The sequence below is a fragment of the Maylandia zebra genome, unplaced genomic scaffold (assembly GCF_041146795.1).
Source record: "Maylandia zebra isolate NMK-2024a unplaced genomic scaffold, Mzebra_GT3a scaffold11, whole genome shotgun sequence".
Lineage (NCBI taxonomy): Eukaryota > Metazoa > Chordata > Actinopteri > Cichliformes > Cichlidae > Maylandia > Maylandia zebra.
In genome coordinates this window covers 3646147-3718235 of record NW_027490041.1, presented here as the reverse complement: position 1 = coordinate 3718235, position 72089 = coordinate 3646147, and the positions used below count along the sequence as shown (strand labels likewise).

Sequence of the window (72089 nt, the reverse complement as noted above, 5' to 3'; positions counted from 1 at the left end):
GTTGTAGATGTTCAGGAGGTTAACTCGACCAACAGTCTACTTCCTGTTTAGAATACCAGGACAGGGAGGATGGTGCAGGTTTAAGTTTATTAGACTGATGCATGTATACCAACAAGACAGCGTCCATCACTGTGACAACAGCGTTTGTTTTCATTCAAAGGCTTCATGGTTTTTCCTTTAATACCTGGGGGGCTGGTCTCCAGTCAAAATGCCCGGGACCATTTTTTGTCCCAGTCCAGCCCTGGTGTCAGATCTGCATGCAGTGTCAATGAGACGATCAACAACAGATCAGACAAAACACTCAGGCGGACACTCCTCTGTAGAAGGAAACATGGAGAGTGTGAGGTAATCAGTGCACAACATCACTTTGTATTTCAGGCTGTTTTTATATAGAACTTCAGCACCAATGTAAAAGTTCTGGTTTGAGGAAGATGAAGAACATTTTCAGGAAGGATGCCGTCTGCAAGCAGAGCTGCTTGAACCTCAGCGCTGAGGTCCAGACTACTTCCTGTGAAGCCACGTGATGTAAATCTGCTGCTGTAACTTCACAGTTTACTGAAGCTAAATGCAACGTTACCATATAATCTGTTTTCAACAAAGGTTTCACTCCGTCCGGTGTTGATGGAATGATTCAGGCCGTACTCGTCAGGCTTCCCGTCGACCACACGCATTTCAGTCACAAACCCCGTGACTGACAACAAGGGAAACAGCAGAAGAAAAGATGTGAAAAATACTGGATGATGATGATGGAGGATTAACCGCGGTGGCTAAACTGTTTCCTGTCTTTGTGGGCGTACTCACAGGGAAGTTTCCAGGCACGTCAGTCTTGGTGGCTAAAGTCTCCATTTTCCAACATGTATCGCTACAGGTGCAAAGACACAACATTAATCATCAGTGTAAATATTTTAATGCTGTCCAAACGGTGTTTGCTTTGTCTGTCCTCTCGCGCTCACAGAGGAAACGAGGACGCCACCTTCAACCCATCTTCAGTTGGCTCAACCATGGCCGGACTTCCTGTTGGCTTTGTGACAGCAAACCACTTGAAATGAGAGCAAACTGCAGTCAAGCACCACTTACAGCAACCTGTGGACACGCAAATGGAAAGCACTGAGAATCATACAGAAGCATAAGAGCTGTTTATTGTAACACGTGTGTGTGTGTGTGTGTGTGTGTGTGTGTGTGTGTGTGTGTGTGTGTGTGTGTGTGTGTGTGTGTGTGTGTGTGTGTGCACATTAATAACACACTGATGTATGTTAGTTTGATTTATGCTATATCTGAGAAAACAACTGCAGAATTTTACATCAAAGTTTCCAAAGCTGATGTTTTGTTGTTCACTCTGTTTTATATTCATATAGTTTGTTGTTTTTAAATCAGTGGACAAAATAAATATTATCACACAAAATCCAGGGTGAAACATAACCAAATAACCTAAATGGTGAAGTCATTATAGAAGTACATGTTGCAAAGGTCAGCCTCCTGTATAGACTGCTAAACTGTCTGGGGGGGCCCTGCCTGTCCTCGTTGGATAAGCTCCACCCCTTTTCCATAAGACGGAGACATTTGTATGAAAATAGATGCGCAGTAAAATAAAAAATAAAAAATATTATGGATGACTCTGTAAATCAAAGTCCGCCTGAGGCAGAAGCAGAAACCATGAGGAGCACAGCACCACTCCCAGAAGGGCACGAAGTGAAGCCATAGCTGCTGAAGAGTGAAGACGTGATGATGGAGGAGATCACAGATGAAGATCTGCTGCCTGCTGACTCTTTATATAGAAGAGTGAGACTATCTCCCCACCAGCAGCTGCACTTATACAAACCCCAGGTGCTGGGATGGCTTTGAACATGTGACATTTTCTGCAAACACATGGACAGTTTCATAAGCACAAAGATTATTCCTGCAGCGGCAGAATCGTATCCACTGTGTGAGAGGTGAACGTCAGACAGTTCTTAGAAAATGTAGTTTCTCTTTAAGCTTTTAACGTCTCTTTTACCCCCATTTGTCTAAAAACTACTTGACAGCCCTTCATGTCAGAGGTTTATTACCTGTGCAGGATGGAGCACATGGTCTCAGTCAGGCTGGACACGATCACTCCTACAGGAAGTAAATGTGCTGTGATTTTATTTCACCTGTGAAATGATGAAAAACAGCAGAATAGCTCACGCTAACAAACGGGTGTTGAAATGTTTCATTTTCTGCTGTTTCACAGGTCAAAAAGGGCGTCGAAGCAAACTGAAGCTGAGCTGCTGCTGCTGTTGTAGTGCAGCATCTGCTGTGTGCTTCATCAGAGAACCTTCTGTACACAGCAGACAGAGGCTGCTGCCACTGAAGTCCATCTGCTAGAGAGCTTTAAACACTGGTTATTGAAGTGGCTTTGATGATACTGATACACAGTCTTTGCTGCTGTCACAGGACAGGGATCCACCAGGGAGTAGTTGTCAGGATAAAGAGCCTTCGCTTCTCTAAATATAAACTGGATACTTGTAGGAAACTTTGGGAAGCAGCATTTTTCCTCATATCGTCTAAACTGAAGTTAGCTCAGGTGCTTCTTCCATACTTGCTCTGCAGAAAGCCAAAGAGTTTGGAGCTCTGCAAACATTTGCAGCACAGCTGGATGTTTGTAACTTTGGTCACCTCTGTATCATCCCTCAGATTCTTTCTGCACAGCTTTGAAACCACGACAGCACGAGTGATGCTGAGGAGACGTCCAGTTTAAACAGACCTTTATTCCTGGAACACAAACACATGAAGTGATGCTGCTAAAGAAGAACATTTAATCGCACTAATGAATCAAGCATCTGTTTGTCTGTCAGTCTGTCAACAGTTCCTCTGATCGACTTCAGACTTGGTGGGTATTTTGTTTTTGCAGCGGTCAAAGTCGATCAGCGTGTTGCTTTGTCTGCTGTAAATCTGCCTGTACAAAGGGAAACATGCATGTTTTAGATGCAAACTCACAACATGGCTGCATTTTTGTGATTATGTGTATTTTATATTGATTTATTCTATTATGTTTTGTATATGAATCTTTACAAGTGTGTCGATACAAAGGCTTGATTAAAACAAAGGTCTCAGCTGTGCTGTTAGGGATGCTCTCATATTTGTTTCAAATGTAATAAATCAAAGGATTTCAGGCTTTTCATCCTTTTTATTTGTTTGGTTCTAACAGCAGCTGGATAAAAACATGCAGGTGATGAATATAATTGTGTGATATTATGAGCATTGTGAATAAAGAAAGAGCAGAGATAGTAAAAAGGAAACAGATGATGGACGTGAGATTTTCAGAACAAAAGCTCCTCAGTGAGACGATCACCTGGACACAAGGTCAGGCAGCTGGGACTCATCTAGAGAGCAAAATGGAAAAGTGATCTGTGCAGAACATCACTGTTGATTGCAGTTATTTACATCAGACTTCTTCTCTGAGATAAGAGCACCATTTGTGGGAAAGATGACAGTATTTCCAGGCTGGATGCTGTTTGCAGGGAGAACTGAATGAAAGTCTCCTGCACCTCAGCGCTGAGGTCCACACCTGTGAACACAGATGAGGTCAATCTGCTGCAGCACGTAGAGCTTTACTGATCAGCAGGTTCAAAGGATTCAGCAGAGCGTAGAGTCAGAGCTAAATGCCACATCACCATAGAGTTTGTTAACAACAGCTTTCTTTGCCCTTTGTCTCGATGGACTGAATCAGGGATACTCGTCATACTTCACCTCAACCACGTCACTGAGAGACCCCAGCCTGACACAGCAGCAGAGATGATGAAAGCAGAAACAGCAAACAGATGCTTCAGTTGTGTTTCTCTCTGTGTGTGCGCTCACGCCCACTTGTGTGTGTGAACTTTCCACGTACCTCAGCTTGTTTCTCCAACATGAGCCATCAGGGCTGAAAAACATCACTAACACATGAATTCTTTCTCTTTTTGTTATCACCTGTGATCATGTGTCTCATGTTTCTGTCATTCACCAGTTCTTGTATAGTTACGTGTAACTAGACTTCTGTGGGACGTAAATGATTGTTTTGTATGCAGATCTGTACAAAGGATGTAAACACTTGATTACAAAGGAGATCTCAGCTGTGTTGTTGTGGATGGACTTCAACGTATTTGTTAAAAAAGAGAATAAAGCAAAGTGTTTTAGCTGTTTGGGAGTTTTTGTTTGATTCGATTCAGTTTTATTTCTATGGAGTCAAATAATAACAAAGGCTCTAGAACAGCCCTGAGTTTGTCCAGGTGACACTCCTCTGAAGAACAAAGACAAAGAGGAAGAAGGGGATTCGTTTTCAAGTCTTGTTTCTTTCAAAATAAAAGCTGAAATGTTTTGGAAGCATGATAATATTTCAGCCAGGATGCCGTCTCCAAGGAGACCTGCACCTCAGCGCTGAGCTCCACATCACGCCCTGTGAAAGCACAGATATAAATCTGCTGCAGTGAGAATAACTTTACCCAACACAAGTGTAGAAGTAGACATTTGACTTTACCTACAACCTGTTAACAACAAAGCTTTCATTGCCTCTGTTGTTGATGTCATGTAGGACTAATCATACTTCACATCAGCCATGCACACGTCAGAGGATCTCCAGGCTTTCAGTAATAAAGCCAAGCAGATGATGTGAACATAGCAATAGTAAAACATGCATCATAATCAGCTGTATGTGTCGACTATGTGGCACCTCAGTCTTGTTGGCATGAAGAAAAGTTGTGTAACATGTAGCATAAGGGCTGCAAAGACATCATGTAGACAGCAGTCGTCTGTTAGTCGTAACGGATCTCCTGTTAAAGAGTTAAATGTGCGTTCTCCATCTCTGTCCTCTCACAGCTCGCCGTACACCAACTCCAGCTGTGGTAACCATGGCTGTGCCCATCAACACGCTGAAGCTGAGACGCCACCCGTCAAAATAAAAGTCTTAGTTCTGATATTTTGTAATGAGTTTGTAGATTTCCCACAGCTGATCGTAACAGCAGGCTGCCGGTTTGGAGAAGCCAGTTCAGGAATACTGGAACAGAAGCTAAACAAAGTCCTGCTGTGAACAGCAGCAATATGGATTTTACACATCCATCCATCTTTTCAGCTCAGGGTCGTGTGTGTTTGCACCATGTTTACAGAAACTGGAACGTGACTCCACTTGTGGACAAAATGAGCGTCGCCAAGAGTTTGAAGGCGTTTTTGAGACTAAACATGGTGTTTTAGTGTCAGGGGTACGATTAGGTTGTGGTTAGGTTTAGGGCTGAAGGTTAGGGTCAGGCATTCAGTTTTTAGGGTTAGGGTTAGGTAAAGCATTACATCAATGTCCCCACGGAGATATGAAAACAGGACTGTGTGTGTGTAACCCTATCCCAGCTGTTATTAGGCAAGAAGCAGTTAAACTGTGGGAGGATGTCAAGGTACCAGGAGAGAATCAGACATGGATTCAAACCCAGGACCTTCTTGCTGAGAGCAGGTTGATCCCACCTACAAAGATCATCTGTTTAAACGTGCGCTGTAACTGAGTATTTTTTAAACATGAGAAACCGAATATAAGGGTTGCTCTGCCACTGCTGCCTTGACCGGTTACTTCATTTTATCCAGTGACCACGTTGGCAGCATCAAAGCTGAGTAAGGCCACGCCCACACGTACACCGGGATTTTTGAAAACGCAGATTTTTCTGAGTGTTTGCGCCTTTCATCCACACGTAAACGGCGTTTTCACTGAAAACTGAGATTTTTGAAAACGTCTTGTTAAGTCTAATTGTTGACCCCTTTTCCCTGGCGGGTCGCGGAGTGTGGGAGTGCCTACTGGGGTCAGCGGGGGAGCTGGCCCCAGGGAGGGGTCACCTGCCCCTCCCTTCCTTCCCTCCCCATCTCCAGCTGCCTCCCTCTCCCCGCTCCACCACAATCACCCACACATGCAGGGCCTTGGAGTAGGGGTATGTCACCAGGGTGCAGAGGAGGCTACCCCCCCCCCCCCCCCCCCCCCCCCTCTGTCCCCTTCTGGCTGCCCCTGCCTCAATTTTATCCCACAACTTAGACATTCACATTACTCACACCCTCATTACACATACATATAGGATCTTGGGGGTGGGCACAATACACGGAGTCCAAGTTACCATCAGGGTGCACACCTCACCCCTGGCTTCGTTACCCACCTCTCAATTTTAAATACACGTAGACATTGAGGGCTAACACGAGGGACTATGCGCTTACCTGCTGCTCTCTGGCAGGTAGCTCCATGCCCTCCTGGGTTTTAACTGCACCTTAGAACACACATGCATCAACACTACTATGAGCGGGTGGGAGTAGGTTTGGAGTCTTTTCTCACCCCCGTTCTCTGCGACCTGCTGGAGCGGGGGGGCTGGGAGGAGTTGGCCGTCTGGCTGCGGTCTGGGGTGTGGGGCCTCCCTGCTGCTGCGGAGTCGGGGCGGTCTGCCTCTCCCCACCGCAGGGAAAAGGGTAACACCACCTGGGTCTGGGTGCAGTTCCCCCCTCCAGGGGCAGGGGTACCTAGACCCGGTTTGTAGAGTACGCTTGGGGAGTGTGATCGCGTGTACAGCGTCTCTTTATATTTGTCTCCACGTCGGTTGAGTGTGAAGTGCACATGAGAGCATGAGGGTGGGAATGGATGTTTGTGTCTGTGTGTGCCTGTATGTTTGTATCTATATGTCAGGTTGGGTATCAGACGCCACCTCTCTGGGGACATCTCGGGCCTTCCAAGGTTTGGAGGCCTATCTCCACCCACCACCACTTCCCCTGCCGGTGGCGGACTCCCTCAGGTGTCGGTGCATTGGTGGTTCTTTGTATCTGGGGGTGGGTGTCTGGGTACACACCGGCTCACTCCTTGGCTGCCGCTTATTGGGGCTCGCTTGGGCCATTTCGGAGGTGGGGTGCCCCCGGCCTCTCGGCCTGGGGCTCGGTCACTCAGGCACAGCTGGCTGCCGGCGGAGCCCACGGGCACATCACTGCAACTCCCCCTGGCTTCTGCTCCGCGGCTGCTGAGTGAGCCCTCATCTGGGACTCTCCTTAGCTCTTACAGGGACAGTGGCGCAGCTGCCCCTCTGTGGGTCTTCCTTGGTCTCTTGTATTCTGGGGGCCTCTGGATGTCTGGAGTTTTGATCTCCTCCATACCCGCTTGATACCATAAAGGACAGGGCTGTGGCTCCCCACACTCCCTAACAGATCATTACATGGAGAAACCTTTGGAATGCAAGCATGCTGATCCACACAGGTATGCACACAGGTGTACACATGGGTATTCACCGACGCGGACTAAAGCTTTCTTGGCTGCTGCCTCAAAGCACACTGTGCGCTGTCTATCTTGCGTGCTGAACAATATCGTCTATTATTTAGTAACTATTGATATGTCTTACACACCTCTCTGCAGCTTCTCTCCTCCTGCTACCCCCCCAAAAACCCATCTCCATAGAGACTGTGTCAGCTTCCAAACAGACAAAAACCAAACTAAAAACCATCAACAAACAACTTAAACATAAACAATTACAAAGAAAGAACAATACAGTATCCACATCTGAACCAAAGAGTAAAACAGTGAAATGTGGATTATTAAATATTAGGTCTCTCTCCTCCAAGTCTCTGTTAGTACATGACTTAATAATTGATCAACAAATTGATTTACTCTGCCTTACAGAAACCTGGTTGCAGCAGGATGATTATGTTAGTTTAAATGAATCAACACCCCCGAGTCATTCTAACTACCAGAAATCTCGAAGCACAGGCCGGGGGGGCGGTGTGGCAGCAATTTTTCACACCAGCCTATTAATTAATGAAAGACCAAGACAGACTTTTAATTCATTTGAAAGCCTGATGCTTAGCCTCGTCCACCCCAGCTGTAAAACTCAGAAACCAGTCTTACTTGTTATCATCTATCGTCCACCTGGGCCTTACACAGAGTTTCTGTCTGATTTCTCAGACTTTATATCTAATTTAGTTCTGAGCTCAGATAAAATAATTATTGTGGGTGATTTTAACATCCATGTAGATGCTAAAAATGACAGCCTCAACATGGCATTTAATCTGTTATTAGACTCAATTGGTTTCTCTCAAAATGTAAAAGAACCCACCCACCACTTTAATCACACTCTAGATCTTGTTTTAACATATGGCATAGAAACTGAACATTTAACAGTGTTTCCTGAAAACCCTCTCCTGTCTGATCATTTCCTGATAACATTTACATTTACAATAATTGATTACACAGCGGTGAAGAGTAGACTTTATCAAAGTAGATGTCTTTCTGAAAGCGCTGTAACTAAGTTTAAGAATATAATCCACCCACTGTTATCATCTTCAATGCCCTGTACCAACACAGAGCAGAGCAGCTATCTGAACGCTACCCCAACAGAGGTCGATTATCTTGTTAATAATTTCACCTCCTCACTACGTACGACTCTGGATACTGTAGCTCCTGTGAAAACTAAGGTCTCTAATCAGAAGTACCTGACTCCGTGGTATAATTCTCAAACACGTACCCTAAAGCAGATGACTCGTAATCTGGAGAGGAAATGGCGTGTCACAAATTTAGAGGATCATCATTTAGCCTGGAGAAATAGTTTGCTGCTTTATAAGAAAGCCCTCCGCAAAGCCAGAACATCTTACTATTCATCACTGATTGAAGTAAATAAGAACAACCCCAGGTTTCTCTTCAGCACTGTAGCCAGGCTGACAAAAAGTCAGAGCTCTTTTGAGCCAACAATCCCTTTAACGTTAACTAGTAATGACTTCATGAACTTCTTCACAAATAAAATTTTTATCATTAGAGAAAAAATTACCAGTAATCATCCCACAGATGTAATATTATCTACAGCTACTCTTAGTACCATTGATGTTAAGTTAGACTCTTTTTCTCCAATTGATCTTTCTGAGTTAACTTCAATAATTACTTCCTCCAAGCCATCAACGTGTCTTTTAGACCCCATTCCTACAAAACTGCTCAAAGAAGTCCTGCCATTAATTAATTCTTCGATCTTAAATATGATCAACCTATCTCTAATGATCGGCTATGTACCACAGGCCTTCAAGCTAGCTGTAGTTAAACCTTTACTCAAAAAGCCATCTCTAGACCCAGCAGTCTTAGCTAATTATAGGCCAATCTCCAACCTTCCTTTCATATCAAAAATCCTTGAAAGAGTAGTTGTCAAACAGCTAACAGATCATCTGCAGAGGAATGGTTTATTTGAAGAGTTTCAGTCAGGTTTCAGAGCTCATCACAGCACAGAAACAGCTTTAGTGAAGGTTACAAATGATCTTCTTATGGCCTCTGACAGTGGACTCATCTCTGTGCTTGTCCTGCTAGACCTCAGTGCAGCGTTCGATACTGTTGACCATAATATCCTATTAGAGCGATTAGAACATGCTGTAGGTATTACAGGTACTGCACTGCAGTGGTTTGTATCATATCTATCTAATAGACTCCAGTTTGTTCATGTAAATGGAGAGTCCTCTTCACACACTGAGGTTAATTATGGAGTTCCACAGGGTTCAGTGCTAGGACCAATTCTGTTTACATTATACATGCTTCCCTTAGGCAGTATCATTAGAAGACATAGCATACATTTTCACTGCTATGCAGATGACACCCAGCTCTATCTGTCCATGAAGCCAGATAACACACACCAATTAGTTAAACTGCAGGAATGTCTTAAAGACATAAAGACCTGGATGGCCGCTAACTTTCTGCTTCTTAATTCAGATAAAACTGAGGTTATTGTACTCGGCCCTGAAAAGCCTAGAAATATGGTATCTAAGCAGATTCTTACTCTGGATGGCATTACCTTGGCCTCCAGTAACGCTGTGAGGAACCTTGGAGTCATTTTTGACCAGGACATGTCCTTCAATGCACATATTAAACAAATATGTAAGACTGCGTTCTTCCATTTGCGCAACATCTCTAAAATTAGAAATATCCTGTCTCAGAGTGACGCTGAAAAACTAGTTCATGCATTTATTACTTCCAGGCTGGACTACTGTAATTCATTATTATCAGGATGTCCAAAAAACTCACTGAAAAGCCTTCAGCTAATCCAAAATGCTGCAGCAAGAGTACTGACAGGGACTAGAAAGAGAGAGCATATTTCTCCTGTTTTGGCTTCCCTTCATTGGCTTCCTGTTAAATCCAGAATTGAATTCAAAATCCTGCTCCTCACATACAAGGTCTTAAATAATCAGGCCCCATCTTATCTTAATGACCTTGTAGTACCATATCACCCTATTAGAGCACTTCGCTCTCGCTCTGCAGGCCTACTTGTTGTTCCTAGAGTATTTAAAAGTAGAATGGGAGGGAGAGCCTTCAGTTTTCAGGCCCCTCTTCTGTGGAACCAGCTTCCAGTTTGGATTCGGGAGACAGACACTATCTCTACTTTCAAGATTAGGCTTAAAACTTTCCTTTTTGCTAAAGCATATAGTTAGGGCTGGACCAGGTGACCCTGAATCCTCCCTTAGTTATGCTGCAATAGACATAGGCTGCCGGGGGATTCCCATGATGCATTGAGTTTTTCCTTTCCAGTCACCTTTCTCACTCACTATGTATTAACAGACCTCTCTGCATTGAATCATATCTGTTATTAACCTCTGTCTCTCTTCCACAGCATGTCTTTATCCTGTCTTCCTTCTCTCACCCCAACCGGTCGCAGCAGATGGCCGCCCCTCCCTGAGCCTGGTTCTGCCGGAGGTTTCTTCCTGTTAAAAGGGAGTTTTTCCTTCCCACTGTTGCCAAAGTGCTTGCTCATAGGGGGTCATATGATTGTTGGGTTTTTCTCTGTATCTATGAAGCGCCTTGAGGCGACTTATGTTGTGATTTGGCGCTATATAAATAAAATTGAATTGAATTGAATTGAATTGATATTTATGACTAGGTAGTTTATTGTGATGGTGCTTTTTTTTCTATTATTATGTTGCTCTTTGTTGTTTGCTGTCTCCTCTGTTTGTTTTTTGTTTTTTGTTTCTCTCTCCATACAGGTGACCCAGGAGTTTTTTTTTGTTGTTTTTTTTTCCCTCTCTTCCTCCCCTTCTCACCGTCTCTTCTCCCCTTTGGTTTTCTTTCTTTCTCTCCCCCTCTTTCTTTTATTCTTTCCCCCTGTCCTATTAAAAAGAGAAAAAAATAGATGACAAAGGATGAACTGAAGCTCCGCCATCACGTGACGTCACATGCTGCTGTTTCTGATGTCACTTATAAATAAAAAAAAAAGTCTAATTGTTGAATGTTGCCATTGTGTTTCTTAAATTTGTACAGTCTTAGTTTAAGCCATAGGATCAAAGCCATTCCTTTGATCCTGACCACCTCTCCAACCACTCTGTGCTGGAGGAGGTTTTATTGTAGATACATCCTATCTGAAAGATCTGTTTCTTTTGATGTAAGCTTCCTGGGTTTACGACCCTTTGGTCAGCAGGAGGTCTGACATACACACACACACACACACACACACACACACACACACACACACACACACACACACACACACACACACACACACACACACACACTCAGTGTATACATTTACATACAGTGCCTTGTCTTTGTAACCAAAGGGGGTTGCAAGGGGAGGTGTTTAGTAAACTATTGTTTGAAGTTTGTCAATAAAAGTCAGCGAGAGGAGGCCATCATCGGGGTCATTTTCGTGCTGGACACAGACGAGGCCTCCCTTGCGCAAGTAATCGATCGATTGACTGTCTTGTTTTCTTCATGATGAATAAGTCTCTAGAATTGGCGGGGTTTTTGGAAACACAGACCCAACATTTGTTTGGTCCTCCGAGCCGGAGCCTAACACATTGCATCCACCGAGGAGAGGGAGAGGACGCCACCGCAATGTCTGGGATGATTGACGTAAAGCCCTGGTGTTTCACTTTGCTTTGTCACCAGGCCGGGAAGTTTGCGCCTGAACTCCCCTCGGGATGGATGACGATTGACGGGATCCAGAGACTCTTCCCATGAACGTAAACAAACAGTTAGTACAGAAGCCTTAGAGAGCGGCTACGTGACCCTGCGTTGACCGCAGGTACGGGAGCGCGCTAGCCGCGTGAGAAAGACGCAGGCTTCTCCGCCGTTTGGGGCGTGGAGATAACCTAGGTTCGGTAGCTCCGCCGTGAGGAGTGTCCGGAATCTCCGCCATTTGGGGGCGTTAGAGAGTGTCCGAAGGTTGAATTCTCCGCCATATGGGGCGTTTGAGAGTTTTCAACAGAGAGCGCTAGCTGTGCGTGCAGACGCAAGCGATAGGCCTATGTTATGTGGTTGTGCGGGCCAGACGTGGTCTGCGTGAGTGTGGCTGGTTGTTGTCTTGTAATGGAGAATAAAATGTGTAAGTCTGCCTTAGAAGGGGATGTAAAATTTATGCAGAAAGTTTTACCAGGCAGCACGCAGTATGTAGGTTGTTGGTGTGAGAAATATGGATTTGAAGGGACATTAGTGGAAGTTCAGTGTAAAATGCTTGTAGAAAGAATAGCTGTAAGTGTAGCAGGTAAAACAGGGAAAGCGAAGCAGAGGAAGGAATTGCAGTTAGCAGTTGCTAAGTTGTGGCTGGAGCAGACTCAGAAGAGGAGAGAAGCAAGAATGTTAAAAGAGCAATATTGCAAGAAGTAGTTGTGAAACCTGAGGATGAAACTACAGCTCAATCCACTGCAACTACTCTAGAACAACACCGTAGAAAAGCTTTAGGAAGAGCAAGAATGTTAGCAGAAAGAAGAGTCAGAAAAGAGCGTGAGAGAGCAGAGGCAGAGGTGGAGGAGAGACTAAAGGCTGAGTATGGAGAGACATTAGGAGCAGCATTGAGTCCAAGACAGACTAGGCAGGGTAGGAAACAGAAAGTAAAGTTAGTGAACACAAACGTTACAACCACATATCCATCCCTGACACAACACAAAAAAAACATATGGTGTTTCTGTCCCAGAGTGTGAAGATGAAGAAAGTTTTTTCTCCTGATCCATTCCGTGAGTGTGAGCATGTTTGACGTCATGGTGTGTGTGAAAAGGTATCCAGCTGGGGCAGACATGATTCTGCAGGTCACCTGCCCAGTGGACCAAAAGAAATAAAATAGTTGTGTGGATGAATGATGGCATGAAGAGTGTTTGGTGTTTCTCAGTCTGAAACAGCTGTAATGCTATTTTCTGTTTTGGAGAAAAGTACAGTTAAAGAAAAAAACAGAGAGAGAGGTGTGTTGTTTAAGCAGTGATGAGAATAATTAAAGTGTGATGAGAGAGGAACACAAAAACATACAGAAAATGTATGTTAACTATACCAACCCTACATGCATATACACATACAATGACACTCATGAAGACCAGACAGCATCTTAAGCATGAGATTCTGTTTGTCATCTTGTCCAAGTCACTAGTAAGATGAAAGTGATATATAGACTAGTGGACTGAATATTATAGGAGGACAGATGGTTGCATCATAGAGGAGAAAACAGAATGCTGATGAGAGGTCTTAAATGAGTGAGTTGAGTGAGCTGATTGTGAGTTTCTGGTGTGTGAAGAAGTTTTACCATGGCACACATTTAGTTACATGAGAACTAAAACTTATTATGTGCTGAGACAGCAGGGTTATGCTGTATGTTGTGTGTATGGCTGATTGGATGAATGTTTGAGATTGAACTGGCTGTTGATTTGTCTTTTGTTACTAAGTTGAACCTGCCAATTGGGTTGTGACGATTTATCCCCCTGGCATGAAGAACACGTGTCATGATTTAAACAAGGCCTTTCTTTCCTTTGCTTTCCTTTATTTTCTTTCTTTTATTTTGTTACTTTCATGGTGCACTGAAAGTTTTGTTTGATGATCTCTGTTTGAGCAGATCTGCATGATTAGAATCGAAGCGTCGTCGAGAAAACTGTTGCAAAGTGAGCTTCTCCAAAATTAAAATGGGCTCAGGAGAAAGCCACTTATTTGGGACAATTAGGAAACAAGTTCCTGTCCAAAAGGATTCAACGAGGAAATCCAGTCTAAATTCTTTTTCTTTTTGAAATGACGTTGTTTTGCTGAGCGTGGAAACGAATGCGACGATAATTTCCACAATTAGCAAAAGAAGGAATCACTGAGTGAATGAGTAAGAATTTTAAAATAAATGGGGAACTGACTGACTGACAAAAGCTGACAAGACTGACTGACTTAACACCATTGTGTGAAGTCAACCCCCACCTGACAAAGGTGTGGATGTATCTCTGTGTGTGTCTCTGTTGCAGGAGCAGAAGGAGACCACAGGAGGAAACTTGGGTCACATGACTATGTGAACTCTGAAAATTTAACCTTTTTAGTTTAAATTCTCTGTCTGTGAATTTACCATGTGTGTGTGTCATTCACTACCTTGTGTTGCTCACAGAGATAACTGTGAGAAAGAGTGTATACACCTGCGCAGCGCTAACATTTACATTTCTTTTTACAGCCGATGGTTAATCATGTGATTCGATCATGTGATTTACAGCAGGACACAACTTGATGTTTCTCTACCACAGGATTACTGAGATTTTGTATGAAGGAAACTATAGTTACAGGCTATATGTTGATGATGAAATTACACTGTGTTGTTGAGAGACTGTGAATGTTACAGGGGAGAAATTAATGCAGTTTGAGACATACTGTGATGAGACCATTGTTACTTTTTCCACAGCGAGCGTTAACTTTACGACTTTTCACAGCTCCTCTGGAATCTGGATGGCCGACACCTGACAACCAGGATGAACCGTGTGTTTGGCTGATGTTTGTTTTTCTTTTAGAATGCTTGTAAAGGATTCAGCACAGACAGACAAGTGACAATTGAACAGATGTGCAGTGGTTACAGAATAGTTACATAGAGCTCATTTTCTGACCACACCGTTGGGCTCATGGTGAGTGACAAACTTAAGGGAAGTCACTGATTACAATGTGGAATAACATTGAGATGTTAAATGATTTGGAACAAATTATGGGAAAAGTAGGAGTTTAATGAGTTTCAAATAAACCTGCAATGATACTCGTCTCTGTGATGCTGAATACTTTATTACTCTTATGATCTACAGTTGGTTGCAAATGTGAAGTTGTTTTATCTTTAAGACTTTGTCTTCTAGGATACAGGAGCTGGAAGCTAAACAAGCTGAACATTTAAGTGCTGACTAATGTTTGGAGTGAAGCTGCTCCAAGGGACCAACCCTGGAGATTGTTTTAGGGAGACGGTGCAACACTCTTGTACATGTCTCATTGGGGAGTTGACACGTGGCAAAAGCCGTGTGGCGAGAGCAGTGTCATTTTTCAATTTGTAGATGTCGTGAGGTGCCATGACGAGAAGGAGTGACTGAGAGGATCGCCCATAAGATGGAAGCTGAGGCCTGGAGAGAGTCTTCAGCAGGATCAGAGATCACCTTCAGCACAGAGAGCTGTGCTACTGGGCTTCCAAAGGATTGTCACGAGGAGACTTTGCACAGCAAATCTTAAATAAGATGAAAGAGTTTCGACGTTGACGTTAAGGAAGACAACTAAGGTGTACGACGTGCTCTGCCTTAAATCTTCAGCAGTGTTGGAAAATGGAACCTGAGGGAGCGTGCCAAGCTCCAAAAAGTGACAGCGCAGAGGAGGTCCAACGATGGACTTGTGGTTCTGTGAACAGCACAAATGCCAGGTGACTGTAAAATAACTAACAGCACTTTTTCCACAAGTGAAGCCAGTAACTTACTATCCTAAAAGATTAGCTCTAGTTGCTCGTGCTTTACCTCCATGCGTGAGATCAGTATGTGCAGCAGCTTAAGCTGTACAATGTTTCAATAGTTTATTTCACCTTTTGACATTGTTAGTTCCAGAAGAGGTAGATGTTTACTACTGCAGACTAAACTTACATTTCTGTCACCTACAAGACACTTGTCTTTCATGTTACTCTCACAACCACACATATTACCATAAAGTGGTGCACAATTCTGAATCTGTCCAACCCTTTTTGCCAATGGAGGGCACTTCTCATGAGAGTAGAGAGCGCGAGGAGAAGACGTGTAAGCTGAGGGATGACTTAATAGATGTGCCACTCGTTGAGGGAAAGGTTTGGTTTGTTGATGGTTTGAGTTTTACAACAGCAGAGGGACAGACTAGAACAGGTTTTACTGTAGCAGACAGTGAGAGAGAGTTATCTATGTAGGACAACTAGCATGTTTCATATTTGCTTGAGCAGCAGAGATGCTAGCTTTAACGGAAGCGTGTAAAGCTGTAGAGAGACAATATACACTGATAGGCAGTATGCATTTGCTACTGTACATTTCTTTGTAGTGCAGTGAGTGAGACGAGGTGTGACAACCTCTACAGGGAAACCTGCAGAACACACCAAACTCTTGCAAAATCTGCTGGAGGCAGCGTTATTAACCAGTAGAATTGCCGTTTGTAAATGTGCAGCACACATGTGAGGGAAAGATCCAGTTGCATTAGGGAAAGTTCTTGCAGATATGATCACAAAGGAGGCAGCAGTAGTTAAACATGGTGTTAACATTTTAGCAGTACAACATCAGCAGACATATAGGGCCACTCACCTACTGCAGGAAAATAGTTGTGACTTACAGAAGGAGCGAGCTTGCAGGTTGGTGTTTATTATCTGTGTGATAAACCAATACTGCCTAATAATTTGTATAAGACTGCTGCTATTTTGAGCCATGGGCTATACCATGTCTCAACAGGAGGGAGATGAGCAGTCGTTATACTCACTCTAGGATTAGTTTATACTTTAGGATTATTAAATACTTAAAAAAAAACTTTTTGCAGGCAGAGAGAACTAATGGAACAGTAAAGTTAAGATTTAGGAAGACAGGCAGGACATGGTTAGACTGTATAGAATAAGTACATGAGGATTACTCCAACAGAGAACGGTCTGACTCTTTGAGATAACACATGTTAGAGCATTTAGAGTTCCAGTCTTCTGTAGTGATGATAGAAAAGCAGAAGAGAGAGCATATTAGCAGATTAGATGATTGAAATGTTTAAAAGTAAAGTAGTCATGAGAACAAATGATCTGCCAGATGATTCTGTTTCTCTGCAGGAGCAGAGCCTGAAGTCTGGAGATTGGATGTTGATAAGGCCATGGAGAGGAAGTGCTGGTCCAGTCCACGATGGGAAGGTCCATATCAGATGCTGCTGACGACGACTACAGCAGTGAAGATTGCTGGAAGGAACATTTGGATACATCAAGCGCACTGCAAGAAGGTGACACACATCCAGGCCAGCTCGGAGTAAGTGCCAGGAAGACAGGGTACAAGGGGGGGGGGGGGGGGGGGGGGGGGGGGAAAGCCTCCAGGGCCCCTCGTCTCAATCCGGTGAAGAAACCAACTGAGCCACAGGTACTCATCAGAATGGCTGGGAATGTGCTGTGCATCTTCTTGTGCCTGTGGACCCTGAGTGGGATGACAGGGAGCGCACTGGAACAGAGCAAACCACACCCAGTACCCGCATGGGTTTTCAACAACTACTGGTGGCAGTTTAAGAACACAACCGCTCACATAAACAACGAGACCAATGGTTATGCTTGTGATGCCACTGGCTACACATTCTTCTGGACTGTGGCCATATAGCATCACTGAGAGCGAGACAGTTTGTTTGGTTGCTTTAGCAACACATCCAGGAACACTGCCAACTTTTCAACTGCTCTGAACCTGAATGGAAGGTTGATTCACCAGTAGCTGGGAAGGTGAACTGCTCTGGTAGGACAGACCTGCTCGTCTGACTCAAAGAATATGACTTGTTGCAGGACATTATACAGTTAAACGAACTGGAAACAGGCCAATTGCCTATGTGTATGAAGGACAATGGATTAGCCCAAGTTGGAGATTAACCATGGAACATGGCAACATCACTTATTCTTTTGTCTTCTGCAAGAAGGATGTAAACAGAGAAGCCTTTTGTCTACATTTACATCATGAACACTTGAGGTTTTGAGCCAAGAAGATCAAAACAGCTTGATCCAATTTCCTTTACAAAGCTTTTTCTGTGGTGACAACAGGACAGGAGAAGAGTTGTAAATGCAGATAATTCACATGTTGACTCTAACCCCCACAGGATGCCTACAGTGAGAAGATTTGGGGGGTTGATAGGAGTCATAAAGACGGGTGTTGACCAGGCTGCAGCTTTGAAGTTAGCTGAGAGCCACATGGACAAACAATAAAGTTGACTGATGCATTTAAATACCTATGTCTATATACAGTTGGATTGTAGTGACATATGATTTTTGAGAATGATGATTCTTCTTGTTTGACCTTTGACATTCAGTTGTTTACTTGCAGAAATACATAATGAATTGCACGACAGGAGTAGATCCACCACAAGGCTGGATAGCTTGGTTACCGTCTGGTCCTTGGTGGCATCTTCTTTTGAAAATATTAATTCCTGTTTTTGGACTGTTGACATTGATTTTCTTATGTATAGGATGTAGTTTACTGTGTATGAATGAAATCTACACTGACACTGTCCAAACAAAGGGTGCATAAGTTGAAATTTAAGTATACAATGACAAAAAGGAGGGAAATGTTAAGTCTAATTGTTGAATGTTGCCATTGTGTTTCTTAAATTTGTACAGTCTTAGTTCAAGCAGTAGGATCAAAGCCATTCCTTTGATCCTGACCACCTCTCCAGCCACTCTGTGCTGGGGGAGGTTTTATTGTAGATACATCCTATCTGAAAGATCTGTTTCTTTTGATGTAGGCTTCCTGGGTTTACGACCCTTTGGTCAGCAGGAGGTCTGACACACACACACACACACACACACACACACACACACACACACACACACACACACACACACACACAAATTCTCACATAACACACACACACACACACACACACATTCTTACAGAAGTTCACACATATACCGTATTTTCACGACCATAAGACGCACTGTACTAAAAGGCGCAGTCTCAGTTATGTGTGCCTTTACTGTATTTAACACACACATAAGGCGCACTGGATTATAGGGTGCATACAAGTACCATATGCGTATTTAAAAATAAAGCGGGAGCAAACCTGAATTCGGTACCTTACTCACATTTCTATTACCGGTAATCGTCATCATCAACAACACACAAGCATACAAGTGTGCGTATTTAAAAATAAAGCAGGAGCAGAACGAAGTTTGGTACTCACATTTTTATCATCAAACCCATCGAAGTCCTCATCCTCTGTGTCTGAATTGAACAGCTGCGCTAAATCTCCATCAAACATGCCAGGTTCACTTTCTTCACTGTCAGAGTCACTTTCCGTGCCGTGCGGCTCCTCGGAAATGATGCCGGCTTTTGCGAAAGCTCGAACAACAGTGCCAGCAGACATGTTAGCCCAAGCATCTACAATCCATTGGCAAATTGTGGCGTAACTCGCCCGGCGCTGCCTTCCACTCTTGGTGAAACTGTGGTCTCCATCGGTCATCCATCGCTCCCAGGCCGCTCGCAGCCTTACTTTGAACACCGATGTCCAGCGGTTGGAGTTCCTTTGTCAGGCCTCCCGGAATGACAGCAAGCTCACAGTTCATTTGTTTCACTAGTTTTTTCACATCGGCTGTGAGGTGGGCACGCATAGAGTCACAGATTAAGAGTGATGGTGATGCGTGGAAAAAACCACCTGGTCTCCTTACATACACCTCCCTCAGCCAGTCTTTCATCATTTCCTCATCCATCCAGCCCTTTTCATTTGCCTTAATGATGATTCCTGCTGGAAACTTCTCTTTAGGCAAAGTCTTTCGCTTAAAAATCACCATAGGCGGCAGTTTCTGTCCATTAGCATGGCAGCCAAGCACAACAGTAAAAGAAGACTTTTCATACCTCGTTGTGCGTATTGCTACCGTGTTGGTCCCCTTCTTCTCCACTGTGTGACTCACTGGGATGTCGAAAGTGAGCGGGACCTCGTCCATGTTTGTGATGTGGCTGGGCTGGATGTGTTTGTCGCCGATGTGTTTGCTGCAGTAGGAGCGGAAGATGGCCAGCTTTTCCTTATAATCCGCTGGAAGCGGCTGCCCCTCTGTTGGTCTTCCATGGTCTCTTGTGTTCTGGGGGCCTCTGGATGTCTGGAGTTTTGATCTCCTCCATACCCGCTTCACACCCTGGAGGACGGGGCTGTGGCCCACCCACACTCCCTAGCAGATCATTACATGGAGAAACCTTTGGAATGCAAGCATGCTGATCCACACAGGTATGCACACATGGGTATTCACAGACGCGGACTAAAGCTTTCTTGGCTGCTGCCTCAAAGCACACTGTGCGCTGTCTATCTTGCGTGCTGCACAATATCGTTTATTATTTAGTAACTATTGATATCTATGGCTAGCTAGTTTATTGTGATGGTGCTTTGTTTTCTCTATTATTATGTTGCTCTTTGTTGTTTGCTGTCTGTTCTGTTTGTCTTTTTTGTTTGTTTGTTTTTTCTCCATACAGGTGACCCAGGAGTTTTTGTTTTTTTTTTCTTTTTTTTTTCTCTCTCTTCCCCCCCCTTCTCACCATCTCTTCTCCCCTTTGGTTTTCTTTCTTTCTCTCCCCCTCTTTCTCTCATTCATTCCCCCTGTCCTATTTATTAAAAAAAAAAATGACAAAGGATGAACTGAAGCTCTGCCATCACGTAATGTCGCATGCTGCTGTTTCTGATGTCATTTAAAAAAACAAAAAAAAAACAAAAAAAAAAATATATACATATATATATATATATATATATATATATATATATATATAATCCGCTGGACGTTGCTGCGCTACCGTAGTCCTGGTCCGGATGGAAAAATGGCACCGTTTCATAAAACGAAAGCACCAAGACGGGCCTCCTCGGAAATGTTCAATGTTCATCTCTTTAGCTAGTGAAACTGCTTTTAGCCGAATGGTGACCGTCGAAACGCTTCTCCCGCTCGTTCTTTGCTCGATGATCCACCGCTCGAGTCTTTCCTCCAACTCGGGCCACCTCGCCTTATGTCCGCGGAAACTCAGCTGCTTTTTCTTGACCTGCCGGAGCTTGTTTTCTAGCTTCCTCCATTTGCGAACCATCGATTCGTTAATCTTAAATTCTCTCGCTGCTGCTCGATTTCCATGTTCCTCCGCGTAGCTGATGGCCTTCAGCTTAAACTGTGCTTCGTAAGCGTGTCTCTTTGCCATTTTCAGGGTTGTTAAAACAACGGTGTCCTGCATAACGCACATACCTGTTCTTTTATACAGGTATGTGCGATAAAGTCAACGCACACACTTCACCCTTTAGCATTCTCATGGTGTTCTCTACTACGTCCTCATTACAACACACAGGGCGCACTGCGCTATAGGGCGCGCCATACTTTTTGAAGAAAATCTAAGACTTTTAAGTGCGCCTTATGGTTGTGAAAATACATATTTACATACAGTGATTTGTCTTTGTAACCAAAGGGGGTTGCAAGGGGAGATGTTTTGTAAACTATTGTTTGATGTTTGTCAATAAAGGCAGCGAGAGGAGGCCATCATCGGAGTTATTGTCGTGCTGGACACAGATGAGAGGCCTCCGTTGCGCAAGTAATCGATCGATCGACTGTCTTGTTTGCTTCATGATGAATAAGTCTCTAGAATTAGTGGGGTTAGTGGAAACACAGACCCAACAGAAAACTTTAACCTTGTAGACTTCATTATGTTCCAGCTGCTCTACAGACGCTGTGACCTCGAACTTAAGCAGGTCGTAAAGTATGTGCAGCTCAATAACTTCATAATTAGACCCTGTGGTATTTAGGCAGCAGAACAACTAAGAATAACAACTACAAATAATGTTTTTAGGTTTCTGTTGTACTGCAAGGTTCTGTACAGGAGAACCAAACCAAGAGCAAATATTACGTCTCATTTACACCTGAGCACGAAGAGCCATCAACATTTAGCAAATTGAATCATCTTTGTTTAGATGCAAGAAGAATCATATAGAAATGAAAAAGTAGAAATAGAAATCCAGAGCAAAGATATCCTCTAATTCAGCGTAGCACATGTGCAGCTGCTGCGATTCACGTAAGCATTCGGCTCGTCGCTGTTGCAGATTTTTCTCTCGCTGTTCTGGCTCACAGCGCTGCAAACACAAAAATAAATATCCCCAAAGGTGTGAAAGGGAGCTAATTAGTAAGAGTATTGTTACTCTCCGCAGGAGTAGTCCAGCAGTAGAAATCAGTCCAATAACAAGGTGTGTAACATCTAGCAGGGTGACAGAAAAACCCAGGGCAACTTCTAAGGACCTCAACGTCTCTCTCACATTGTGTTTTTTAAACATGCTTCCATTTGTCACTTCAGTCTTTACTCTGAAATACAGGAAGAGAAATCATGGCTGAAACAATTTCTCATGAAACCAGGGGTGTGGTCCAACAGTCAGTTTGGTGAGGAAGGTTCCTAACTGAGAGAAGTGACCCAGAAGTATCTGTGTAGCAGCCACAATGAATCCAGATCATGAGCTTTATTAACTGATCAAAGTCTCTTCTTTCATCTTCTGTATCATTCAGTTTGCATTGGTAATGCCCATTATTGTAATGCTTTTTTAAGACCAGCAAAACTTTATTTCACTTTGGGTTAGCTGGGATAAGTGATGGATGGACGGAATTTTACTTCAGCCACAGAAATCCTAAACAGGAAGGAGGAGCAGAGTTACAGTGGATCACTATCCAGCAGGGAAACAAGGTTTATTTCAATTTCTTGGCCATGAGTGAGATTTACTGAGTGGGCAAATTAGGGAGACGACACCATCAGATCCCGAGCCCTCCATGTGTTAATCAAGAGACGGCTGCTGTGCTACATCCATAAATAATGAATAAATTAGGAGCTAAAGCTGAAAGGACAGTTTATTTGTACCATCTTCACGTGAACACATTCAAGAACATCACAGATGAAGAAACATTAAAAACTTCCACACTACATAAAGCAAGAAAAATAGTTTTTCTTTCAGGTGGTTTCAGAAAAACAGAAACATCAAACATCTCCAAGACTCTCTTTGAAAGAACTAAAAACCTTTGTTCTCATGGTCCAATCATGAGTGAACTCCCTGATGAAGCCTTGTGTGCTAAAACATGTCAGAGTTTTAAAGGTTAAACATGAGTTTCCAAAACGTTTTGCTGGAGAACAATGAACTATTTGACTGAGTTTCAATCATTTACAGACGAGCAAAACCAGGACAGAGAAAAAAGGACAAAACTGACTCAGTAAAAAACAGAAAAGAAGATCCCATGTAGATCTGTATTATGTAGAAGTTCAGCCCAGCAACCAGTTCAGTTCAACACAAGTTTAAATGATTCTATCTGAACTCTGTGGAGCCTGATCTCAAGCTTTTTGAGTCTGACACAGAAACCAGAGGATCTTTCTGTGTCTTCAGATTCACTGTGATCCAGTGATGGGAGTGATTTCAGCCCTGAGTGATCGCGCTGATGTTTGCACAGAGCAGACAATGAGGTGAATGTTTGGGCACATTGGTAACAGTGAAACAGTTTATTAGTAACGTGGGATCGTTTGTGTGCAGAGTATGATCTGAGATTCCTGAAGCTCTTGTCACACTGGTCACAGCTGTAGTTTCCTTCCATGTGTGCACGTTCATGAATGTTACGACTACCTGACTGTGAGAAGCTTCTCTCACAGTGTCTGCACTTGTGTGGTTTCTCTCCTGTGTGGACTCGTTTGTGTGTTTTAAGCTCACCTGCAGTGGTGAAGGATGACCCACACTGATCACAAAGGTGCTTTTTAACCCCACTGTGAATCAGTTCATGTTGTTTTAAGTGATTTGTTTTGGTGAAGCGTCTCCCACATTCTTTGCAGTATTTCCATTTGTCTCCAGTGTGTCTACGTTGATGTACTTTTAGGGTCTTTTGCTGACTGAAAGTTTTTCCACAGAGGTCACAATGAAAGTCTTTCCCACCACCACAGTGATGACAGGGTTGAGAACTGGATCCATCTGTGTCGCTCTGCTTCTAAACAAAGACACAAAGACAGTGTAAGTCAGTCCTTCAACATTTGTATCCTGAACGTCGCCTGAAATAAAGAGCATCTCTGCAGACGTCCAACTACATTTGACTGTTTCAGTTAACACACTCAGTTTACTGGGCTGCAATAACTACAATACTACCACCATAATACTACAGTAATACTAAAATCATAACTGAAAGGAAAATCTGAATAATCACTCAGAGCTGCTTTTCCATGCAGTAGAATTGCTAACATGCTAACACAGTTTAATGAGCAGAGTTGTTCCAAACAGTCAGGCTAAAATGACAAGATAACAATATAAATACATACCTCACAGTAGCTGCACTTGTAGAGTCTCTTTCTGGTGTGGATCTGTTGGTGTTCTCTCAGGTGATGTGGAGCTTTAAAAGTCTTCTCACACAGGTCACATTGATAAGGCCTCTCCTCAGTGTGGGTAAACATGTGTTCTTGTAAGTGTGTGTGAGTTATAAACTCTTTGTCACACTGTTCACAGCAGTACACATCATGTCTGGTGTGAATGCGTAGGTGTGTATTTCGGTTCCCTCTCCGACTGAAAGTTTTTCCACAGATGTCACAGCTGTATGGCTTAATTCCAGAGTGGGTAACTAGATACCTCTGTAAGTGGCTACTGTGAGTAAAAGCTCTGCCACACTGATCACAGCTGTACGCTTTAACTCCACTGTGGATGAGTTGGTGTGTTTTTAGGTAACCCTTCCAGGAAAAAGACTTTCCACACAAGTGACAGCTGAACGGTCTCTCTCCAGTGTGGATGACCTGATGCTGTTTTAGTTTAGCCCTCACAGTAGAGGTCTGCGCGGGAATGTTTTTTTAGTCCCGCCCGCTCCCGCAAGGTTTTGTACCGCACCCGACCGTTCCCGCTAAATTTAGATCTGGTTTCCAAAATCTCACATTGAAATGGGGTACCACCAAAAAATAGAGATAACAGATAAAACTGCAGGTTGTGCAATGATTGTATTATCAGTTTAACGAAAAAATGTCCCAATGTCGAATTCAAGGTCTCTCCTACAAAAGAAAATATGCATATATAAATACAACAATAAACGACATCTCAAAATTATAAACTATTAATCAAATGAACGAAATTTACTTAAAAAATCCAAATTATTTTAAATTTCCATGCAGGAAAAGAATGTCACTGACTGATGAGGGTTTCAGTACTGAACGTCTCTCCTCCAAAATCCGACCACAAAGGCTGAATGCTCTCTCGGAAGGTGCACTCGTTGCCGGGATGCAGAGGACAAATCTTGCAAGGTTGCTCAGGGCAGGGAACTGGGAACTGTTGGAATTCCACCACTGCAAAATGTTTTGTTGACTTGATAATTCAAGTTTCATGGTCCTGTACTCCTGAATCTGAACATCTAGTGATTTTGATCCACATGATTCTTCCTCTTCCTCCCAATCTGAAAATTTATGAAGAACAGTAGGCCTTTTGGCAGGTGTTGGTTCAACATCCTCATCATGTGCATGATCAAACTTTAAATCTTCGATCATCTCCTTGACTCCCTGTATCACATTCTATCGCCCTCTTTCATCTAACATTCTCAGACCTCGCAGATTTGGTGTCAGAAAGGTTGCTATTTTATAAAGCATGTGAACAGAATGGGATGAAGTGCTGTCTGCTGACAGTAATTCTTTCAGCCGTGTTACACAGACGGTTGCAATTTCAGAGAGCAGAGGGTCTTTTGTGGCTGATGTACTGTGCTCAATTAATCGCACAGACCACGGAAGAACAAGTAAGGCACTGGGAGTTGTGTTATCAGTTTCCAAGTCGTCAGTTGCCTCTTTGAAGGGTTTTAGGAATGATACTAGTAACTTAAGAGTACTGATGCTAATGCGTCCGATCTTGTCATAATTATTGCTCTCAGTCAGCACAGATGCAATGTCTTCGTACTGTTCCAAGACAGAATTTAACATGTCAAAGTTAGAGTTCCATCGTGTCTCTATGGATTGTTTCAGTGACTTTTTAAGCTTGCCCTGCTGTCCTGAGTGTTTGAAATATGTAACCAACTTTTTAACATCAGTCAGAAGGCTAGCGATCTCTGGAGACTTTTCGATTATGGCAGGACCAAACGCACTGGAGAGAGTCACGTTTAGTATGTGCGCTGTGCAGTTTAGCCTCGTGTATTCTCGTAAGGCACTGATCATGTTGGCTCCACGATCTGTGACAAAAATAATCTTTTTGCCCATGTCTGTCGCATCAATGCCAAACACTCTGAGATTCTGCAGCAGGTGCCTTCGAATGTTTTCACCTGTCTTTGAGGTGCTTGGGTCAAAAGGGGCAGCAAAAAGCACTCTTGAATGTAGCTCAGATTGCTCATTAACGTAATGGATGGTTGCAGACAAAAAGGACGTTTTTCAACATGTTTCTGTCCATATGTCTGCTGTAACAGCGCATCCAAACTTCGATATTGTTGCAGTGATTTCCTCCACAACATGTTTACATAGACTCTGAGCCCTCATTTCAACATTTCTTGACACTGTTGTGGGGTGTGGTAGTATCTCACAGACATCGAATTTTCCTATTCTTGCTGCTGTGTCGACCAAATGTTGGGCCAGCTGTGTGAAGCCTTTTCCAGAGATGGTATTATACGGTCGAATGTCTTGGCAAACAAACTGAACACATTTGTCTCTGGTTTCTTTTTTAAACGTCTCTGGCACCAGCAAAGATTTAGTAAATGCCAGTTTTGTTTGCCCCTTTGTGATGGGACATGAGTGCCGCCTTAAACCTGAGGTTCCAGTCTTGTGACTGCAAAAGGGTAAAACTTTGAGGCATTTATCGCATTGTACAAAGGGTAATTTTTTTCCATTTGCGTCTATGACGCATGAAAAAGACTCCCATACATCAGACTTGCCTGATGTGGGTTTCCTTAAAGTAAACTGACCGTTGTCTAATCCCAGCTGAACGTCCTTCAAGGAAATTGTATCTTCAGTTTGCTCTGCCATGTTGGTAAAGCGCGCTCTGATGCAGGTGATGCGCGCACAGAGTCACAGACTGTGCAAGTAAAATGCACGTGCAAAAAGCATTGATCCATGCGCTCAGTGCGTGTAACAGGCGTGAGCACTGGCTGTACCAGTGCTCAATTAGAATGAGGAAATCACAGATATGCTGTTCCGAAAAAATGTCAGGCACGCTATATTTTCAGACCGGGCGCTCCCGTTCAAATTACACCAGAGTTACCGACCGCTACCGCATTTTATTTGGAAATTCATTCACACGCCGCAAGAAATCTGGTCGGGTCCCGCGGCTCCCGTGGGACAGCCGCGGGAATGCAGACCTCTACCTCACAGTAAAACCCTTCCCACACTCGTCACAGGTGTGTTTTTTCTCTCCCTTTCTTCTGTGAGGTTTGTCGGCCTCCTGAGAGCGCTGACTTCTGGCTCCATGTTGGTCCTGCAGTGACAGAGATACAAACAGAGGCAGTGAGTGAAATGCAGTCGTGGAACAAACTCAACCTTCAAACTCCATTAACACTAGTTTTAAACCTGAAGGTGGAGCGTGGCACCAAACACCTTAAAGGTCTCTTATCCCCACCTGCTGGTAGTTCTAACACATTACATCCAACCTGCTGTTAAAGATAATTCATGACTGTTCAAACACTAAAATCATGCACACACACACACACACACACACACACACACACACACACACACACACACACACACATTATTTTATAATTTAGATTATTTTGTTGTTTCCTATTACATATTTCTATAATTTGTATAAATTTATACAGAATTATTCAGTGATAATAAATCCTATGTTTGTTTATTCTAAAGGAACCCCGTCAGCTTCCACAACAGATGTTGCTCGTCTTCCGTCAAATACTCACATAAAATATTACACAATAAAGTGGATTCAAGATATCCACATAATTTCACTCTTACATCCACAGTGAGGTTTCACAATTGTTCAAATATAAGCAATCAATAATAATAATATCAATAACATTGAGGCACATTACACAAATTTCAAAAACAAATCATGTCTTACAATATTTACAACAACTAAAAGCTCTGTAAATCGGCTTTTAAGTGTTCATTGAAGTTTTGAATAATTCTCTAATTTTTTAAGGCAACTTATTCCACTTAAAAGTTTCTCTAAATGTAACAGTTTTACAAAATGTTACTTTTAACTCGAGCATTTACTAAATTGCAGCTTGTTGAAAACTGTGTAATATGATGATGTATTTCATCTGGATACTGCAGCTGAGCAGAATAAATGTGGTGTGTTTAACAGAATTGCTTTCTTTAGAACTACAAGTAAGCCATAGAATATTTTAGCCTGTACAGGAAGCCAAGAAAGGTTATTATGCATTTTATCAATATTAGTATAGTATGAACATCTTCACACTAATCTGGACGCCTTATTCTGGACTAACTGAAGTCTGTTAAGATCTGTCTTATTAGCTGCTGACCAAATGATGGAACAATACTCCAGATGAGACATTACTAGTGCATTAATGACATCTTTCATAATGAAGAAGTGATACACAAAGAGCATTTCATAGCCATAGCTATGCCTTGTCGGCAGAGTTATGTGACATTAGTGATGTTTGTACTTTCAGCGTTAACTTGGTTTTAAAGCCTTTAAAATATACGCCGTTCAATAGTCGACCTTCATCTGACAGAGAATGTGATGATTTTGTGGATAATTAAAGTCAGTCATATATCCACAAACACAACAAGCTGAAAGTCAGTGATGCTGCTCGGTTTGCAGTCCTGAACATCACGACACAAGCAGGATTCACTGCACTGTTAATGTGAGCTGTGTTATATTGCTGCCTCTGTTCGGTGGTGTCGAGCCAAACGCACTTTAACGTGTGTTTGAACGAGCTGACGGTTCACTCGTTAAGCTGAAAGAAAGATGCTTTAATCACAGCAGTCACACATGTGTCCACTGCACCATCTGGAACTCTTCTTGTTTACACTCGTAATAACACAAACACTAAATCCTGCTTCTCTGGTGCTGTTGTGTAGCAGTGTGTACACCTGAGACTGTCACCTGTCTGTCTGTCCTGCACTCTCTCTCTGTTTCTTTCTCTCTGATTGTGGAATAAAAGTATGAACATGTGTTTATAAGTTACACTTGTGTTTGAATCCTGCAGCTTATCACACATTTGATTTCCATGTGTGACGACTGCAAGAGTCCAGAGTGAGGACAGACTGAGGGAGCCACTGCTGCACATCATCTGTGAGGCTTTGCAGCCCTGATGATCCACCAGGACAAACTCAGCAGTGTGTGAGGAAGAGGAGGAGGAAGAGCCGGCAGCAGCTGACAGATGGAGAGAATAGACAGACTGTTCCCTGTTTGTGAAGGACTGCTAGGAAAGTTTAACATAACTGTCTGTGCTGAATCAGTCTTATTAGGTAATGTTCAAATAATGTGATCATCCCAGTGTTTCCAGTGTGGGAGAAAGCACTCAGGGCCTTCAAGTTACACACTATGAAAGGCAGCAACAAGTTTAATGTTCAGAAACCTAAAGTCTGTATCAGCAGCAGGATGGAGCTAAAAATAAATGTTGGTTTCAGTTCTATGAAGCTTTGAGTCTGTGAAGGTTCTCAGTCATCCAGGTCATAGTAGTCAAAGGAGCTTGCAAAGAAAAGCGTCTGGACTTCTTTAAGTTACTTGAAGACGTTTCACCTCTCATCTGAGAAGCTTCTTCAGTTCTCTCTCTTCACTTGCATACCCACCACGGAGGCCGTGGAGACAGTCAGAAAATGACTACAAGAAGACAGCTCCTTGGAGGACAGGACCAACTTCACACCCGATCAGATTTGCACCCTGTTAGACCTCTGCCTCACCACTACATATTTCAAATACAACGAAGGCTTTTACAGACAAAAACATGGCTGTGCCATGGGCTCCCCCGTGTCACCTATTGTAGCCAACCTTTACATGGAGGAAGTGGAAAGGAAGTCTCTTGGCTCTTTCAAAGGAAGAGTACCCGGCCATTGGTACAGATATGTGGACGACACCTGGGTCAAAATCAAGACACAAGAAGTGGAATCCTTCACTGCGCACATTAACGCTGTGGATAAAAACATCAAGTTCACCAGGGAAGACACAAAGGACGACTGTTTGCCTTTCCTGGACTGCGCTGTGCACATTGAAGAGAACGGCAACCTCAACATCGAAGTTTACCGGAAGCCCACACACACGGACCAGTACCTCCTCTTTGACTCCCATCACCCTCTGGAACACAAACTTGGAGTAATTAGGACCCTACACCACCGGGCAGAACATGTTCCCTCTAAGCCTGAAGGAAAAAAGAAGGAACACACACATGTAAAGGAAGCACTCAAAACGTGCGGCTATCCTAAATGGGCGTTCTTAAAGTCAGCAAAGAGGCACAGAAAAGAAGACCAGACACCAGCGAGGGAGGATAAGAAGGATAGACGCAACAACATTGTTATCCCCTATGTAGCCGGTGTATCAGAGAAACTCAGGAGAGTTTTCTCCAAGCATGACATTCCGGTGCATTTCAGACCCAGCAACACACTCAGACCAAAACTGGTTCACCCGAAAGATAAAACGCCAAAACACAGACTTAACAATGTGGTGTATGCTGTACAGTGCAGCGAGGAATGCCCAGACCTCTACATTGGAGAGACCAAACAGCCACTTCACAAGCGCATGGCACAACACAGAAGAGCCACCTCCACAGGACAAGACTCAGCAGTCCATCTGCATCTTAAGGATAAAGGACACTCTTTCGAGGATGCCAATGTTCACATTTTGGACAGAGAGGACAGATGGTTTGAAAGAGGAGTGAAAGAAGCATCTATGTCCACTGTGAGCGACCATCTTTGAACAGAGGTGGGGGTTTACGACACCAACTCTCTGCCATCTATAATCCAGTTTTGAGATCCCTTCCCAGACGCCTTAACGCCCACTCACATCCTGGGCCATCTGATCTCAGGAATTCATATGACAAGGTGGGGCCAGGTTTCACAATGAACTCACCCGAAACTCTGGCTGATCACACCCAGTTTCACACCTTGGCTCAGGCGATTAGAGGATCATCAGGGGGTCCTTTTGTCCTTCTGTGGGGGGTTACTCCCACTAGGCTTATATCTGGGACTCTCCACCATTTGACCTTAGAACTGAAGAAGCTTCTCGGATGAGAGGTGAAACGTCTTCAAGTAACTTAAAGAAGTCCAGACGCTTTTCTTTGCAAGCTCCTTTGACTATGAAGCTTTGAGTATTTTGGATCAGTAGCTGCTGTGTGTGTTGCATCATGTTGCTGTAACTGTTTATATGCTTTATATATTCTGAGCTAAGTTGATCTATAGTGTTACATCATATTCTATAAGGATGTTATGTGTTTGTAGACTTTCTGCCCAGTTTGACCCATTTAGCAGAAGTCAGCCTGTTTAAGGCTCTGATATCTATTCTGTGTGACTTAAAGCAGTTATGACAGGGTCTGATTTTCTCACCCAATAAAGGAATATTTCATATATCAGTTTACTCTTCATTCTATCAGACACAGTTATCACAGCTCGTACATTTGCTCTTTACACATATATGTAAGCATTGAGACAAATTTAGTAATGCCAACAATATAATAACTATAATATTGGCCATATTATATTTACATTACCACAGTGAGATGACTTTAGTCTCATGAACAACATCAGCTAATTGTTATTTACAGCTAATCTTAAACGACTGTTCAACACAGAAATGAAGCCCAACAATCATGTTTCACAGTCCTGTGGTCTCAGCCTCAGATACTCATCAAATCACACAGAGCTCATGTAGAAACAAATGAACTAAGTATGTTCTCCTTCATTTCTGTCAAACACAGCTGTATGAAACGTTTCCAGCTGTTAGTACATAAACACATAAACAACAGCTACTTGTTTCAGTGAAAATACATTGATGGGTTTTTAATAAAGTTGTGCAGCTGTAAAGTATTTTGTCTGGTGTCAATTCTATCGTCAGCTACATCGTCATGGCAAATGTTCAAATGTATATGGTGATAAATATCTTTGGTCATATGGTCCTGCTCTGTCTGTCACCTTCTGTGTTGAGCTCATTGTTTCCTCTGTAGTGGCTGAGCTGAGTCCAAGTAGCTGAAAATGTTCCTCTGCTGCTCCGTCAGACTCTCCTCCTCCTGCTGATCAGCTGGGACACAAAACAGATCTTTGTTAGGCTCCACACTGCACTGAAGAGTCAAAGTGTCTCATATGTTCATCTGACAAGTAAAAGAACACATTTTTGTTTCCCGAGGTGGGCAACTTGTTGGAAACAAACACAAAAGGTTTGAGCACTGATACCTGCCATTGCTGGCATTGAAAGATGCAACACCAGCAATGTGGATTGTCAAGACTCAAACCAATCATCAAGCAAAGACAACAGGGATCATTTGTTTCTCTTTATTTAGCATTCACAGCATTTGTAGTTGCCTTCTGTGCAGGGGAAGTCCACGCACACTGTGTGGTACCGCCATCCGCAGAAGGTGCATTCAACCTCTGTAAGAGAAACGAGATTGTCTGAGACTGAAATGATATTAACTAAAGAAGTGGTGATTTGTAAAACTTCACATTTTGTTCCGGGACGTACTCTGCATGAAAACAAGCGCTCACTTTTCCTGCTCAACAAATGACAAGGGCGGAGCCTTATACCACGTGATACAGAAGCTGTGCCGTGTGATGCTAAAATTAGCAGGGAAAAAACAACGGAGAGCACGTCAGGGATGACGAGAAAGTGACAGGAGAAAATCCGTCCCGCTCAACCACCCAAACATCAATAACCGGAACCTTATACAGCGCTTCCCTATACACGTCGAACTCCCGCAGGCACAAAGACATCACGGAGGCTATCACTTATCACCTGACCAAAGATATGGCTCCATCAACACTGTGCAAAACGAGGGATTTAAGAAAACGATCAACACCTTAGACAAACGCTACACAGTGCCGTCCCGCAACTATTTTTCTATTGTTGCACTACCTGCTCTGTACACGCAGCGTCGAGCAACGGTGGAGACGGAATTTCAAGCAGGACAACATTTTGCTGCAACAACAAAACGTGAGACATTTGTTGTTTTATGTTTATTTATTGTTATGAGAGAATCATGATCTCAATTCTAAGCCAAAAAATCATGATTCTCATTTTATGCAAAATCGTGCAGCCCTAACATTAACACAAAACTATTGTTTCACCAGAGAAACACACATGAAGAGAGAGAGAGAGACAATAACAGCTACCAAACAGTCGTCATAATTCGTCACACAATGAGGAAAGGACAAATCAACAAGTAACAATGACTAATTAATATTAAAATCTGTAACATAATGTATTGTTTGGCGTTTAGTCTGACTGGTTCAGGATGAGCTGCCATTATCCAATCACACGTCTGCTTACCTGCATCTTTTCTCTTTTTTCTAACCTGAGCACCTGATGGCTTTGAACTTATTTTGTCCATCTTCCATTGGTTTGAATTTTGCGCTCCAGTACAAACACAAATCCCCCAATCCGAGGATCAGCACAATTAACCTAACAGACCTACACCTTAGTTCACAGATTCACTTTGTCTAAGGTTGATTTCTGGGATTTCACACAACCCAGGATTCAGATCGTGAATCCATGATGGGCTTGGATTTACATCATTATAAATGAAATGTGCTCTACTTGGAAGCAGCCGGCCCCGCCCCTTTTGACGGGTTGTGTGAGACTTTAAATCATCAAACTGTAAATTATAAATTTAAATTGTTATTGATCTTTTACCCCGAGTCCTAAAGTGTAGATTTATTTTCTTACTCTTCTTATATTTGTTGTTTGTTTACTTGCACCGCTGTAACTGCAGCCTCGTCGTCTCATCTCTCTATATGCTGGACTGTCTGTAGCGGAGATGACAATAAAGTTTACTTTGACTTCAGCAGCGCGCAGGCGCACCGAGGGCTCTCGCGCTCACTTTATAGAATTTAGAAAAAACATGGGTGCAGATTATAAGTCTGTATCATAATATCTGTTTGTTGTGTTGTTTTTATTTTGTTTTGCGAGTTGGTTATTAAATGCCGCTCCAGCCAGCCAGAGACTCCCCGCCGCCCCGCCCTCTCCTCCCTGTGCCGCCAGCAGCAGGCGCACCTCGCAAACGGAGGGCGCCCTTACTCCCATCAAATGGCTGATAGAAAACCGATCGGTGCCTACGAATTTCCCAATATGCGTTGGCATGATGTCGGGGAAGCATGGGTACGACCGATTATTTTATTTTTTTCTTGCCAATGCCCGTGATGCCCCCCCACCACGATGCATTCTATTGGTTTGCACACTTACACACACCCAGCTGTGGTTTCCTGTTTTGCTGGACTCTGGAGAGCCCCGCCTTTAACGCTCTTCTCTCACAGAGAGCAACAGAAAACTTGGAAAAACTCCAGATTGACTGAACTCAGTTCAAAGTTACCTTGACACCTTTAGATGTGAGACGTAGTGATGGTCCGCTTGAAGCTGACGCTCCGGTGCGTGTGTCAGAAAGATCAACGCGCTGCTTCAGAAGCACCGTGTCGAGGCTTGATTCGTTTGACCAGAGTCACGTGATCAGTGACGTCTGAAGCTTCGTTTAGAACGTACCTTTTTTTAAATCGAACTTTATTGAAACACAATGAGTATACAACATACAAACAGATGAAGTTTACAAAAGAACAGAACATGAACATACAGAACCAGGAGTAAAAAAATTATGATATGAATAGGCGAAAAAAATCAACATATTGTAACGTGCAGTGGAGATGAAGCCAGCCGCGGAGGTGTGCAGGTGGATAGCGAATGAGCAACAGCTTCTGACTTTCCAAAAAGTACTCATTTATTTACAATATCAAAAATAAAAGTGCTACCTCTACCACACATTATGTCCGGTAAATCAAGTCAATGTCCGGTAAATCAAAGGGGAATGGCTCAGAGTCAATGTCAGTGTCTGCAGGGGGGCCAGGGTGGGCCTGAGAGTCAGAGTTCAGACCCTCTGCGGTCTCTCTCTCAGCAGGCAATGAAACAGAATGTTCTTTGGAAGTGAGAGAGTCCCAGGTATGGAACGGTTGCATGTTCACAACATGATAAACACCTGCATCCACACCGGAGTCCACCCAAGTGAGCCTGTAATTAACATCACTGAGTCTCTGAGATACGCACAATGGTCCCTGAAACAGTGGTGCAAGTTTAGCAGTAAAGTTAGACTGAGCGTCTGACCTGGGGTGCGTCTTAACTCTCACAAGGTCACCAACACGAAACGTGGCATGTCGATGTCTCAAGTCATAGTAATGTTTTTGTCTGTCATGGCTATAGTCCAAAGCTGCTTTGGCGTGGTCGTGAGCTTCCTGCAGGGAGGCTCTCAGAGTCTCAGGGTAAGGCACACCCGGTTCATCAACACCTGCTGTAGAAGGCTGAGTGATAAGGTCAAGCGGGGTGTCTAACTCACGACCATAAAGCATCATGGCAGGAGTCATACCTGTACTGTCATGGGGGGTGGTGCGCAGAGCAAAGCTAATCTGAGGGAGAAACTTGTCCCATGACCTACATAAGCGCGGATTGCAGTTTTCAGAGTCCGGTTGACGCGTTCAGTAGCATTTGTCTGAGGGTGATATGACGTAGTGAGTCTGTGCACCGAGCCTAAGGCAGAAACAACATGTTCAAAAAGCTCACTCACAAAAGGAGACCCTCTGTCAGAAATGAGGTAAGTGGGTGTACCATGCCTAGCAAAAATGTCAGTGACGAATTTACCAGCTGCTACCTGAGATGTAGCTTCTTTGACAGCACTGGCTTCAACCCATTTAGTCAAATAGTCAACAAACACGATCAAATAAGCATTACCAGTGGGGGTGCGGGGAAGTGGCCCAACAAAATCCACACTCACATACTCCCAGGGTTTCTGGGGGACGATGGGAACCATAAGACCGGCTGCTTTTTTCTGACTTGGCTTGGTGAGTTGGCACACTGAGCATGAAATCACATAGCGTTTCACATCAACTGCCATTTTGGGCCAGAAAAACCTAAAACGCAGTCTAGCCAATGTCTTAGAAACACCCAAGTGGCCTGCTGTGGGGTGGTCATGGTAATAGTCCAGCAAGGTGCCTCTCATGGAAGTAGGGGCAAACAGTTTCAGCTCTTTCAAAGGGTGCAAAGCACATGTGGACTTGGGTTCTCTGTGATACAAAAGAGAGTCATACACAACATACTGTAACAAGGTGGCGTTGTCCGAGCTGTTCAGAGAGTGTGCTTCAATGTCTCTGAGGAGTGGACCTGTGACATGATCGTCTAACTGCAGCTGTCTGAATTGTGAACGGTCAGCCAGAATGTCAGGGGGCAGAGTACGAATGTCCAGGCTGCCCATAACAGCATGATCTGGTAAAAGATCAGTCGGCCTGTCACAGGTCAGAGGCAAAGGGTTGCGTGACAGTGCGTCGGGAACTTTGTTCTGTGCACCAGGTTTGTGCACTATTGTGAAATCAAAGTCCTGCAAACGAAGTGACCAGCGGGCGAGTCGGCCCGTTGGGTTTTGACGAGACATGAGCCACCTGAGACTGTTGTGGTCAGTGAAGATAGTAACATGAACACCTTCAACATATGGGCGGAAGTGTTCCAGAGCCCATATCACAGCGAGGCACTCCTTCTCTGAAGTGCAGTAGGGGAGTTCAGCTTTGTGAAGGGAGCGACTAGCAAAAGCCACAACGTACTCACGACCCATGTCATCCTTTTGCATCAACACTGCCCCAAGACCAATGTCACATGCATCGGCGTGAATGGAAAAGGGACGGTTGAAGTCTGGAAATGACAGGATCGGGGCTGATGTGACATGATCCTTCAAAGTGTCCATGGCCCTTCGACAGCTGTCGTCCCAGTGGAAAGCATTGTCCTTTCTGGTGATGGCGTGAAGAGGTTCGGCATGGCGGGCATAATTCTGAATGAAGCGTCGATAATAGCCAGTCAAGCCAAGGAACTGACGGACGTGTTTCACTGAGGTTGGGGTATCAAACTCCTTAACCGCCTTTACTTTGTCCGGATCGGGCTTAACACCTGATGATGTGATGCGGTACCCGAGAAAGGTGAATTCATCGAGGCAGAATTGGCACTTTTTGAGCTTCAATGACAAGCCAGCAGCCTGGAGTCTGCCCAGCACCTCCTCGAGATCCACTAAGTGCTGTTCAAAGGTAGGTGAGGCGATAACAATGTCATCCAGGTAGATTGCGCATGTTTTGTAAATGAGGCCAGCAAGCACAGAGTTCATGAGTCTCTGAAAAGTTGCAGGTGCGTTGCAGAGCCCAAAGGGCAGCACCCGAAACTGGAAGAGACCGCAGTGAGAGATGAAGGCAGTTTTAGGCTTCGAGTCCTCTGCTACAGCAACCTGCCAATAGCCTCGCGCTAAGTCCAATGTTGAGACAAACTTTCCTCTTGCCAGAAAGTCCAAAGACTCATCTACACGAGGCAGGGGATAAGAGTCTTTTTGGGTAACTTGGTTGAGCCCTCGAAAGTCCACACAAAACCTTGGTTCCGTGGCCGCTCTATTTACAATGACTACAGGAGCTGCCCAAGGGCTTGTGGAAGGTTCAATGATGTTGTCCTTCAACATTTGTTGCACTTGTTCTTCAATCACACGTTTCTTAGCAGGTGACGTGCGATAGGGTGGGAGTTTGACAGGTGTTGCATTGCCAGTCTCTATGGCGTGCTCAGTGAGAGCCGTTCGACCAAGTTGACCATCAAACAAGGAGCTAAACTTGCTGAGCAGATTTAGTAAAGCATCCTTGTTGTTCTCTGAGAGACTTGCTTCAGATAGTTTGGCTGTTAAGTCTGAGCGAACCAAGTCCAAAGACATCAGTGTTCCAGGTGAATGTGAGTAATCATTTTGAAGGTCCTCTTCATTGTCTGCGAGTGGGCAGGGGATGTCCTCAATGTAGACTGTTCTAGTGGGAATGTGAATAGAAACAGAAGCTCTTGCCATAAAATCCATTCCCAGAATGAAAGGAGAGGACAAATCTGGTATTATGGCAAAACGCTGGTAAAAGTTCTTGTTCATGAATCCAATATTGAGCCAAATAACACCAACAGGGATACAGGGAGCATTATTGGCGAGGTTAACTGCAGGACCATTCCACACACTTGTGTTTCTAGGGTAAGAGTCATTTACTTGAATGAGATCTGCTCGTACAGCCGAGAGGGAAGCACCCGTGTCGAGGGTAGCATCCACAGATGAAGCATTGAAGTTCACTTTCGTTCTTAGTGGGGTATTCCAGTGGACTTGTGAAAAATTGTCTTCCAAGTGTCCAAGACTGTGTCCACCCTGTAGTGAATCGGGCGTGTGAGGCTCCGTTAGTAACTGGGGGAAGGTTGGCCTCTGTGAAATGTCCTCCCCCCCCCCCCCCCCCCCCCCCCTGTAGTTTCTCGACTGCCTGTATTGTGGCTGGGATGTGGTGCTGCTTAATTCCCCCTTTTCATGGCCAGGGTCAGAGGGGCCAGGTGCTGGCAATGGCTGGACTGGGCCTAGCGGTGTTCGAGGCTCGTTGTGGCAAATGAGGTTGGGTGTTACAGTTTGGGCAGGTGCGTGTAGTGAACCCTGGCTGAGAGCATTTGAAGCAGTAAGGTTCAGGCTTATAGTTGTCTTTGCTATATAAAGCAGGCTGTGGTCTTTGTGGTCCAAGCACTGAGTGAAGCTCATGAGCGCGTAGCAGCAGGTCCATTACAGAAGTGACATTAGCGCCATACAGGGCAACTCTGTATTTTTCGAGAGCATGTTTACTAATTAGGTCAATTCTGTCTTTTTCAGGTGGGGGGCTTTTCAGTTTGTCAAACTCACTCAACATGTGGGCGACAAAGGTTGGGAGCGGCTCGTCCTGAGCCTGAACATGATCCAAAATTCCTCTCAGGATGCGTTCTTGGTTGTCGGAGGGCAGAAAAACTGTCTTAAACAGTTGACAGAATTGAGCCCATGATGTGATGTGGGAGCTCAGTGCCTTGAACCATTTCCCGGGCTCTTTTGCAAGAAAGTGTGGCAGTTCGTTTAGCAATTGCCCATCAGTTAGGTTCAATGAGGCTTTGTATGTGCCAACTGCATTTAACCAGTCCTCAGGTTGCACTTTTCCGTCCCCAGCATACACAGGAGGCTCCAGCTTTGCGTGATGTAAAGCTGCCGCAATCACTCTGGAAGTGCTGCTGAGTTCAAGTGAGTGAGATGGGAGGAAAGGATTTGTAGGTTGAAATGGGTTGCTGGGCAGGAACGGATTGGTACTGTTGGTGGGTTCAGTTTTGTCCATCACATGAACATGAGGTGTCGATGTGGCCATTGGGAAAACAGGAGACTGTGGGACTGCAGGAGGGGGAGAGTTCCCCGTTGTGAGTTGGTCCCACTGCCTTAGTAAACTCTGCTGTATGTTCAGTGAGTCACATAAACAATCACTAAGCTTATTCACCTCAGTTCTTAACTCCACCACTTGTTGGCTAAGGCTAGGAGTCACATTTTCAACTATCTGGCACATAGGTAACGAGGTAAGTTCCATGACTGAGTCAGAGTCATCTGGGCAGTGTGCCATTGCGATTTCAAAAAAATTAAGCCGCTCCAGGGCACAGCGCAGTTATTGATATAGCAGTAAAAGAGTCAGTTAGGTCAGACTAGAAAGACAAAACTGCGTTCAAGATTAAATTTAGAAAAACCACATAAAATTTCGCCCAACAACCGAAATTAGACTGGAGTGATCAGAACCATGTTATTACAATAGCATGTCTGCAACACTAGAGCTCAATGCAAGATTAGTTTTAAGTCGTTTCGTTATACTGAGCTGAAGACCAGCACCAACGGTTGTAGTCGGCCAAGCTATCACTTACATGTGCTACAGTTAGTCTCAGCAGAGGGAAAGGGGAATGAAAAGCCAGCAGAAATGTTCATGTCCAGGCTCTCCACAGAAAAATTAATCCTTAGAAGACGAAACCAACAACAAATAACAAATCCACGGAGTCCATTCGCGTCGCGGAGTCAGCTTCTCTCCTTTTCTTTCTCCCAAGCGGAGCAGCGGCACACCACGGTATCCAGAAATTAGTCGGGTCCCACCTGAGCTGAGGCTGCGGCCATGGCTGGAGAAAACGTCCGAGCGTCCGCAAAACTGGGGGGATTTCCGAGACAGTTCACGTGCTAGAAGAGAAGAATCCTTGGTGGGATGCAAAAATCGTCTGAAGTCCAAGGGGAAAAAGTTCGGGCGCCAGTTGTAACGTGCAGTGGAGATGAAGCCAGGGGTGTGCAGGTGGGTAGCGAATGAGCAACAGCTTCTGACTTTCCAAAAAGTACTCATTTATTTACAATATCAAAAATAAAAGTGCTACCTCTACCACACATTACTAAAGAGCACACTAGTCCGCGTACACACGGGAGCATCCATTACAGAAGGAGTGCGAAGAAGAACAAAAAGGGGGTGACACCAGTCGTGAGACAGGAGGCGCCGCCATGTGGTGATACACTGCATTACAATAGCAACTGTTACAATATAAATATTGTTCTGAGAGGCTTTTTGTTGGTTGAGTCTGAAATTGATTGTATGTACAATTCATATCCTTATAAAACGGCAGAAATATGGTGTTTTATTAATAAACTTACATTTATGGATATAAAATAGCTAAAAGTATTAACATGCCTCAGAGAAATCACTAATAACACTAAGGGCTGGACGGATTTGATTTGCATTCTTCAAGAAGAGTGTGGTGTCATCAGCTAGCTGGCTGATGATGAGCTCCTTATCAGCTGTGCTGATTCTTTGTATAACAGGTCAAATCTCGGGGTGGAGTCTTAATCATTTTAATTGAGCTATTGCCATTCGTGTACAAGGTTTTGATAGCTTTACAGAAAAATGCCAAATTTTTCCAAAGAGTGGAAAATAAATTGATGTTCAATTGTATCAAAAGCCTTTTAAAAATCCAGGAAGAGAATGAAGCTATAGTCAGATACCAAATCAGAGTAATCAAGTAGATCTAAAACCAGTCTCATGTTCTTAGAAAGGTGTCTGTTTCTCATAAAGCCTGATTGTGTCTCATCGATAATTGTGTCCAAGAACTCTTTCATTCTGTTAGCAAGTACTAAAGCCATAATCTCATAGTCATCATTGAGCAGACAGATGGGTCTCCAATTATCAATAAGAAGTAAGTCTTTGTTTGGCTTTGGAATAAGTGTTATGAGACCCTGAGTAAGAGTAGGAGAGAGGATGTTATTCTCTACACTTCCTATGAAAAGCTGCAGTAAGAACGGAGCCAGGAGATTAGAAAATGATTCATAAAACTCTGCAGTTAAACCATCTGTGCCGGGAGATTTGTTGGCCTTAAGTGCAGCAATAGGATTACAAACGTCCTCCACAGTCAGAGGGCTGTCACAGTGACTTCTATCTTCCACAACAATAGTTTTTAGGTTTTTAATATTATTGAGAAACAGCGTTGAGATATATATATATATATATATTCTACTTTTCTAAATGATTGACTATTTCAATGGAGAACCTAAATGACACGGACCGTGTTTGTTATTACATATCTCTATTTTGAATGTGACAAGTCTATCATTGCCTGTTATTCATAGGTATTAACAGAGTTTTTGGCCTTTTTTTCCTCTATAACAGTTAATTGACTCTTTACAGTGGCCTGCTATGGTTAATAATAACATGTTCAGTCATGAGTGAAATCAAAGCTTTTCTTCACTTTAGCATTTAACATTCCCAACAATATAATGTGATACCTTAATTAAAACACAGCTAATAAAACACAATTTTCTTAATGCAAACATCAGTGACTCAACATTAGCAACCAAAGGGTTCAGTCTGCAGCTCACACTCATGTGAAGCTACAGCCTCCCCCTTTAGTCTCTGTCATCCTTCTGCTCCTGCACAAACAAAGCAAGACAAAACCTCCACCCTTCTTCTACAGGCTGGGTGAATTGTTGTGGACATTCACTAATCCTAAAGTCGGCACCGTTTTTGTCTCAGTATCAAGTCAGTTAAACTTTTAGTCGTCAGTCCATCACAGTCCAGTCACATGCATACATCCACACACATTCATACCAGATATTGCTGATAATGGAGTCTCACGCGCAGCCTATTCGAGCCTCCATCACCAGCAAGATGACGTCATCATTTTAAAGGAAAACAGCTCCTTGTTTTTGGACTGGATTGACTCGCTGCAATCCTTTTAGGCTCAGGACTTCTCATGTGATCAATGTCACATATAAGTGAATTTCTCCCAAGCCCATTATAATCATGGAGAAAAACACTTTGCCACTGTTTCCAGTAAGAATATTTTATAGCGCTTTAAAGTTCAACCTCTCAGGTCTGGATTAAAGAGCTGATTTGTTAAATCGGGAACTCACAAAATACCAAAATTGTCATGGTCCTGGGCCATGTTGGCCCAGTGTTCTTAGTTTTCTTGTATTTTTGTATTTCGTTCCTTATTTAGGCCATGTTCCTGAGTTGCCCTGTTGTGGTGTTCCCTAAGTGTTTTCCCTTCATGGTTTTTACCCCCTGTGTGCCCCTCTGTGAGCCCTCGTCTCTCCTTATGTTTTATTCCATGTTTCCCCAGCCCGTTATGTCTGTTTTCCCCGTGCTCTCTCTCCTCCTGTCTGAACCTCTGTGCACTTCCCGTTTACTTTGTGACTCTCACGCCTGTACATGTCATGTTCAGTTCACCCCGCCCTGTCTCGTTATGATTATCAGTGTCACCTGTGTTCCCCGTGTGTTCCCACTTTCCTCGTTAACCCTCTGTGTATTTCTGTCTGCGTCTCCCTCTGTTCGGCGTCGCGTTCTCCCTCATGCTGTGTGGATTTCCCTGTGTCTCTCTCCGAGTGTTAGTTTACTTTTCCCAGTTTAGACACCTCAGTGTCAGATCATTCACCGGTTGCTCTCGCTAGTAACCTTTGTGTTCTTGAGCCCTCTGATTCTGGTAATGCTCACAGTTATTTCTTTGGTTTAACTGAACCTAGGACTGTTGCTTCACACCAGACCCATCTACATGCTGATACTAGCATCGTAGCCCCGCAGAACTGTTTTAACCAGCCTGTACACTCTGAGGTTTTCCAGTCTGAACTCAGCCGCACACCACCACCATCATCAGCCGAACTATCTGAGACTGAGTGTTTTGTAACTGATGCTCTTTCTAGTGACTGTTTCATAGTCCAGCCTGTTTTGTCTTTATACATTTCTGATGTTTCCCAGCCAACTCCTCAACCAGCCATTGCTTTCTTGGCTCCTCAAAGAGTTACTGAGACCTGTGTTGCTGAGTCAGCCATCTTAATGTCTACGCCTAGCGTTCTGCCTGAGCCAGGTGACACAGAGACTAGTAGCCATTTCTCTGCTATGAACAGTTTAATCTTTAAACCGGCTCTTGTGTCTGTGACTCCCAGTGTGGTTCCTTCAGTTTCTCAGGCTGTGAGTTTTTCTGTGCCACAACTCGAAAGTGCTAGCTCGGATGCTACCTGTGTAACCTCACCTTCTCTCGTGCCTGCTAAGCAAGAGACTGTCTCTGTTTTTCCTCGTGGACTCCTTGAAACTGTGTATTCAATACCTGCTAAGGTTAAGAGCCGCAAGGCTCCATTCGCTATACATAGACTGGCAAGCGATCTTGGTTTAAGCACTGCAGAGCTGTTTGCACAGGTTAAATTTTCTGTTCCCCGGTCATGTCAGTTCAACTCTGTGCGCCGCACTTTTCAGCCAGGTTTCATGGACTCTATGCGCACTTCGTCTCAGGCTACATCCCATACAACTGTGTGTAGTATTGTCTCACATTCAGGTTGTCCAGACGCTGCTTGTGTGAGTTCTCCTGTACCTGAGGCTGCTCCTAAACCCACTCTTTCCAAAACTGCTAATTATGTCATGGACAACTTAAGTACAGCAGAGTTGCGAGAACCAGCCCACCATAAGTCTCTGTTGACTGACACTGTGTTTGGCTTCAACAACTTAGTTCACCCAGTGACTGTTACTGTTCCAGTGCTTCGCTCTCCAGTTCCTGTAACCAGGGCAGCGCGGGCCCAGCTTTCCCTTGCTCCCGTATCAGTTCCTCGGGAGAGGGTGGCTGAGGTCCAGCCTGTCCCTGCTTCTGTCCCCAGTCTGGCAAAGGCTCCGTTCATCCCGGCACCCGTACCTCGGGTGGGGTTGATGGACACCCAGCCTTTGCCTGCTCCTGTTCCGGTTCCCCGGGTGAGGTCAGCCGTGACCCTGCCGACTCCTGCACCCGTCTCAGTTCCTCGGGTGGGAGCGACAGAGGTCCAGCTAGCTCCTGCACCTACACCGGCCCCCAGGGTAAAGGCAGCCAGAGCCCAGCTCGTCCCTGCACCCGTAGCTGTTTCTCGGGTGGGGACGGCTGGTGTTCGGCCAGGCCCAGCACCCGTCCCTGTCCCTCGGAGGAGAGCAGCCAAGAGTCAGTCACCTGTTCAGTCACCAGTTCAGCTACCTGCTGTTCCACCATCACTACAACCACAACTTGCACTTCTGTCCTCAGCACAGTCATTAACTCAGTTAATCGCTCAGCAACCCATTCAGACACTGCCAACCTCAGCTGGAAGCCTTTGTGAGCCTTCTCCGCCAGCTGAGGACTGCGTGGTGCTGACAAACTTTGGACAGACTGTTTGCCCTGCACAGCCCCAGCCGTTGCATCCTAAGCCGACTGTGTGCCCTGTGCAGCTACAGTTAGCGTCCCCTCAGCCAGAAGTCTCTGCACCTGCTGACTCTGCATCTGTCTCCGCTGGGGGTTCAGGAGGACCCCTCCAGCAGCTCCTCGTCTCCGCTGGCGGCTCTGCCCTGCCCGGCCAGCCGCTCCTCGTCTCCGCTGGGGGTTCAGGGGAACCTCTCCAGCCGCTCCTCGTCTCCGCTGGGGGTTCAGGGGAACCTCTCCAGCCGCTCCTCGTCTCCGCTGGGGGTTCAGGGGAACCTCTCCAGCCGCTCCTCGTCTCCGCTGGCGGCTCAGGTCAGCCCGGCCTGCACCTCTTCGTCTCCGCTGGAGGGCCCGAGGAGCCCATCCAGCCACCTTCTGCTTCTGCTCCGCCTGGTCCAGCCTCTGCAGCGACGCCTGGTCCGGCCCCCGCATCGCCACCCGCCTGGTCGGCCCCCCGACCGTGTGCCCCGTGAACTCTTGTGCCTGTGGGCTCTGGGTCGGCCCCCTGAACTTTATTTGGACTGTGGTCATGTGCTCCTGTGTCTTCTGTTGTTTGTTTTTGTTTTTTTTCCCGTTCTGGTCCCTCCGTCCTGGTCCCCCGCCTCCCGCCCTTGGTGGGGTGTTCTCTGTTTTGTTTTGTTTCTCGGGTTTGGGCTGTCGGGAGCCAGCCCTTGAGGGGGGGGTACTGTCATGGTCCTGGGCCATGTTGGCCCAGTGTTCTTAGTTTTCTTGTATTTTTGTATTTCGTTCCTTATTTAGGCCATGTTCCTGAGTTGCCCTGTTGTGGTGTTCCCTAAGTGTTTTCCCTTCATGGTTTTTACCCCCTGTGTGCCCCTCTGTGAGCCCTCGTCTCTCCTTATGTTTTATTCCATGTTTCCCCAGCCCGTTATGTCTGTGTTTTCCCCGTGCTCTCTCTCCTCCTGTCTGAACCTCTGTGCACTTCCTGTTTACTTTGTGACTCTCACGCCTGTACATGTCATGTTCAGTTCACCCCGCCCTGTCTTGTTATGATTATCAGTGTCACCTGTGTTCCCCGTGTGTTCCCACTTTCCTCGTTAACCCTCTGTGTATTTCTGTCTGCGTCTCCCTCTGTTCGGCGTCGCGTTCTCCCTCATGCTGTGTGGATTTCCCTGTGTCTCTCTCCGAGTGTTAGTTTACTTTTCCCAGTTTAGTTTTGTATTTTCCTACGTTCTGCCTCTTCAGCAATAAAGCTGTTTTTTGAGTTCATCCCCTGTCTCTGTGAGTTTTGCGATTGGGTCCTCATCCTGCCTGCCACACAGCGATCCTTGACAAAAATATCACCACCGGTGGATCACACCTCTCAGATGTTCTTATCTCAGTGCACTGTAACAAAAGCACAAACAAACGCAACCAATAAAATACTAATAAAGTAACAAATACTGGGGCCCATTGCAAACATGTCCAAGCATAAAACCATCTTTCTCTCTCTTAGAGAAAGAAAACAATCCAAACCTCACTGATAAAATCAACCTAGTGTCAAGCAAAACCCAAAAATCAACCAAAACTTCACCAGAAAGTTTTCCTCCCTCCCGGGACAATATTGTGCAGGAATACAGGCACCGTAACTCCTTTTGCACTGACAAAAACATGTTGGATTTACTTGATTCAATAGTGGACACTGGTTGCACACAAAGGTTTTGCTTTGGCAGAAACTTAAACAACTGAGTTAAATCAACACAACCTTTTCATATTCAGTAAACCTGCATGTTGTGTTCATAAAACACGATTGAAACATGTTCAGATGGAGTAAGTTGAGCTCCTGGAACATTTTAATCCTTCAATTGAAATTGAATGGGTCTACAACAACCACCATCCTCCTATCTCTATCCTGGTTGCAGCAGGGCTGGGAAATAACCCTGAAGTGATAGGTTACCAGGCAGGGTACACCCTGGACAGCTCACCAGTCTATCAGATAGAAACACACAGTCGTTTACATTCATGGATAATTTAGCCCAGGACCTTCTTACTGTGGAGCAACAGCACTAACCAGCATGCCAACAATGGAGGAAATACAGGAAAGCTATGATTTCCTGTATTTGAGGCAGAATTCTTTTGTTCTTGCCCTTGACAGGTTAATCCACAATAAATAGCAACAGCATGCATGTGGTGTGTGTGTCGTTGTCTGCCTCTTATAACTCCAGTGATTTTCCTGTAGTTTGAAATCTTATGCGGTGTTGACACAATAATTTGTTGTAAGCCAGGAAATTCCCAACTGTGGTAGAAAGCACAGCTTAGCCTTAGCAAATGTTCAAAGAAAAGTCGTCACTTCCTAATTTCTGCTTCACTGATAAATATTGTCACACTGGGGTTTTTGCAAATGATATCAGTGAGCACTGTGTGGCAGCTGGAGTCAGACAACTGAAGCTCCCACAATCAAGACCACAAACAGCTTTCAAAGGAGATTTGAAGCTTTTCTGGCAGCAAGCTTCATGATTTATGGGACTGGAACTGGAACAGAAACTACCTGATCACCAATGGTGAGCTGGCATGGAATTATTTTTATGACATTTTATCAAAGTTATAAATAAGCATGCCCATTAACACATAGTGAGTGAGCATGTTTTCTTCCCACGCAGTGAACAGCGGATGCTAATGTTTTTGTCACTTTTTACAGAGTCAAACTCAAAGTAAGGTCAGTGCTTCCACGCTTTAAACGCTGCACGCTCACACTCTCTCCACACTCGATGGATTATCCATTGTTCATCTGCACACAGCTGCGGTTTTAGTAATGCAGTAACGCAGCGTGCTTACGGGAAAGTAACAGTAATCTAATTACATTTTTTGCAATAGTAATCCCTCACTTTACTCGTTTCTTGAAAAAAGTAATCGGATTACTGCCCATCTCTGGTTGGAGCTGTGCACTTGTGGGTTCCACCTTGTGTACACGTTTATCTTTGCTGTGTGTACTTGTACCTCTGAGTGGAAGCTGAACTCTTGAGTTCGAGTATCGAAGCATCAGCTGTGACGTTAAAGTCCAAACAGCTCGTTCATTTGACGTGCAAATGAACGAAGGTAACGCCGTTTTCATGTGGATGTGTCACTGAGACACTTTCCACATCGACAGCTCACAAAATGGGAAAACTATAGAAGTATCACAATGAAGAAGTTACTATGTTACGGGTCCCAAGGATGAAGACCTCGATGACAAATATGCTACCTGTAAAAGCAGGTGAAGAGCAGAGTAAGGAAGACACGATGCGTCTCTGCTTTCCTCCAGAACGTGTCTGAGTCTGATTTATTTCACACAAATAAATGCTATAAAACACTAAACATGAGCTTTCAATATACTGTTCAGCTGGTTCCTCATTCACATCAATTACATTTACTTATTTCACAACATCAGTGAAATATACTCTTTTTAACTGGTTCAGTTTCTCAAGTTCACACTTCTTTCCATAACAGCTCTAACTCTATTGAGTTAAGGGAAAAAATCCAGATCAAAATATGTTCACAATTGTCTACTGACAGTGAAGATGTAAAATGACATAAGGGAATGCCACATATTTCTCTTCTTGTGGTTTCCAAAAACAATTATAAAAGAGGCTATACACATGACATTTTTTCTACTTAATTTACTCGTGTGTGCCACACAGAGGGAAATATCTCATAATCAGAATCGCATTTATTGGCAAAGTATTTGCGCAAACACATACAAGGAATTAGGTTCCATTTGAGGGCGTCTCTCAAGCACAAAAAAGTAAAACACAATCCATCTGTGTGTATGGACATACATAAATACACATGCACACAGGTGTATAAACTAACAATATAATACACAATCTAATTCTTTTACACAGAAATTACAGGATTACAGAAGTTGATACCAAAGAGTGCAGTTGCAGTCTAGCAGTGTGACAGTTTAACCACTTAGGAGGGAGATGGCGAGGGGAAAGAATTTTGATCAAAGTTAATGTCTCCACTTGTTTCGAAAAGAAAAAAAAGAAAAAAGAGCATACTGTCATTTACTTGCTTTTATTATTTATTTATATGCCCTCCGCGGACCATCTCTGCACTGCGTGGGTGATTAGTGGCTCCCTGCACAGTAAGGGCTGCACACAGGGACAAGACACACTCGGTTACGATGGGATCTTCCCTGGGCAGGGGGAGGTGATGAACTGTATGCCACTTTTTCATTGGCATGCATTAAGTACAATGTTTTATTGCCTACAGTGGGGCAGGTCACATACTGGGTGAAGGTGGGCAGTGTGGAGTCCAGCGAGACATGATTAAAGTCCCCTGATATTAGAAGAAGAGCTCTCGGAGATTGCGTTTGCAGTCTGCGGACCACAGAGAGTCACAGGCTGCCTCCACGGATGCTAACGGCTAATAGCTCAATGTCTGTGTTGCAGAGTTGTTCTTTCACAGCGATGTGCCCAGAGATACCATAACTGTCTTTAACAAACACCGCCAGACCCCCTCCTTTCCTCTCACCGCTGTCTCTCGTCTAGTCGGCCCGCAGCAGCTGGAAGCCGGGCAGCCTACTCACAGAGGGAGTACCGGGCAGTGCCGGGATACTGCCATTGTGACCGGGTTAGCGTCATTAGCTCCTCAATCACATCAGGGAGCGAGCTCACATTTAAAGTGATTACAGGAAGGAGAGATGGTGTGTGAGGTGTCCTCGGGAGACATCACCCCCGTTTCTTCCCTCATTGGGGATGTAGGGTCTGTCTGCCTGTAGCGCAGCTGCAGGGTGCAGCGCTAGCAGCTGATCCCTAATGTAAACAAAGGAGCCACGCGCCGAGTGTCCAAACACGGGTGGAAAAAGTGGAGACAAAAGAAGAGAAAAGTCAACATAACTAGCACGAAGTGGTAATGCAAGATGGCAGGATCTGATTGCTAAGACATAAGTTAAAGGTTAAGAGAAGTAAAGAGGAAAATAAGAAAGAAGCTCAGAAGTGCTCATTACCTGTTAGCTGCCATAACAGGTAACACAGTTAAGGTTTCAGAAAAAGTATTCTGTCGTTTGTTTGCTCGATCATGCCTTAAACACATCAAAATGCATAGTGGGATTATAATACAAGTGAATACTGTGACAAGCACTGGTACTGAATAGGCAATCACTTAGCAGCAAGGTGAATCGGTGATGCATTAGTGTGGTCTGCACTTCCTCTTCTTTGATTGGGTGAAATGAGTTGAAAGTAATTGGATGAGGGAACCATGGGGAGTGCCCCCGCATAATTTCAATAAAACGCCGTTTTAAACGCCGTTACAGCTGGCAGAGAACGCTGTAAAAAACGCCATTCAAAGATGCATAAAAACGGCGTTTTGTGCCGAGTAGCGTAAAAAACGGCGTTTCCGTCTGTCTTTGAATGCCGCTTTTTACGTCACTCGGATGGTGCGTTCAGGGCGCCATCCGAGTGGCGGAAAAAGCGGCGTTTGTCGGAACAGAACGCCGTTTTTTTCAGCGTTTTGAATAATTAAACGGCGTTTTTTTACGCCATTTCTTAACCAAACGGGTTAGGAAAGTGGCGAATTTTGGCACTAATGGCTTGCCATATTCCTAGAGTCGCACTGTTGTAGCCGTGACTCTAGTTTTTCCCCGTAGCTCGTCATTGTCTTTGTATCCATGCTGCGCACGTTGTAAGACACAGCTTTGTATTGGTCCATATTACCAGAAATGAGCCCTTCATTGTAGGCAGCAGTGCGTGGTCTCAGAGCATCGTGGAAGTTTTTATTCACCCACGGCTTCTGATTCGGAAATGTTTGGATGATAGTTCTTTCCACTGTATTATCCGCTAGTTTCCCGATAAAATCCACAACTGCTTCCATAAACATGTAGATGTCATCAGAGCTGCGCTGAAACATGTCTCAGTCTGCGTCATCCAGTGCGGTCTGCATTGTCATTGAATGGTCATCCAGTGTGTGACCTCCCTCCTGATTGGTCCTTCCTTAAACATGCATTAGGAAAATGGCAGGACGGTCCAATTTTCCAAATGCCGGCAGAGACTGTGCTTGGTAGCAGTTCTTGAACGGGGTGTAGCAGTGGTCTAATGTCTGTGAAGGTTCTCAGTCATCCAGGTCATCGTAGTCAAAGGAGCTTGCAAAGAAAAGCGTCTGGACTTCTTTAAGTTACTTGAAGACATTTCACCTCTCATCCGAGAAGCTTCTTCAGTTCTAAGGTCAAATGGTGGAGAGTCCCAGATAGTGGTGGTCTAATGTCTAGTGCCCCTGGTGGGGTAGGTGATGTGCTGGTGAAGGTTATGAAATGTGCATTGGGGGTTTACTCTGTTAAAATCTCTCATAATAATAACGTCCTGGTGAAGTGCTTGTTTTGTGTGAGAGCCTCATGTAGCTCACATAAGGCAGTGTCCGAGTCCACGTAAGGCGGAATACAAACAATGCAGGCAGTGACCGCTGTGAATTCCCAAGGAATATAGAAAGGGCAACTTTTAATCATCAAAAATTCCAGATTGGGTGAGCAAGAGCATGTGAGTGGAGAAATGCTGAAATCCTCACGCTGTCGCACCATCTGTTGTTCACCATCAAACACACTCCACCACCTCTTTTCTTCCCGATCCATTATTCTGTCCATGCAGTAAACCGAAAAGAAAGGAGGTTGCAGTCCCGAATATCTCCCTGGAACTTAAGTTTGGCCCTGAGGTCATCAGACTTGTTCTCGATGGACTGAATATTGGCTAGCAGGATACTGGGCATGGGTGCACGGTGTGCGCAACCCAGTAGCCTGTTCCTGATGCCAGCTCGTTTCCCTCAAGGCTATCACATAGGGTCGCGTCCTTTGTTCTCTCTCAGGATCTCTCTTGGCCAGTTTGGGTCCAGAGTTGAACACGATGAAATCTGACTAGATGGAAATCTTTACCCATATCACTCATGGGAAGGGTCGCCACTATAAAAATGATGATCTTGCCAAAAATAAATTACTTATTTTTGATGATCCCTAACAAACCATCACAAGATTGGTTCAGATCTCTGGATTCATATATTTCCAAATTCCTTTGGAAAGATAAACCCCCGCGTATTAGCTTAAAAACGCTACAAAGAACCAAGGATAGAGGAGGATTAGATCTGCCTAATTTTCACCAATACTTCTTAGCCAACAGGCTTCAGTTCATCTCAGAATGGTTAAAACATACCTTCTTAGTTGAGCCCTGGCTAGATGTTGAACAGGCACTATGCAAGGATCTAGAGATTTCAGACCTACCATTTATTAGCTCAAACATCAAAAGACATGAATGCTTTAAAAGTATCAACATCAGCTTTTCTCTAACAGCATGGTGGGAGTTCCTAAAAATAACGGAGTCTTCATTAATCCCATGCAAACGTACACCTATCTGGAATAACCCTGACATATTACAAAACAATAATATGATTAATTTCCCAGAATGGAGTTGTAAAGGAATTAAATACTTAGAACATATATTAGAGGGAACAGAATTTATTCCATTTGACAGACTAGTTGAACAATATGGGATCAACAAGACAAGGTTTTTAGAATATCAACAAATTAAATCCATAGTAAAAAAGAAATTTAACCTCAGTCAAGTTGAATTACAAACACCACTAAGTGCGGCACATTTTCTTACTCTTAAATCCCCCAAATTATTATCTAAAATATACAGAACACTTTCTAAATTAGATGAATCAATATCCCTCCCTACTGCAAAGTGGGAAGCAGATTTATCAGTCAACCTAGACCAAAACTTCTGGTCTCAGATTTGCTTAAAAACCTTTAAATTAATTAAAAATCCGAGTCTGCAATTAATACAATACAAAATACTACATAGAGTGCACTATACAGGTCATCGGATGTTCAAGATGGGCTTTACATCTTCCAACAACTGCTCACACTGTCAAGGCAATACACCAGACAATTACATCCACGCTCTTTGGTTCTGTCCACCAGTGCAAAAGTTTTGGCGCGAGATATGTGAAGACCTATCAAAGTGTCTGAAATGTAACATTCCAACTTCCCCCTTAGTGTGTCTACTGGGCAGCTTAGATAATGTCACTTCAGAAAAGAATATAGCCCATATGATCTTCACTGCCCTATGCATAGCCAAGAAAACAGTCCTCATGAACTGGAAAAATAAAAATAATCTTAATTCTAACCAATATAGAAATTATCTATTAGATTACATTAGTCTTGACACAGCCTCTGCCACCACATTAGATCAATTGCTCTGGGCCCCTTTTATCAGCTCCATCACCTAGTGGGGGTGGGGGGTCATAGTTTGGTCCCGCCTTCACTGTTGTGATTGGTGAGGGGGTAGGGAAAGGCTTAGGGCGTCGGGGGGTTCCCCGGAGGCATCTTCCTTGGGGGGCTCTACCCGGGGTAGCGGTCACGTCCGGTTGGGGGCTCTGTTGGCTCTCAGGTGACTGTTTCCTCGCGGCTGCGTGCAGTGGGGCTAGGGGAGGGTCTGTGCTGACGGACGTGGGTTACTGACCTGGCAACCTGGCTGCCCCTGGGTGGGTCCGGGATGGGCGTGAGGTTCTGGGGGCGCTCCGTCTCTGGGCTGGGGCCCGGGCCGGGCCTCGGGGGCTTGGGTCCTGGTTGGTGTGTTGCCGGGGTTGTGGGCGGGTGGGTTCATGGGGGCCCGGCCCTGGAGCAGGGTGCCGCCGGTGCGTCGAGCCGCCTGGGGGGATTCTTCAACTGGGGGGGATGGTCACATCTTGCAGGAGCTTTCTTCTCTTCAGGAACTCTCTGCAGGAGGGGGAGATACAGGAGAGGTGGAGGAAGATCTCAGCCTGGGCATTTACCATCTTATGTAGTCTGGAAGATGAGTGGATGGTGGGGTGGGTGCAGTTTTCTCTGTGGTGGGGTTGGGTGGACTGTCCAGGGCTCTGTGGAGCCGGGGGGCGCTACTGCACTGGGCCCCGGTCTGATGGGCCTGGGCCCCCTTTCCCTGGCGGGTCGCGAAGGGTGGGAGTGCCTACTGGGGTCAGCGGGGGAGCTGGCACCAGGGAGGGGTTACCTGCCCCTCCCTTCCTTCCCTCCCCATCTCCAGCTGCCTCCCTCTTCCCGCTCCTCCACAACCACCCACACATGCAGGGCCTTGGAGTAGGGGTATGTCACCAGGGTGCAGAGGAGGCTACCCCCCCCCCTCTGTCCCCTTCTGGCTGCCTCTGCCTCAATTTTATCCCACAACCTAGACATTCACATTATTCACACTCTCATTACACATACATATAGGATCTTGGGGGTGGGCACAATCACGGAGTCCAAATTACCATCAGGGTGTATACCTCACCCCTGACGTCGTTGCCCACCTCTCAATTTTAAATACACTTAGTCATTGAGGACTAGCAGGAGGGACTATGCGCTTACCTGCTGCTCCTTGGCAGGTAGCTCCATGCCCTCCTGGGTTTTAATTGCACCTTAGAACACATATGCATCAACACTACAATGAGCGGGTGGAGGGAGGTTTGGAGTCTTCTCCCACCCCCATTCTCTGCGGCCTGCTGGAGCGGGAGGGCTAGTAGGAGGAGTTGGCCGTCCGACTGCGGTCTGGGGTGTGGGGCCTCCCTGCTGCTGCGGAGTCGGGGTGGTCTGCCTCTCCCCACCACAGGGAAAAGGGTAACACCACCTGGGTCTGGATGCAATTCCCCCCTCCAGGGGCAAGGGTACCTAGACCCGGTTTGTAGAGTACGCTTGGGGAGTGTGATTGTGTGTACAGCGTCTCTTTATGTCTGTCTCCACGTTGGTTGAGTGTGGAGTGAGTGCATATGAGAGCATGAGGGTGGGAATGGATGTTTGTGTCTGTGTGTGCCTGTATGTCTGTGTCTATATGTCAGGTTGGGTATCAGACGCCACCTCTCTGGGGACACCTCAGGCCCTCCAAGGTTTGGAGGCCTATCTCCACCCACCACCACTTCCCCTGCCGGTGGCGGACTCCCTCAGGTGTCGGTGTGTTGGTGGTTCTTTGTGTCTGGGGGTGGACGTCCGGGTACACACCGGCTCACTCCTTGGCGGCCGCTTGTCGGGGCCTGGGGCCTGGGGCTCGCTCGGGCCCCTTTGGAGGTGGGGTGCCCCCGGCCTCTCGGCCTGGGGCTCGGTCACTCAGGCACAGCTGGGGGCCGGCGGAGCTCACGGGCGCGTCACTGCAACTCCCCCTGGCTTCTGCTCCGCGGCGGCTGGGCGAGCCCTCATCTGGGACTCTCCTCAGCTCTTACTGGAACAGTGGCGCGGCTGCCCCTCTGTTGGTCTTCCATGGTCTCTTGTGTTCTGGGGGCCTCTGGATGTCTGGAGTTTTGATCTCCTCCATACCCGCTTCACACCCTGGAGGACGGGGCTGTGGCCCCCCCACACTCCACACTATTATTTAGTAACTATTGATATCTATGACTAGCTAGTTTATTGTGATGGTGCTTTGTTTTCTCTATTATTATGTTGCTCTTTGTTGTTTGCTGTCTCCTCTGTTTGTTTTTTTTGTTTGTTTTTTTTCTCTCCATACAGGTGACCCAGGAGTTTGTTTTTTTTCTCTCTCTCTCTTCCCCCCCCTTCTCACCGTCTCTTCTCCCCTTTGGTTTTCTTTCTTTCTCTCCCCCTCTTTCTCTCATTCATTCCCCCTGTCGTATTTATTAAAAAAAAAAAAAAAAAATGACAAAGGATGAACTGAAGCTCTGCCATCACGTAATGTCGCATACTGCTGTTTCTGATGTCATTAAAAAAAAAAAAAAGAAAAAAAAAAAAAAGAACACGATGAAATGTGTGTAAACCAATAGAATCCAGAGTGTCTCTACTGTAGTGAATTTGTGTGTTTTCCATAATGCCTGTGCACGATTGGAGCAGGTAAAGCATAAAGTAACAAAAATCAGCAAAAAATGGAAAAACTGGGTCAGAGCATCCAGCACAGCAGCTGACCTCACCGAGGTCCAAGAAGAGCTATTTAACTTTAGGTCTTCTATTTGTGTTTCAGTAAAAACTTTTTCCATCCATTTAGAAAACTGCAGCTGCTACAGTTTGTGCTCATTGATCACTAGCAGATATTTCTGCTAACGTAATGTGATGTTTCACATTAAATACAACATAATATACATCATTTTTTATAAAACGTAGGATTTTTTTCATTTTCTGATATGGTTGATAGAGCACGATGATCTCTATTTGTTCACTTCACCATCTACTAGAAACACACTGGAGAAGCCATCATTGGCTAATCCTGAAAAGTGTTGGATGGTTCCTTTTCAGCCTCTCTTTAAATGCTTTCATAAGTCTGTCTTTTGTTGTCATGTTACACTGTCCAGCAGCTGAATTCATGTGATCTCACATTAGTATCTGTAGAGCAGCCAATAGAAAAGTTGCCCTCTATGAAAAAAAACAAAAACAAAAATCAAACAAAGCTGTGGTTGGTCAAAGTTCCCTGTCACATGTTAGATTCTCTAAAAGCTAATCAGAGCTCAGATGGGGTACAGTGGACTCCAAATTTACCAAAGAGGCAGTGAAGAGAGCAGGCGTGAAACAGCAGCAGTACGTTTATTTCTGTGTTCACACTGAAGAAATCAGGAAGAGGAAGCTTTGATGTCTTTAAGGGTGAAGGGGTGAGGCGCAATTGTTCAATTTTTATCAGACACCATGAAGCCTGCATCAGTCTCTCTGCTCCTCGGTGAGTCACATACAGAACTTCTACGTGGATTTGTTCATTTATGACAATGATTAATAATGATTATTATCTTTATTATTACTGGTGGAATTGCTGCAAAGCATCACATCCCATGATATACATGTCATATATTTCTTAAATTCTCTCCGCAGAGAATTTGGGCTTCAACATTTACGCATGTGACACATCGCGGACATTCTCTCAGTTCATTACATATTATTTGTATTGCACTTCGGTTTTTTGCAAACGGGAGCTTTCTGTATAATATTGGTGACGCTGAGCACGTTTCCAAGGCTACCGTCTGTCGGGCAGTCAGGAATGTTACAGTTGCACTGAAACGTCTCCTGTACTCGTTTGTGGTGTTCCCCGGTCATAGACCCACAAGATTTATCAAAGAGGGATGCCACAAAATTGCAGGTATCAGGATGAACAAAACTTAATTTATGATGTGGTGATACTTGAACTACTACTTAAATTTTACATTTGTTTTCACGGTTCCCAGGCGTGATTGGCTGTATAGATGGCACTCACATTCCAATCATTGCTCCTTCTGTAAATGAAGGAGACTATGTGAACAGGAAGTCTTTCCACAGCATTAATGTACAGGTACATAGTTCCCTGTAGCATTTCAAACTAACAGATTATTTCATCATAGTAATGGATGCTAATTTGTGTTCTCTGCACTGTGAAGATCATATGTGATGCTGCCAACATTATCACAAATGTGGAAGCCAAGTGGCCAGGCTCTGTGAGTGGTGGTGGTGGAGGACCCCCACCTGTTTTTTGGGCCTCCGCTTTTTTTCTAGTGGCCATAACGGGTCACATTTGAGCACACAGAGTAAGCAAATATGTACTTGTAATGTGCTCAGATAATTTCAATAAGTGCTTACAGAAAGAAAATTAATGTAGCCTCTGACTGCAGTTGATTTACATGGGACACACAGACCAAGCACTATGGCTCATAATACAATTACACCTTACCTGTTTGGACTATATTTTTATATTTCATTTTTACTTGCTGCCAGGAACGTTTGGGGCCTGTTGGGTTGCACCTGCGCTCACATCACATCACAAAATAAAATGTATAAAATACAAAATAAAATAAAATAAATAACGTGTTAAATGGGTGGAAATCCCTAGATCAATGTTTAAATTAACACTCACGCATTGACTCTGTCGGCTATGTTTTGCCATGCATGCTCCCTTTGTTTTGCAGCTGAGGCTGTGTTACTTTTTTTCTGCATTATGTGCATGTTATCGGCATATGCTGCCATCAGAATTTCGGCCTCAAGCGCTGTAAAATACATTGACCGCGCCTTCTTTCCCTCCGTCTCCATGGTGACTCGCTTAATCTGTGCTCCACTAATCAGGGCTTTATGTATCCTCGTGCGCGCGCTTAACTTGGGGTTAAAGCAACTCCGCGTTGACTGAACTACTTGTTATCAGCCTTTCTGAAACCGAATATTCCGAGTTGGACAGTTCGGGGTTACTCAACCCTGAGTATCGTTTTTCACTCTGAGTTTTCTAAACCGGCTTCCTGAAATAGGGCCCTGGAGACTATCTGCCTGCATCTTCAAACATACACACACGTAGGTCTGCAGGAATATGTGGACCACAGTCAATCAGAAATGTCCTGCCCTTGACTATCTCTGATTGGTTTAGACCACGATATGGGCACAATGTGTGTCTGTTGTTCATGACACAGAGACTTTCGTAATTGTGGAGACTTCTGGGGTTTTTTTTACTCAAACGGTGTGATCTAAGATTTTTTTTTATCAAATTGGTCGTACTTCAGAGCCCTGTGTCAAACTCCAGTCCTCAAGGGCTGATATCCTGACACTTTTACATGCGTCCCCGCTGCAACACACTTGAACAAAAATGAATAGGTTGTTGACTCTATAGAACTTGACAGCATGTTGAGGTGGCAGTTCAGCCATTTGATTCTTCAGCAGGCAGTCAGGTTTTATACAGTCTTGCTAATGACCTACTCATTTTATTCAAATGTGAAACAGCTAATGATATGGACAGAGCTAGCCAGCTAGTGCTGCTATTAGAATGACCACAGCAAGGAGCCAATTGCAAAAAGTCATCGCTTTTTAATTAATTAATCCCAATTAATTACATTTAATTGCAGAGGAATATTTGCCCCAAAAGCACAAATGTTTTTTTTTTTTTTTAATTTAAATAGGTTTTAGTGGGCGACAGAATAAATAATAGACATGGACACAAATATTGTTTACCCCCACACTTTTTTATTTATGGGGGGGAAAAGCATTTAAACTACATTTCAATTCAAAACAGAGAAAAAACTGGGCAGTCTTAAAAATAAAGTGCTATTTTAAGTTTTTTAAGTACATTTTCAAAATGGTATTGTCTTTAAATAATAATATAAATTTTCAACATAAAGTGCAGTTTTTCTTCTTAATCAAATAAGGCAGCAACATAAGGTTATTTGACCAGTTTCACCTTTAAACTCTGAGTAACATTAGCCAAGATTATTTTTAAAAGAGTGATCATTTTAGTGCAAAAACTAACAAACCCATTGCACTCACAATATCTCCATGCTTATTTAGTCTCTGTCTCTTTCAGCCAGTTATTTAGACAAACTAGCCTGTTCACATTTTCAGAGCTCAGGGCAGCTCTCGTTTTGTTACTATGTGACCTGCAGGTGAGAACCATCTCTCACATGGGACAGAAGTGGCAGGACTAATCAGACACTTGCGGGCCAGGACAGACAGCTGTGGGTGGGTCCCTGCTCGACTGGACCATCACTGCAGCGGTAGTCTGTCTGGCTGCTGGTGGATTTTGCTCTGTACAAACTCAGGGCCCTGTTACACCGGGCGTCCTTATCTCAATCACAGAGGAGCAAGCTCTTTGTCTTTGCTGGCTCCCTTGTGGTAGCATTGTTACACTGTTCCTGCAGCAAGACCTCAAGGCTGCTCCAAACCTCTTCTCGCTCTTTCCTTGATAGACACTTTAAATCCTTAAAGTGCGGGTCGAACACTGCTGCTATCTGGAACCACTGATGGTTGAGCGTAGCTACACGTTGGGATGTGCAAAGCTGATAGAGACAGACCCTAAAAAACTGGAAGCTGTAATTGCAGCAAAGCTGGTTCTACAAAGTATTGACTCAGGGGGCTGAATAATTATGCACACCCCACTTTGCAGTTATTTCTAACAAATGTTGGAATCATGTATGATTTTTGTTCCACTTCTCACATGTTCACCACTTTGTGTTGGTCTTTCACCTGGAATTCCAATAAAATTTATTCATGTTTATGGCTGTAATGGGACAAAATGTGGAAAGGTTCACAATACTTTTGCAAGCCACTGCATTTTGAGTCATCATCGGAACATGAGACGTATGTCTCACCTCCAAGAAGCTCAGTCACAAACCTGTAGTAGACAGTTCAAGAAAGTAATTTTTAATCTACACAATAACTGTCAACTAAAGAGCTTTTTGAAGAAAGAGTAACAATAAGTTAAAACAGTTTTATTTACCTGCATGGCTCAAGGACAGTCGCCAGCCTTTGGAGTTTTACCACTTGCTACTGGTGTATTTCCTCCATACTAGTGGCGCTATCTGTAATGCATCTAATTTTGCTTTTTTTTTTCAGTGTCATAAAGCTGTTGAATATTGCTTGAAATAGTCTTTTGGCACAGTAGTTGGAAAGTTGGATCACCTGACGCTAACTTCAGCACATTTTGTCCGATGTTGACTTACTTATTTAGGTCCTGAAGCCAGTCCAGGGGCCTGTTCTTCGTACCTCGCTAAGTAAGTTAGCTGGATTAGATTGTTGACGATTTCGCGTGATCATGGATCGTTCGGTTCCCCAAAGCTCATCCGGGACTTGCTGTCATAGCAACAGAGCCGTAAGCGTAAACCTGCTCGGGGGCAGGTTTACTTTATGTAAACAGGATTAGATCGCGGCCACGCAGGTATGTCCGCTTCATTTATACGAAAGCAACAGCGATATTCCACCACTGTTTCACCATAAATAAATAACATCAATGTAACTAAAGATAATGCAGCACTTGATCCTTTTATTGATGTCACACAGATACATACAGGTCATTTCCTAAAAAAGGGAGATGTACTATTAACATTCTATTACATGTATGTGATTATTACAGATGTAATTCATATTTCAGAGTAGTAATTGTAAATTACTTCGTGTAATCAAGATTAGAGACCACGGCTATAAAAGCGAAGGTGGATTTGGGAAGTCTGTCGCTGCCATGTCCTGTCCGTTTACGCGAGCCACCCATTGAAGGAGGTGCAAGATTGATAAGGAGAGTTTACAGAATTCAGCGTATAGTGCGGGATAGACAGGATCCTTTAGCTCAGCGCGACAGTGTGCTCATTGAGAGATATCGATATTCCCGTGAGGGTATTATTTACTTAACCAACTTGTTGACGAAAGGGTGCAGGACCACCACCTGTCTTTGTTTGCTCTGCCCTTTTCTTGGTTGCTGTTATGAACAAACCAACAGAGTATTACAGGGTCTCTTTCCAAGAGACGAAAAGCAATATAAGAGATAAATATTACCATTCTGTAGAATATTCTTATATTTCACTTTTACTTGTTCCCATGTTCTTGTGGGTCCTGTTGTGGCTCTAATGTGAAAGGGGATATAATATAACATATTATAATATAATATAATGCCATATGATATTGGATAATATAGTGTCATATGATAGATGGGTGCCTTGGAAAGCGCTATATAAATCCAATCCATTATTATTATTATTATTAAATTACTTACGAGTTTAAATTGTCAGCAACTTTCTGCCAGCCCTCTCTCCTTGCTTTTGCAGCCTTTGCAGTGTTCCCTTGCGTTTTGATTGAACTCTGAAACTCCTGAAATTCCTCACTCAAGGGTTCTTGCTCTGCTGCCGGAAAATACCGAGCGTGCTCCTTCGACATTTTCGCCGACCAATCAAAGGGTTGCTGATCAATGTTTCTACTATCGATGCGTAGCCCCTTTTACGACACCCAGTGATGTCACATTACTGCGTCCAGCTGTACTAATCGTCAACGGCAGGTGTGTTCGGGGAACCGGATTAGCGAGCTCACGGTTAGCGCGATGGTTTGGTCTTGGATGTGTCATTTGATCTTGGATGTAGTGAGCGACGTACGAAGAACGGGCCCCAGGTTTGGGCTGCCAAACTGGGACTACTAGCGCTAACAGCTCCGGCAGTTTCTGTGCTCGCTGCAAAGTGTTTTGCATTTACATGGTACCCTAACGCTGAAGTGCTTCGGTGGTATGCAAACTCATTTTTGCACAGATTGAACAAAACCACGCTATAATCAAGGCTTCCATTGTTGCTTCCATGTTTAGTGGGTAAAGAAAACAAAACTTCACGTTTTAAAAGATGTCTACTACCAGTTTCTGAATGGTACAGAGCTGTGTTTCACAATATTACAAAATAAGAAATTTGTAGTGAAAACAAAATGAAGAAAATAATGTTTGCTGTATAGCCTAAAGAGCTTGGAAGCTGCAGCTTTTCTTGCACTATCCTACTGTATATCCTGTATACTAGTATACAGGATATACAGTAGGATATTACTGTATACTAGTATTCTTATTGTATATATTGTATGTCTTATTCCTGTGTTCCTCTGTCTCTCTTGCTGCATTGAGCATGTTTATGACAAAACAATTTCCCTCGGGAGAAATAAAGTTCTTCTTATCTTATTTTATCTTATATGCTATATCAATTTTCATTGAACTCTCATGCTGAATTGAGTAAATATGGCAAACTGTACTGCAAAACTAAATTTTTAAAATAATATTTAACTAAATATTAAATATTTAGTCCGAGTTAAATATTTAACTATTTAACTTATTTTTTGAGTTATAATTACAGAACAATTTGGAAACCAAACCACTACCTGCACTACCTGGACAGGGCAGTGTAAATGACCATGGCAGACCCGATCTCATTTGAAAGCTTTCCAGCATCTTTATTAACACACGGTTGCTGAAACAGAACACTCAACAGCTGCAGCTCTCCCACTGCCAGCTGTACACATCACCAAAAACGACAAAAAAAAAACACACAGGAAAGAACAGCTTTTTATGCCGGCGAGACATGATTGCAGGTGCTGCACAGATGCGTTCATCTCGCCTGCAGCAGCATCACAGACCACGACCCGCCACAGGCAGTCTACTGATAATTAGGTTTTAAGTCAGGACATGATCCCTAATAGACACCAGTTGAAACAATTAATGGTTCATCTACATGCAACCCTGATACTGAGTGAAATGGTGTGTGTGTGTGTCCTCCAGTGTTTCTGAATGTCAGTCCAAACCGTCCTCAGTTCTTCTCAGGAGAGTCTGTGACTCTAACCTGTGAGGGGGTTCACAGCCCTGATGGTTAGACCCTGAAGAGAAGACATTACATAGAAATAAAGAGCTGTGGTGAAGACTTTGGCCAGTTTGATGGTTCCTCATGCATCATCTCAGATCTGAAAGAGATGTCATCTTACTGGTGTGAGGACAGATCAGGACAGAAGAGTGACGAGCTCAACATCTATGTATCAGGTACAGAATCTTTGTGATGATTTGGTGTCTTTTTCTGTTTTTGTGGTGATTTGAGACTTTGACCTGCTGCAGGTGCTTTTATTTGCTGCTCATGTTGTTTATAAGTCTGTTACAGAGTTGCTGTACAATCATCCACCAACTTCATGAGTTTGTGTTTCTTTGTCTGTCTGTACTTGTTTAAATCACGTGATCCTAGTAATGCCTGCTCTGCCAGTGATGGCAGGAAGTAATGTCACTTTGAGCTGCAGACCTCGTTATGATAGATACAGAGTCTTCTCCATCGACAGGAAGAGGGAGTCTGGCAGGGAGAGCTTCTCTGCAGTCCACACCATCTATAATGTGCAAGAGTCTGATGAAGGCGTCTACAGCTGCAGTGTAATCTACACTGATATGGTGATGACATCAGGTCAAAGCAGGCTGACTGTTGCAGGTATTTAAAGCTAACAGCAACACCTGTTTCTGATTGAGTGACAGCTCATGCTGAAGTAGAGTGCTGACCTTCCAGTATTTAGCACGTCAATGTGACTGAAACACAAACTTGTCCTAATTTCCATGTGTTCTGCTCTTCCTCAGCTCCTCGTCTTGATCCCACATCTCCTTCTCCTCCTCTGTCTGTGTCTATGCTCAGAGTCTTCTGCCATCTGCTGGTTGTATGTCTGTACTGCATCTCCACCATCCTGACGCTGTTGATCTGCTGTAGCAGGAACAGGAACTCAGGTGAAAAGTCAGGTATGCACTAACACAGACTCTAATCCACCATTATAACATCTTAACTCTGCCTACAGGAGAGGAACCTGCCATATCCATGTATGATGATGTCACCACTGATGTCACCACTGAGCATGAGTTCTGAACTCAAATCTGAAGGAGCTGCACTGTAACATTTATGCCTAAATATTTCCACATGTCGCATCAAGCTGACTGTTTTCTGTCTTGTCTGCTCATGCCAGTAAAGCTTTGTGTGAATTTGTCTCTGGCTGATTGGAGTTTACTTTTAACTGAAAAGTTTGACCCAAAGGTTAGCTTCTCTAATCTGTCATGTGACCTCTTGTGCAACTATCTGCAATATTCAAAGAGATGGAATGAAGTCAATAAATAATACTGGAGATGAAATTTATTTCAATAACATTGATCTTTCAACCATAGACACAAATTTAGTGTTGGCCAACAATTCCCATCAATATTTCCTGTCTGAATTAAAAGGTTTAGCTTACAGGTTGTAACTCCGAAATGACAACACAGGCACGGCTTCTTCAAGACGGGCGCTTCGCTGCATTTATTGAACGCCGTGAAAACTACAAACACAGAACACAAAGGCTTTAAGCGCTTCGGTCTATCATAAGTAACACTTGTGTTTTAACAACAACAAAAAATTACCTTGTGGCCACTTCGGAGGTCCTAGAACAATAACTTTACAGTCCTGCGCATTCTAAATTAAAACATAAAATAATTAGAACACCATACATTACAAATTTTCACAATATTACAATACAGTTATAGCAAATGACAAATACAGTGGGGCAAAAAAGTATTTAGTCAGCCACCGATTGTGCAAGTTCCCCCACCTAAAATGATGACAGAGGTCAGTAATTTGCACCAGAGGTACACTTCAACTGTGAGAGACAGAATGTGAAAAAAAAATCCATGAATCCACATGGTAGGATTTGTAAAGAATTTATTCGTAAATCAGGGTGGAAAATAAGTATTTGGTCAATAACAAAATACAACTCAATACTTTGTAACATAACCTTTGTTGGCAATAACAGAGGTCAAACGTTTACTATAGGTCTTTACCAGGTTTGCACACACAGTAGCTGGTATTTTGGCCCATTCCTCCATGCAGATCTTCTCGAGAGCAGTGATGTTTTGGGGCTGTCGCCGAGCAACACGGACTTTCAACTCCCGCCACAGATTTTCTATGGGGTTGAGGTCTGGAGACTGGCTAGGCCACTCCAGGACTTTCAAATGCTTCTTACGGAGCCACTCCTTTGTTGCCCGGGCGGTGTGTTTTGGATCATTGTCATGTTGGAAGACCCAGCCTCGTTTCATCTTCAAAGTTCTCACTGATGGAAGGAGGTTTTGGCTCAAAATCTCACGATACATGGCCCCATTCATTCTGTCCTTAACACGGATCAGTCGTCCTGTCCCCTTGGCAGAAAAACAGCCCCATAGCATGATGTTTCCACCCCCATGCTTCACAGTAGGTATGGTGTTCTTGGGATGCAACTCAGTATTCTTCGTCCTCCAAACACGACGAGTTGAGTTTATACCAAAAAGTTCTACTTTGGTTTCATCTGACCACATGACATTCTCCCAATCCTCTGCTGTATCATCCATGTGCTCTCTGGCAAACTTCAGACGGGCCTGGACATGCACTGGCTTCAGCAGCGGAACACGTCAGAGAGATACTCCCTACTGTATGTGACAAAATTTGATTCGATTTGATTGATGACCCTAATCTCGACCTTTTGACCTCCCCCTCCCCCCCGGAAGTGTGTAATTTGATCCCCTAAGCGTGACGAATTGCATCCGGAGAAGGGAGGGGGAAACCCCCGGAAGTGTGTAATTTGATCCCCTAAGCGCGCCACCTGTTGCGCCACCTGTTGTTGGAAAAAAAAGAAAAACGTTTTTAGAGGGAGGGAGGGGTCTGCATAATAATAAAAATTATATAATAATAAAACCGTTATTCTAGCGCAACTTGTAAGCGAACTTGACTTTCAAAATAAAAGCACAAAGCATCAAAACGTTGACTAAAAAAAAAAACAGTAATGTACAGCTTAAACAATTTACAATCATGACATAGATCTTGAAGAGATAAAGAAATAATCCAAATTATATACAATGTCATCATGCCAACAGTTACAACATCGATGGAGGATCTGTGTAAGCGCTGAGGATCGTCCTGATGGACAGAACAGAAGGAGAGTGAGACAAGTGAAGATATACTAAACAACACTGTGACATGAACTGAGCCACACACAGTTTGATTCACAGGTGATTGACACATTATTTGACCACAAGCAATCTTTTCTGGTTTGACGCCGTCTTTGTAGCCAGAAACCAGCTCTCTCCTCGGCTTCCTCCACTACACGCTTCCCCCACGCCAGTCTCCTCCGTCACTATAAAGGGGAGAGTCATGAGCTCCATCACCCTCACCTGTGCCGTCCAACGTCCCGCCACCAGCCTCCACTGCAGCAGGCCAGAGACCACACCCCTGCCACAATAAGTAAAAGTATATCCTTGCTGTACCCTTAATGCTAAATGTGCTAAATTAACCGCTGCCTTTGCCCCTTTGGGATTATTCTTATGTCACTGGGATGTTGACCTTTGACCTTCACATGTTGATGGGCAGACATAATTAGTGTATGAATTTTAAAGTAACAGGTAATAAAGAGAGTGCAGCAAATGTAGTCAGGTTTATTACTCTGTATCACACATGAGTGCCCGAGGGAGGCGGGGCTGACTGGGGAGACACAGGAAACAGAGAGACAGGGCTGACTCGACATGAAACGATGAAACGTGGGACACGGGAACAGAAACTAAACACAGGCTGAAATGAACACTGAGGGAGGGAGAACTAAGATTACTGAGAGCCTGATAAATAAGAAGAACAAAAAGCAAGAAAAACAAGAGTCAAAGAAAACCAAAAACACAAAGCATTGGGCCAGGACCCACTGCTGTGACATTTATATGTGATAAAAACATTAAAAACTGCTCAGATGTTGAAATCTTTCTACGTATACTTTAGGTTCAGCTCTCCAGCCTGGCATTTGGTTAAGCATGATTCAAACATTTGATTTTGTTTAACTGGTTTTAATTATAGTTACTTTTTGTGAACATTTGTTGCAGCATTTAAAAATGCATCATTTATTTTCAAACTTTTATTTGATTTAGAGCATCATATTTGACCAATGTAAATGTTTTAATTTCATATAAAATAACTGAAACAGTGAACTAAATATCTGAAATCTTTCCTTCCTTAAAAGTTATAATCCTACTTAAGTTATAGTGCAAACGCTTAAGCAACAAATATACTTGATGCTAATTAATTAATATTTCCCTTTGATGTTGCAACTATGCGGTCACTTCTGTCTTTAAACAAAATAATATTTTCCAGTTACAGAAATCATAAAGTCCAAACTAAAGTGCTACTGTTGCTATATGCATTTTATATAAATCATGGATGATGGTCCTGACATGAAGGAAGAGAAAGTTACAGGTTGCATCCTTTGACTTTGTCTCCGTGCCTTTGGGCGATTTTCAGAAGGACAGATGTTTCTGTTCAATTCTTAAATCAATTTTTTCAAACACAAACACTATTTTAAAGCTTCTAGAGAGTAAAATATTCATGATAATTATAATAACAATAATAAAAACAAAAGCTCTCAGATCCATCAAACCAAGCAGCAGAAAGAACAATAACTGAAGAGAAAACTTTAACCTTGTAGACTTCATTATGTTCCAGCTGCTCTACAGACGCTGTGACCTCAAACTTAAGCAGGTCGTAAAGTATGTGCAGCTCAATAACTTCATAATCAGACCCTGTGGTATTTAGGCAGCAGAACAACTAAGAATAACAACTACAAATAATGTTTGTATGGCTGCCCTTTGTCTCTGGTTCTGTTCATAATTTTTATGGACAGGATTTCTAGGCGCAGCCAAGTGGCGGAGGGCTTTCGCTTTGGTGGCCTCAGAATCTCATCTCTGATTTTTGCAGATGATGTGGTTCTGTTGGCTTCATCGGGTGAAGGCCTCCAGCTCGCACTGGAACGGTTCGCAGCCGAGTGTGAAGCAGCGGGAATGAGGATCAGCACCTCCAAATCCGAGGCCATGGTTCTCAGCCGGAAAAGGGTGGAGTGCCCACTCCGGGTCGGGGATGAGTTCCTGCCCCAAGTGGAGGAGTTCAAGTATCTCGGGGTCTTGTTCGCAAGTGATGGGAGAAGGGAGCCGGAGATCGACAGACGGATTGGGGCTGCAGCTGCAGTAATGCGGACGTTGCACCGGTCCGTCGTGGTGAAGAGGGAGCTGAGTGTAAAAGCGAAGCTCTCAATTTACCGGTCGATCTACGTCCCTACCCTCACCTATGGCCACGAGCTGTGGGTAGTGACCGAAAGAACGAGATCGCGGATACAAGCGGCAGAAATGAGCTTCCTCCGAAGGGTGGCTGGCCTCTCCCTTAGAGATAGGGTGAGAAGTTCGGCCATCCGGGAGGGGCTCAGAGTAGAGCAGCTGCTGCTCCACATCGAAAGGAGCCAGTTGAGGTGGTTCGGGCATCTGACAAGGATGCCCCCTGGGCGCCTCCTGGGTGAGGTGTTCCAGGCATGTCCCACCGGGAGGAGGCCCCGGGGCAGACCCAGGACACGCTAGAGAGATTATATCTCTCGGCTGGCCTGGGAACGCCTTGGTATTCCCCCGGACAAGCTGGAGGAGGTGGCTGGGGAGAGGGAGGTCTGGGCCTCTTTGCTTAGGCTGCTGCCCCCGCGACCCGACCCCGGACAAAGCGGATGACGATGGATGGATGGATGGAATAATGTTTTTAGGTTTCTGTTGTACTGCAAGGTTCTGTACAGGAGAACCAAACCAAGAGCAAATATTACGTCTCATTTACACCTGAGCACGAAGAGCCATCAACATTTAGCAAATTGAATCATCTTTGTTTAGATGCAAGAAAAATCATATAGAAATGAAAAAGTAGAAATAGAAATCCAGAGCAAAGATATCCTCTAATTCAGCGTAGCACATGTGCAGCTGCTGCGATTCACGTAAGCATTCGGCTCGTCGCTGTTGCAGATTTTTCTCTCGCTGTTCTGGCTCACAGCGCTGCAAACACAAAAATAAATATCCCCAAAGGTGTGAAAGGGAGCTAATTAGTAAGAGTATTGTTACTCTCCGCAGGAGTAGTCCAGCAGTAGAAATCAGTCCAATAACAAGGTGTGTAACATCTAGCAGGGTGACAGAAAAACCCAGGGTAACTTCTAAGGACCTCAACGTCTCTCTCACATTGTGTTTTTTAAACATGCTTCCATTTGTCACTTCAGTCTTTACTCTGAAATACAGGAAGAGAAATCATGGCTGAAACAATTTCTCATGAAACCAGGGGTGTGGTCCAACAGTCAGTTTGGTGAGGAAGGTTCCTAACTGAGAGAAGTGACCCAGAAGTATCTGTGTAGCAGCCACAATGAATCCAGATCATGAGCTTTATTAACTGATCAAAGTCTCTTCTTTCATCTTCTGTATCATTCAGTTTGCATTGGTAATGCCCATTGTTGTAATACTTTTTTAAGACGAGCAAAGCTTCATTTCACTTTGGGTTAGCTGGGATAAGTGATGGATGGAGGGAATTTTACTTCAGCCACAGAAATCCTAAACAGGAAGGAGGAGCAGAGTTACAGTGGATCACTATCCAGCAGGGAAACAAGGTTTATTTCAATTTCTTGGCCATGACTGAGATTTACTGAGTGGGCAAATTAGGGAGACGACACCATCAGATCCCGAGCCCGCCATGTGTTAATCAAGAGACGGCTGCTGTGCTACATCCATAAATAATGAATAAATTAGGAGCTAAAGCTGAAAGGACAGTTTATTTGTACCATCTTCACGTGAACACATTCAAGAACATCACAGATGAAGAAACATTAAAAACTTCCACACTACATAAAGCAAGAAAAATAGTTTTTCTTTCAGGTGGTTTCAGAAAAACAGAAACATCAAACATCTCCAAGACTCTCTTTGAAAGAACTAAAAACCTTTGTTCTCATGGTCCAATCATGAGTGAACTCCCCGATGAAGCCTTGTGTGCTAAAACATGTCAGTTTTAAATGTTAAACATGAGTTTCCAAAACGTTTTGCTGGAGAACAATGAACTATTTGACTGAGTTTCAATCATTTACAGACGAGCAAAACCAGGACAGAGAAAAAAAGGACAAAACTGACTCAGTAAAAAAACAGAAAAGAAGATCCCATGTAGATCTGTATTATGTAGAAGTTCAGCCCAGCAACCAGTTCAGTTCAACACAAGTTTAAATGATTCTATCTGAACTCTGTGGAGCCTGATCTCAAGCTTTTTGAGTCTGACACAGAAACCAGAGGATCTTTCTGTGTCTTCAGATTCACTGTGATCCAGTGATGGGAGTGATTTCAGCCCTGAGTGATCGCGCTGATGTTTGCACAGAGCAGACAATGAGGTGAATGTTTGGGCACATTGGTAACAGTGAAACAGTTTATTAGTAACGTGGGATCGTTTGTGTTCAGAGTATGATCTGAGATTCCTGAAGCTCTTGTCACACTGGTCACAGCTGTAGTTTCCTTCCATGTGTGCACGTTCATGCCTGTTACGACTATGTGACTGTGAGAAGCTTCTGTCACAGTGTCTGCACTTGTGTGGTTTCTCTCCTGTGTGGACTCGTTTGTGTGATTTAAGCTCACCTTCAGTGGTGAAGGATGACCCACACTGATCACAGAGGTGCTTTTTAACCCCACTGTGAATCAGTTCATGTTGTTTTAAGTGATGTGATGTGGTGAAGCTTCTCCCACATTCTTTGCAGTATTTCAGTTTGTCTCCAGTGTGTCTACGTTGATGTACTTTTAGGGTCTTTTGCTGACTGAAAGTTTTTCCACAGAGGTCACAATGAAAGTCTTTCCCACCACCACAGTGATGACAGGGTTGAGAACTGGATCCATCTGTGTGGCTCTGCTTCTAAACAAAGACACAAAGACAGTGTAAGTCAGTCCTTCAACATTTGTATCCTGAACGTCGCCTGAAATAAAGAGCATCTCTGCAGACGTCCAACTACATTTGACTGTTTCAGTTAACACACTCAGTTTACTGGGCTGCAATAACTACAATACTACCACCATAATACTACAGTAATACTAAAATCATAACTGAAAGGAAAATCTGAATAATCACTCAGAGCTGCTTTTCCATGCAGTAGAATTGCTAACATGCTAACACAGTTTAATGAGCAGAGTTGTTCCAAACAGTCAGGCTAAAATGACAAGATAACAATATAAATACATACCTCACAGTAGCTGCACTTGTAGAGTCTCTTTCTGGTGTGGATCTGTTGGTGTCGTCTCAGGTCATGTGGGGATTTAAAAGTCTTCTCACACAGGTCACATTTATAAGGTCTCTCCTCAGTGTGGGTAAACATGTGTTGTTGTAAGTGTGTGTCTGTTGTAAACTGTTTGCCACACTGTTCACAGCAGTACACATCATGTCCGGTGTGAATGCGTAGGTGTGTATTTCGGTACCCTCTCCGGCTGAAAGTTTTTCCACAGATGTCACAGCTGTATGGCTTAATTCCAGAGTGGGTAAGTAGATGACTCTGTAAGCTGCTACTACGAGTAAAAGCTCTGCCACACTGATCACAACTGTATGCTTTAACTCCACTGTGGATGAGTTGGTGTTGTTTTAGGGAACCCTTCAAGGAAAAAGACTTTCCACACAAGTCACAGCTGAACGGTCTCTCTCCAGTGTGGATGACCTGATGCTGTTTTAGTGAAGCCTTCAGAGTAAACTCCATCCCACACTCGTCACAGCTGTATGGTTTAATTCCAGAGTGGGTAACTAGATGACTCTGTAAGCTGCTACTGTGACTAAAAGCTCTGCCACACTGATCACAGCTGTATGCCTTAATTCCAGAGTGGGTAACTAGATGACTCTGTAAGTGGCTACTTTGAGTAAAAGCTCTGCCACACTGATCACAGCTGTACTTTTTAACTCCACTGTGGATGAGTTGGTGTTCTTTTAGGGAACCCTTCAAGGAAAAAGACTTTCCACACAAGTCACAGCTGAACGGTCTCTCTCCAGTGTGGATGACCTGATGCTGTTTTAGATTAGCCCTCAGAGTAAAACCCTTCCCACACTCGTCACAGGTGTGTTTTTTCTCTCCCTTTCTTCTGTGAGGTTTGTCGGCCTCCTGAGAGCGCTGACTTCTGGCTCCATGTTGGTCCTGCAGTGACAGAGATACAAACAGAGGCAGTGAGTGAAATGCAGTCGTGGAACAAACTCAACCTTCAAACTCCATTAACACTAGTTTTAAACCTGAAGGTGGAGCGTGGCACCAAACACCTTAAAGGTCTCTTATCCCCACCTGCTGGTAGTTCTAACACATTACATCCAACCTGCTGTTAAAGATAATTCATGACTGTTCAAACACTAAAATCATGCCCATCCCTCCTGATTGTACACACACACACACACACACACACACACACACACACACACACACACACACACACACACACACACACACACACACACACAATTTTATAATTTAGATTATTTTGTTGTTTCCTATTACATATTTCTATAATTTGTATAGATTTATACAGAATTATTCAGTGATAATAAATCCTATGTTTGTTTATTCTAAAGGAACCCCATTAGCTTCCACAACAGATGTTGCTCGTCTTCCGTCAAATACTCACATAAAATATTACGCAATAAAGTGGATTCAAGATATCCACATAATTTCACTCTTACA

The 72089-nt window shown here is 44.0% G+C and overlaps 1 long non-coding RNA gene across 2 annotated transcripts; it reads right to left on the bottom strand.

Moving 5' to 3' along the window:
- Positions 1 to 27152: 27152 nt before the first annotated feature.
- LOC143416004 (uncharacterized) lies at positions 27153 to 47723 on the bottom strand. 2 transcript variants are annotated; one of them, XR_013096426.1, is made up of 3 exons: positions 47652 to 47723; positions 31894 to 31999; positions 27153 to 27262 (listed from the first exon to the last, which is right to left on the bottom strand). It is a non-coding gene; the product is annotated as an uncharacterized LOC143416004 (long non-coding RNA). The 2 variants fall into 2 exon arrangements; XR_013096425.1 differs by lacking the exon at positions 47652 to 47723 and adding an exon at positions 34281 to 34393.
- Between the last annotated feature and the right edge of the window lie 24366 nt (positions 47724 to 72089).